The following is a 72,089-nucleotide window of genomic DNA, read 5'->3' on the forward strand; positions in this document are numbered from 1 at the left end:
CGGAGGATGTAGGTTCTCCTCCAAGATCCATGACATCAGTAGCCCCAGGTAGCTGGCTAGGCTTCCAGCACAAGGTAGGTTCGCCGCTACTGCATCCTTAACGGTTATCATGCCATAGCGGTCACTGTTGTGGTTCATAAGCCACCATAGCTAGGGAGGACTGTTGAATGCATTAACCCCTCCCACCCCTCACCTTGGAATCATGATGACCTTCTGGTGCCACGAACGCTAGTCCTCAGAAAAGAAACTTTCAGATCAGATATAGCTGGAATAGTACAGGTCCTGTGTGTGAAGGGCATGATGTCTTTGGCAATAGGAATTTATATTATCTTATTTATCTATCTATCTATCTATCTATCTATCTATCTATCTATCTATCTATCTATTTATTTATTTATAGACAGACTTTCTCTGTGTAACAGAGCCCTGGCTGTTTTGAACTCGGTTTGTAGACCAGGCTGGCCTTGAACTCGCCACGGCTAATAGGAACTTTTCTTAAACCTCTGGGAGACAACTAAGGGCAACAGTAAGTGCTTACAATGTTTGGGGAATCTCTTCAACTCCCCTGCCAACAATTCATGAGAGACTTCCAATGCCTGCTTTGGGGGAGGCAGGTAGGTAGTTTGTGTCTCTTAGAGGGAACATTGCCATCTCTTGTGGGAAATTTTCACTCCAGCTGTATATGTATAGGAAGGATATCTGAAAAAACACATTTGTCCGTCTTCAAAATAAAAATGTGTAAGTGACAGAATGTTTCGCTTTTGCACGTTACTATTTACCCCTTTGGCAAACATTTGGATCAGTGAGATGGCTCAGCAGGTAAAGGCAACTGCCTCCAAGTCTGATGACCTGGGTTCGAGTCCCAGTACCAACATGGTGGCAGGAGAGAACCTACTCCCATAAGTCGTTCTTTGACACCCCCTGACACACACACATGCACACCCTGGCACATGCTCACACACAGACAAATAAATAAGTAAACACAAATGCAATTCATGTTTGGCTACATGGAAGACAGCAGGATTCGTGCGTGTGTCTTGGCTTTCAGCCCGTGATGATACCACACATCATGTAACCCTCTGGAAAATCTAGCGTGCACACAGGAAAGAACGGGAGTAAAAGATGTAAATAGCATTTTACTATGTTATGAAAATAGTTCTGACACAGATATTCAGTAAGCGGTAGTGATTATGCAGCTTCCTGTGGATTTATGAGAGACACCGGGGTCAGGCGGCAGCCACATCTCATTCTGATGTTCTGGGCAGCAATTCCAGCCCGTAACACAAGAGAATGGCCAACTGAGAGGGCAGCTTCATGCTTACAGACGGCATCCGCCCTAAGAGCACGAAAGACTCTGCTTGGCATTCAAGTCATCAACAAAGGGAATCAGACACTGCACAGTTGGAGTGAGGCTGATATGAAGCTGTATGCAAAGGTGGTACCAAACCCCAGCATCCAAAATCAGCTCAGAGAACAGTTGTTTAATCAAACACTTTATTTCAAATTAACATAAAATCTGCCTTTCAGTGGCTCCCCAACTGTTTTCATTTCTTTCCTGTTTCAGATGATGGGAAGTGTCTGCTCCGATTCTATCTCCTACCCAGCAGGTATCCATATCCAGGCCTGATGAATCCTGTGTTGGCAAACTGTTGCGTCTTGCTGGGACCTGAGCTATCCTGATCCTGATCCTGCCCAGAACAGCTGTGGGTATCAGGACATATACCTGCCTCCCTCTGCCCACAGAGACCCACAGAGCCAGCCTTTCAGCCACAGTGTCTGGGTCTTTGTCAAGATCTGTCATAGGTCTCTGTTTTCTGAGTCATGGGAGTCCCCCTCCTTCTGTGGTGTTCATCCCCAACTGTCCCCTCTTATAAAGCCTCTTCTCTTTTCAACGTTCATTTCTCCTCTAGTTTCTCTCTATACACCCAGCTTCAATCCAGAGGCAGAGAGGAAGGAATGCTGCCCATCTCACTCCTTTCCATTTGATCCAGGGCCCCAGCCCAAAGAAAGGTGCCGCCCACCCTTAAGACAGAGCATCCCTCCTCGATCCAATCTGTAGACTCCCTCTCAAAAGTTATCCCCGGAGGTGTATTTCATGGTGACGCTAAGCCTCACCAAGTAGACCATCAAGATTAGCCATTGCACCCCATCCACTTCTCCACTTAAGCCCTCATCCTCATCCTTCCTTTCTCCTCTCCACAATATGCCATATCCTGGGGCCCTGCTGAGCTAGCTTACTGAACCGTAATGAAAAAGTCATTAGCGTTATATGAACTTTTCTCAGATGAGAAGAGTAAGATACAGAGGAATGCCTACTTGTCCTGGGACCCCCTAGCCAGGGGGTGTGACCCCACAGCTGTCTGCTTCACACCCCATTGACAACATCTCTTTTACATAGATTCTTCACTTGACATTGTACTGTCCACAGTCTTGATCTTGTTGCGGGGTATTCACCAGAGCAGACTGCTCAGACATGAGTTTAAGGCAACAGAAAATCTTTATTAGCCAACCTGTTACTACACTGGGTGTTCAGGATCCCAGTGTAGCCCCGAATCTTTCTCAGGGTGAACTTTTTTGTTTTGTTTTTTGAGACAGGGTTTCTCTGTGTAGCCTTGGCTGTCCTAGACTTGCTTTGTAGGCCAGGCTGGTCTCAAACTCCTGCCTCTGCCTTCCTGAGTGCTGATAGTACAGGCATGTATGTTTTTTTTTTTACTATATTGTTATATTTTCTCATTTATTTATTTATTTATTTATTTAACAGCCTGATCCCAGCCTCCTTCTTTTCCTCCCAGTCCAACGCTCACACTCTCCTCCCTGCTCCCCCTCTCCTCAGAGAAGGTGAGCTCCCCAAGGGGTACCAGCCCACCCTGGCACCTTAAGTCACAGCAGGGCTAAGCTCCTCCCCTCCCATTGAGGTGAGACAAGAGAGCCCAGCTAAGGGAAAGGGATTCAAAGGCAGGCAACAGAGTCAGAGACAGCCTCTACTTCATTGTTAGCAGACCCACATGATGACCAAGCTGCACATCTGTTACATATGTACAGGGGCCTAGGTCCAACTCATGCATGCTCTTTGGTTGGTGGTTCAGTCTCTGTAAGCCCCCATGGGCCCAGGTTAGTTTACTCTGTAGGTCTTCTTGTGATGTCCTGGATCCCTCAGACTCCCTCAATCCTTTCTTCCACTCTTCCACAAAACTCTCTCAGGGTGGACTTTTAAGAAAACAAAACAAAACAAACATGTTCTGGGTTGGCATAGTTCAGTTAACAAGAACAGTTAGCCAGAAGCAGAACTACAGAAGCCAACAGGCAAGGTACCTCTACATTTAGAGACTTTCCCAGAGTTCGATGGATTAGGTCTTTGTTTTCATTCTGTTAGGTGGTGCTGTCTTCAAGCTGAGTTTTATGGCCTGAACGGCACTTCCATCATGGAGTCAGTTGTGTTAAGGTCTCAGGGCCAATGAAGTCTGGGGTCCTGTTACAGGTCTCACCTTGAAGAGCTTAAGATAGCCTGAATATAACTCCATTTTGAAATAAAGATCTTGACTGGGAACTGAATTCAGGTACCAGGAAATATCACAGAATGTACACCTGGCAGAAAACAAAGTTAACTCTCCTAGCAACAGCCTCCAGGAAATATAACAGAATAAATGCTTCATAGAAAATAGAGACAAACTCCCTGGCAATAATCAATGGGAATCGGTTGAGAATCAGGTGGGAAAATTCTCCCCAATGTTTCAGATATGGTTTAGAAAAATAGCCATTGTGATTATATGCCTTAGCCATTGTGATTATGTGCCTCAGAAAAGGTCACCCCGCCCTGCTAAACTTCACCCAATTCTGTAACGCCAAGGCTTGTGCCCCCCTGCTTGCTGCCATGGAAACCCCCGGCTCACAGACTTTCCCTTTAAAAATCCTGTTCACTCAGAGCTCGGGGTCCCACTTCTCTACTGCTGCGCCAGTGAGACTTGGGTCCCGAGTTTGATCGCTCTCGTAATAAAGCTCTCTTGCAATTGCATCGAGTCGTCTCCTGGTGGTCTCTGAGGGTCCCGTGAACCTGGCATAACAACCTCACTCCCCACAGTGTGTCTGAAATGTGCCTTCTGGCTGCCTGAGAACCCATCATACACCAGGAGCTACATCACGGTACTAGGGGAGAGATCAACGAGCCAGCCTTATCTCACACAGCTCTCAATCCCTTCCTGTCCACACTGACAATGACCTTGTTCAGGCTTCCTGGCTTCATCTGCTGTCTTCTGTCTTTACCCCAGAAATGCTTTTATCTTGAGCAGACATGGGCTAAACAAAGTTTCCTTTGTGTGTTGTCTTATGCCAACCCCCTCCCAGCCTCTTCTCCTGGGAGCTCATGTCCCCGTCATTCTTCATTGTGTGCTGAGCCATGAGAGTGTTAGCTGGCCATGAGCCTCTGTGCTCTCCCATCCTTGTCACGAAAAAGCCACATGGAAGGAGCTGCCTTTGTGGCATCTCCCACATGGCAGTCCTGCAAAAAGCTAAGAACACAGGAGAGGACCGCTAGCTACACACCTGGCTGAGGCCTCTCCAGAAATTAACTCTCATGGTGCTTACATCTTGAACATCTAGCCACCAAAACTGGAAGGAAATTACCATCTTTTGTCAAATCTCAGCAGTCCCTGGTGGTGGTGATGGTTGGGGTTTGTGTGTGTGCTAATCCAAGAAGACCAATCCATGCTCTAGTGAGGACCCTCCGTGTCTAGGCCTCTAGCAAGCTTGAATATGGCCTGTGTCCCTGTTAGACTGGAAGGAGGGTTCTCTCTGACTTCTGGAATGGTCAGTTTTGCTTGCAGAAGGATTGAGTGGTTTTGCCTGATTCTTTGTACTAAACATGGGAGAGACAACACCAGCATTTTGGCTAAAGTTCTAAATAAAAAATTCAACTCAATAAATAATTACTGACATCATGTACATATGAGATGGGGGAGGAGGACCAAAAGGTAAATGTATTCATATCCCTTATTAGAAGGAAACATTTTCATAATATTGTCAATCATGTTACCTAATTGATGAAAATGTTTTATAATAACAATGTTTTATAATTTTTATAATTGTTAAAATATTCTAAATATCATGTCTTATATAATTAGGATTTTGTAGTAGTAGTTGTAAATTTGGGGAGTTTGTTTTGCCCTGGGTTTGTGAGACAGGGTTTCTCTGTGCAGCCCTGGCTCTCCTGGATGCACTCTACAGACCAGGCTGGTTTTCAACTCAACAATCCTCCTGTCTCTGCCTCCTGAGTGTTCAGATTAAAGGCATGTACCACCAATGCCTGGCAAGGGAGTTTATTTTTCAGCCAGGCTGGCTTTAAACTATCTCTGTAGCTGAGGATAACCTGTATTTACCTGCTGGGATGACAGGCACGCAGTACTGCTGCCAGCATACAGCGCTGGTAACCTCTCTCAGGGCTTCTCGAACGTCGGGTAAGCTGTCTACGAACTGAACTACATCTCCAGTTCACTTCTCACTAAACTTTTATAAGACAATAAGGAATTTGTGAATGTAGTAGGACACTTAGAAATGGTAGCTTAAGACAAAAATATTAAATACCGAGGCATTCTCTTTAGAGATTTATTATGTATGGTGGTTTGATAAAGAATGGCCCCACGGGCCATTCGTATATTTAAAGGTTTGGTTCCAAAATGGTGAACTGTTTAGGAAGGATTAGGATGTGGCCTTGTTGGAGGAGGTGTCACTGGAGGGTGGGCTTTAAAATTTCAAAAGCCCACGCCAGGACCAGTCTCTCACTCTGTCTCCATCTTTCAGATCAGATGTGAGCTCTCAACTACCACTCCAGAGCCAATCCTGCCTGGTCCTGTCATGCTCCCCGTTACAATGATCATGGCCTCACCTCACCCTCCAGAACTGCAAACAAGGACCAATTAAATCTTTCCTTTCATAATTTGCCTTGGGATGAGACTGGGAGATGTTGGCCCCCAGGAGCAATAGAAAAGGTATAGACCCACCCTCAGCCTACTTGTTGCCCTAAGAGGAACAGCCCTTGGGTTAAAAGGGGGTCCATGGTAGGGTTGGAGTCTGGTACAAAACAATGAGTGGGGGAGAGAGGTTAGAAAGGGAAGATCCATAGGCAATGGGAGTATGCGCACAAGGCAGACTGCCATGGGCTATTCTGCTGCACAGCTGGAGAGAGGACTAGGACTGGCTACTGGCGAGCAGAGCGCTTCTGGGAATTTTTATTGTAAGCTTATAAATGTTTTCTTTTGACCTACAGCTGGCCCCATAGACACACCCACACACACATACACATAGAGACAGGTAGACAGACAAACACACACACACACACACACACACACACACACACACACACACTGACCAGAGCTGAGAAAAAATTTCATTTTCATCTTGTTCTATTCGTTTGCCATGTCACATCCTTGTAACAATTTTTTTTTTTACCCCATTTTCTTCTACTATAATAAGCAAGATTTGGAGAGTCCGCTGTGGACCGAGGGTTTTCCTGGTTGCTCTTACACATGTTGGCACTAGTGACAATCTCTGTGACACTATAAGACAGGCTTTAGCCTCTCCGAGGAGGCCAAGACAGGTTGCTTACCTTACCTGAGCACTTCAGAGCTGAGGTGAGAGGCAGGTTTCTAAAGAATGAACTCCTGGTCTCCTAGCACATCCACCCGCTTCCTGGAAACTTTTACCTGGCATATTTTCTAGAATCCATACTTTAGGCCTCACTAAGTTCTGTGTATTTTTTCTTCTTATATGCTTCATGGGGAAAGTGAGAACAAACCAACAACACAAATCATAAAAACCAACAACACAAATCATAACTGGAGATCTTCATCTTAAGATGACAGGTTCCAAGGTCCTGAAACGACAAGGATTAGAAGTGAGTTCCACTGAGCTTGCATTCCTGCAGGTTTTAGCACACAGCTTCGTGTCTAACCTCCCTTCCCTGAGACCGTGTGACTGTTCCACAGAAGACACCAAAGAGAGACACTTCAAAGGACCCCAAGGAATTGGGGTTTCCCTAGGCGTCTCTTGCCAGGAAGGAAAAGGCTGGGGTTCTGGTACCAGCCAGAAGGGGGAGTCCATCTCTAAGAAAGAGCTTTCATACAGGACAGACCAGGAGCCAGGAGCCCAGGCAAAGATGCATCATCAGTAAGCAGGCCCGCTGACAGGATCTGCTTAGTCAGGCACACCCATGTCCTTTCTCTAAACCCAAACCTCCTGTGGGCTAGACTGGAGAGGGGTCCGTGGGCCTCCTGATTTGTCCCTCTTCCCAGTGTGGGCACACTGAACTGATTTTCTCCTCAACTTTTCACTATGGCATGTGTCATTCACTGAACTAAGGAGAACAGGTGGTGGGGCTGCCAGAGCCCAAAACTGCAGCATCAATCATGGCTTTCCTTTAGTATTTCTGGAAGGTACGTAAACGTATTGAGGCAAGGAGCTGTTTATAGCCCTCTTCATTTAAGGACAAGCTAAGAAAATCCAGAAGAGTTTTGAGTCATCGAGGCCTTGACTTCCATGACGTCGCTCCTTTACACAACTGAAGTTGAAGTCATTGGTTCCAGGAGCCCCAGGGGTCAACTGCAGCTGTTCCAGCAGGCCTGCTTCTCCCTCACCCCTGGGTGAATTCAGACCTCTGAGCTCTCTTCCAACCTGGACCACTTTACGGTCAGCATAATCACTGTGGCCTCTTAAGTGAGAAACACTAGCATGTGCTATTTTTGGAACACCAAAAACAGCAAAATTGAAAGAACAGGCAGATGAGGGAAGGACTCTAAGCACAAAAATGACTGTTTACTTTGGGTGAAAATTCACTAATGATTTCATTTACGTGGCGAGTTCCCCAAAGCCATTTAAAATGTAATGTGAATAATAAAATCCTAATGTTTTCTCTTACAAAATAACAGGTAGTATGTACTAGTCTGCACTCTTTAGAATTTTACCAATATGTGCCAATATGTGCTTTGTCTTCACAACCACTCTTCAAGATGGGGCATGTACTCTTATTCCCTGATAGAAATCAGAAAGACAGGTTTGGGAAGAGACCAGAGAAGTAGTTACTCTTTAGAAATGCTCTTTCTTAGGAAAGACAGCCCTGAAACCATGGCCCCTACAGTGAGGAAGCATAAGAAGGGACAGTATGTCACAGCAGAGGGAGCATGACTGAACCACAAGATAAGCAAGCAGAAAGGACATCATGAGGACACTAGGAGAGACAGCTTATGACAATGAGGAGGAGAGATAGCCGTCATGGATAGCATGGTGGGGGAACCAGGCTATTAGAAAAATCTCTTGAAAAAGTTTTCTGACTGTTACATCTTGAGGCTGGGCTCTGTGTATTAACAGAGAGGGGGGGTTGCCAGTTCTTTACTTCAAGGAACAAACTGTAGAGGGGGGCTGCGCCCTGATTTCTCCAAGCTGCAGGTCTGATCTCTTATAATGTCTAACGCCTTCCATGATGTAACATCCTTCAGTGACAGAAAACTAGGGCAAAAAGGAAAATAGTCCTTGCTGAGGTCACATAGCTGCAAAGTGACAAAAGTCCGAGTTGGGCTGTCAACTCCCTTGACTTCGCTTCAAAGGGCACTTTTCTTATAAGAGCCTGGCTTGTGCAGATTTATACCCTCCCTTAAAACACCCAGAGATTTTTTATTTCTTTTTTTGTCGGCGTGTTTGTTTGTCTCAGACAGACTTGTGCTCTGCAGCCGAGGGTGGCCTGGAACTGTGAATGTTCCTGCCTCAGCCTCCTGAATGCTGGGTCACATGCTTACATACCATGTACAGCTCCTAGGGCTCTGCTATTAGTAACCACTTCAGAGTAGATTTAAATTTGAAACAGATGCCTGCGTAGAAAGCAATTTGACTCCTAGAGTTAAGGCTGGACATCTGTTTCTTTTTTATCTTTTTAAATTTGATTTATTTTAAATGATATGTATGTATGCAGCAGGTGTACACAGGTGCCCACTGAGGCCAGAAGTGATAACTGGTCCCCTCTGGAGCTGTAGTCATAGGCAGTTGTGAGCTGACTGGCCTGGGAACTTAGCTAAGAACAGTTCGTGTTCTTAACCACCTAGCTATGTCTGGAGCCCCAAGATCCATAGCTTTCTATCCAAGTCCTTAATGGAGTTTCCTGAATTCACCATGATTCATTCTCCTGAGAAACACGATGAACCAGACAAGTCTATAGCCCTGTCCGTGTCTATGTCTAATTCCATATACACAAAGAAATGTGTAACGTGGAATTGGGTCGTGTGATTTTTGGAAGCCGAGAAGTCTCATGAGCTCTGTCTGCAAAGAAAAGACCCAGGGAAGGCAGTGGTACTGTGGCGGTGGGGCGATGCGCAGAGGGTGGCATCAAGGTTCACTCTTAGCTATTTGGCAGAAAAAGACCACTCCACCAGGGCTGCTTGTAACAAAACAGAGCATGCTCAAGAAAGACTCAATGATCTCCAAACCAGAGATAGGTAGGTGTTGTGTAAATGGCCAGTAAAGGGTTGTGACCTCTGGGGCCTGTTCTGGCTCTCTAGCCCACTTGCATTCTCCCATAGTGTCATTCTTAATCATCTCTCTCTATTTCTATTGTTAACCCTGCATCGCTGGTCCAATTCTTTGTTCCAGGTTGCAAGAACCTGGAAATCTCACTGACTGCCATGGTTTTAATAGTACAGTTTTAATGCAGGTCTAAAGGCCTGAGAGCGAGGGTCCTTAAAGGAGAATCCCAGTCTAGGGACTCTGCCCAAGTAACTAAAGAGAGAATTCTCCCTTCTTCTTCCTTCATGGTCTCGTCAGGCCTTCAGAGAATTGCATGCGGCCCATCCTCTTAGAGAGAGACGTCAACTTGACTGAGATCTATAGTGCCAATGCTCATCTCTCCCAGAAATACCATCACAGAGCCACGCAGAAATAACATTTAACCAGATAAAATCAGTTATCACACTTTTAAAAACTCTAAGAAGCAGGCCAGCTATGCTCAATAAGAATTTCCAGGTGCGGGTTTTATTGTTCTCAGCACATACAAGAAGGCACAAAGAAGACCGAAATGACCCAACATGCTCTGAGGACTGTAAAGAGAAGTCACAGTTTATGAAACTGAACAGTCCTGTGGTCAAAGACGCCAGCCCATCCCTCACAGGTAAATCTGTGTAATTAACCCATTTCTTCTCTCTAGCAGAGAAAAGACAAATGAGCTATATGAAATAGAAGATAATCAAGAATAAATTCTGGGGACTGAGGAAATGGCTCAGCAGTCAAGAGTAATGGCTGCTCTACCAGAGGGCCCTTGTTCAGTTTCTAGCACTCACATGGCAGCTCACAACCATCTGTCACTCCAGTTACAGATCAGACACTTTCCCGACAACTGTGGGCACAAGATACACAGATGTGCAGACAAAACATACGTGCACATAAAATTTAGAAAATGATTTTTATTAAGTTATTCATTTGTTTACATCTCGATTGCAGCTTCCACTCCCTCCTCTCCTCCCAGTCTCTCCCTCTCACCTGCCCCCATCTGCCTATCTTCCATTTCTCCTCAGAAAAGAGGAACTCTCGTGTGGATCTCTAAGAAAATATTTTTTTTTTAAAAATAGCAAATCCTGTTTAACTTCAGAATTTTATCTTAAATTGATATTAAAATTCCAGTCTGCATGTTCATTGCAGGGTAACATTCTTCACACAGAGCTCTAGTCACTGGAGTGCTCGCCTCAGTCTGCTACCTGGGTCCTCTGCAAAACTAGCAAGTGCTCTTAACCACTGAGCCATCCTTCTGACCCCTTTAATTGTCAGTTTTAATAGGCAACTACACTATTAAAATAAATGTTCGACAGGAAAAATGCATTTTTGAATTTCCAAAAAAACAAAAAGTAAATACAATAATCACTCCATATTCTTGGAGAATTAGCTCCAGGACTCCACCAATATCCAAACCTGCAGATTCTTAGGCCCCTCAAGTAGAGCAGGGTCATGTCAGTTGATGGAATGTAGGTTAAATTAAGGAAGAGGAGGTAAGTACCAGGGAAAAGAAAGTAGAGAGGGCAGGCTAAGGGCAGAAAGGTTCATACATGAAGGGCTCTGGGGGTGGGAAAATGAGGGGGTGGAAGAAGGCTTAACAAAAATGAAAGGTGATTGAAAAAGCCTTATGGAAACCTATGATCTTGCAAGCCAAGTAAAAGATATAATTAGAGGGACTAGCGGAACACAGGTGGCAAGAAAGAACAGCTCAGGGGAATACTGTGGATTGAAGGTTTAAGTGGGGATGGGAGCAGGGAGATAGGACAGAGCAAATAGTAGGGTGTGGGTTAGTAAAAAAAATAAGGATGTATAAAGAGGCTTTACAGGAATCTATTAGTTCATAAGATAATTAAGAAACATAATATAAAACAAGGAAGTTTGATCTTTGGTGCATGTACTGTGGACAATATTGCTTTTAGAAATATGGGTTATTTAATAAAATCTTGGTGTGAGAAACAATATACCTCCCTACAAGATTTTGTGAAGTAGGCCCAGAAGTACCCAAAATAATACAGGCTATTGCACTGCTCTTGGTTGTTCACCGTTTCTAATGGTAAGATCTCCTCACTGGTGAAGACTACACCTGCTTTGATTGTCAGACATTGAGAACTAAATCTCAAACTGACTGGAAAACTCTCTTCCTGTTGATTAGCTTTCATAGAGTTAGAAGGTGCTAGGCAACTTACTAGGGAATAGTACTTCGATGGTTTTATTCAGAACTGGGTTCTACAAACTACAATACTAACCTACCAGGCAAGTTGTACCCACTGGCATAATGTTGGCATGGCAGTTAGAGGGGTAGCCAAACACTTTTTACTTGAAATCAGGAACTACTTCACAGGAGGCATTTCATATGTGAAACTATAAACCTGATCAGAATCTTATAACTAGGATATGATAAATCCTTAAGAGAATCTACTGGTATTGTTGTGCTAGGTGGTCATGTTATTAAACTACCTTCTTAATATTTATATTATCTCCATAGGTTTGTGTTGCTCTCAAGCTTGGTCATAGAAACTACTTTTTGCAGTGTGTAGTAGTTAATATGAAGACTTCTATCTAGTCAAAGTTCTGAGAATCAGTGAGTGTGAGTGTTCATCCGTAGACAGAACTTCTGTATCAACTTCCCTCATTCAAGGCTCAGGAAACGTTGCAGAATAGTGGGTGGAAAGGATGTAAGAGCCCAGGAATGGAGGAGCTCTAAAATGTCTTCTGGGCACGACACAGATAATGCTCACAGCAGCTCTTAACGTCTATGGCTGCCTGCCTACACAGACCTGCAGGAGACCAAGCCAGCCAAAGTTGCCAAATGGATAGAGTGGGGGGAAGGGATTGTTCCCAACACCCTACCCTAGATGAGAAGCTGTTAGCCCTTGCTGGCCTCTGAGGAAAGAAGTCATTTCTCTCACTTAGGGGATGCGGCTATTTGTAGCTTCTCCATTAATTTCAGTCAGGACGCTATTGATAATAACAATAATAAAAAAAAGAGGAACGAAATCAGGAGGGACATAGGTTGGTAGGTCTCAAGGGGAGTTGGAAGGAGGTAGTGTGGGGGGATCAAAATACATATACACATCTATCAAATTTTCAAAGTATAAATTCAAAATATTATTTTTAAAATACAGCAAAAATGAGTATGAAGTACATTACAATTACTGAGAACATGAACTCTGGAAATTTAGATTTCAATAGTGGTTCAATCGTAGGCAAATACAAGAAAATGAGTTATTTTGTCTTAGCCTTTCTATGATTCCCCAGTTTCCTCATCTGTAAAATATGTTTAACAATTTAAAAATTTTTATTCTTGCATACATTACATTCCAACTGCAGTTTCCCCTTCTTCCCCTCTTCCCAGTCTTTCCTCCCACCCCACTTCTCCCCTAGATCAACTCTTCTTCGGTTTTCTTTGAAGAAGAGGAGGAGGAGAAGAAAGAAGAGGAGGAGGAGGGGAAGGAGGAGGCCTCCCAGGGATAGTGACTGAATATGGTCTAATAAGACTGAGCACAAACCCTCCTATCACAGCTGGACATGGCAACCCAATAGAAAGAAGTGGGTCCCAAGTGCAGGCAAAAGAGTCAGAAATACCCCCCACTCCCATTGCTGGGACTCCCACAAGAACGCCAAGCTACACAATCATAAGGTATGCAAAGGACCTAACTCAGACCCATCCAGGATCCGTGTTTGTCACTTCAGTTTCTGTGAGCCCCTGTGACCCCTGCTTGTGGCTTATGTGAACTTCGTTTTAGCGGTGACCTCAACCCCTTTGTCTCCTTCAATCCTTTCTCCCCCTGGCTCCACCTGGCATTTGTCTGTGGGTCTCCACATGTGCTCCCATCAGTTGCTGAATGATTCACCTCTGATGACAGTGGGGCTAGGCACTGATCTATGAGCACAGCAGAATACCATTAGGGATCATTTCATTGACTTTTTGTCCAGTGGTCTTTGGTTCTGTTCTGGGTCTCTGGGCTGTCCTGTCTCTGGTTCCTGGCCACCCAATCAGTGACAGGCCTCAAGCTGGACCAGTCATGGGCTGGCCACTCCCACAAGTTCTGCTCCACCATTGCCTCAGCACATCTTGCGGTCAGGAAACATTTTGTGGCCGGGTTGATGACCGAGTCCACTTCTAGGGCCTCTGTATCCCCCATTACTACAAGACTTTGCTAGGGTAATTAACTCTCATAGATTCCAGGGCATTTCCACTACCCTAGGTCTCTATATCATCCCCTAAATTCTCTCTCTCTCTCTCTCTCTCTCTCTCTCTCTCTCTCTCTGGCTTATAGTCTCAGAGGTGTAGTCCATTATTGTCATGGCAGCATGCAGGCCAACATGGTGCTGTAGAAGGAGCTGAGAGTTCTTCATTTTGATCCACAGGCACAGAAGTGACTGTGAGCCAAACTGGGTGTAGCTTAAGCATGTGCTACCTCAAAGCCCACCCCCACAATGACATACAACCTCCAAAAGGCCACACATCCTAATAGAACTACTCCCTAAGGGCCAAGCCCTCAAACACATGAGTCTATTGGGGCCAATTCTATTCAAACCACCTCACACAAAAGGTGACCCATGAGAGTTAACAGATACTGCTGACATGGATTTTGCGTTGGTAAAAACCAGTTTGGAAAATAGTTGAGCAGCACTCAGAAACGTTATCATGAGCACATTCCTATGTTCAGGAACTGGAGACTATTTTTATTAAATGTGTGGGACTGAGACACGTATGGGAATATGTTCCTTAATACTGGCAGAGACCTAAGACTCAGAGCTTGGGATGTAGCTCAGTTGGTAGAGTGCTTGGTCAGCAGGCATAAAACGGGCATAGTAGTACATGCCTGTAGCCTAGCACTTGGGAGGTAAAACCAGAAGATCACGAGTTTAACGTTAACCTTGGCTACACAGTGAATCCAAGGCTAGCCAAGGCTGAATGAGAACTTCTCAAAACAAAAGAAAATAAAAATATAACAAAACCTTAAGTCCTCATTAACAAGAGCATGAATAGTTAAATTGTATTAGTCATCCAAGAGGCAACGCTGTGATTCAGTTTCAAACAAATGAATAACTAAATCAGAGTGAAAAAAACATTACTATATCCCTCCATTTTCCAAAACAAAGTATCCCACCATCTAAACAACACAGTATTTCATGTGGGCATACAATTTATGTGGTAAAATTCTAAATAAAACCAAGAATAATATGAAATCGAGATTAATGATCTCTATGGCCATGGTCATCTGTGAATGACCATGGCAACACTAATAAAACCTTAGTCCTCATACTAAACAGTAAGAACAGAGGCCACTACTTGATTCTCCTTTATCATATGTCTTTATTTGTGTGAAATACATTATTAATAAAGAATGGGCGGAAGCTTATAGCTAAAATGCTCCATAGCATTATAATTGAGTTTAAGGACATTAATTTACTGTAGATCCAAGCCCTCATTGTGCCAGTGGATGGGAAATTCAGTCTGATCATTGGTGCCCTAGTGTGAAAGCTATATACCTCCTAACTTGTGCAACTGAGGTATTCTATGAGCCAGCTCTTCAGGGAGGCCTCTGTAGGCTTATGTTTTAGAGTTCTTAAACGCTTCTATCTCCCTTCCAATCCACAGGCCAGAGGTAGGGGAAAAGGAAGGTTATAGGAAAAGGGGGTTGTAGACCTTTTTAGATTCGGATGAGTCCACTTTTCTTTGTCTAAGAGTGGACAAAGAAGTCTCATCCAAAGGCCATCACCAAGCAGCAGCACAAATCAACATAACTCAGCAGAAACAGCAAGATTCCACTAAATCCTAAGGAGTCAGAGAAAGCCGCAAGACTCAGTTGGATTGCCCCGCGAAGTTCTCTGTAGCATTTCTCTTTGTGAAGTGAAGTATCGAAAACTAAGACCAGTGTTGCAGTGATGTCAATCCTAAAAGGGTTGTCCTACTGTCCATGGGCTTCTATATATCTCCTCTCCCCAAAGTTCACCCATTTTTTCAGCTGGCCAAAGTCACTCCCCTAGCACGAGACAGCTCCCCTCAAAAACATCATGTTGTCTCTAACACAACAGCTTCCAGCAAAACATCACATGACACAACCGAGTCTTCAAAGGAACCAGAAACTTCCGCTTCAGGCCTCTCTGGTCATCGGTGGTCATCTGCTTCCCCACGCAGCAGATTGTCTTTATAGCCAGCTCTGTGTCTACCCGTACTTGGAATGCAAAGGTACAGGGAGTTAGAGCTGGCAGTCTGTAGGCTGAGCTTTTTAGCTCCCCAGAGACATCATTCAGCTAATCCTCCAGAGACTTCTCCAACAAGACTAGCAGCTTGTGTCCAGGCTGTTTCTTTTCAGCTCTCTGTAGATGCTTACACTAGTGCTACTTTGCTAGCAGAATGTTAAGATTGGTATCAGCATTATAACAAGTTCTTTCTCGATGTACTGTCCTTGGTGACTTTCTTTAGCCTCTATCTAAGATGGAATGTTAGAATGAAGATTTCTCATCCCCATATTTCTTGGGCTCCCATTCTCCTCTGGCTCTCCTCTTCCAAATATTTTTCTAGGTAGAAAAGTAAACTCTGGATAGAAAGTGATCATGCTTACCCTTCTCCTAACTCTGTGGGTTTTTGTTTGTTTGTTTGTTTGTTTGGTTGGTTGGTTGGTTGGTTGGTTGGTTTGGTTTGGTTTGGTTGTTTGTTTTTTGCTAGTTCAATATCATCTTTGCTTGAGAACAAACCGTGATCAAATCTAAAGCAGAGTTGTTATTACTCAACACAGATATAAAAGACAATGTCATCTAGTCCTGGCCCCGACTGAAAAAAGCGTTAGTACAACAAAAATCCTTTCTCCTGCTTGAAGAGTTTGCATGTTTCTTTGAAGAGACACCTGATATCTCAAACGAAAAGATCTCTATCTAAAACCTCAGGGCACTTGGCCTTCACTTTGGCAAATAGAATGCTATTTTTGTCTTTTGCCTTAGAGACATTTTACCCTAAGTAAGAGGCTTTTTCCTGCTAGCCTGTTTCTCTTATTCTTGCTTCTTTAAAAATACAACATTGATTTAAAGGTTTCTATTTAATTTCACCTTAATCTTCACTTTATTCCAGTAGTACACATTCACAAATTGTTCAGTTTGACATTTTTAAAAAATAAATGTACCCTCCCCCCCAAAAAAAAAATTAACATTCCACCCTCAGCTCCTCTCCAGACGCAGTCTCCTCCAGATCTTCTGGCTCCTTCTCCGGTTATTCACTCCCTCTCACTAAACAACATGCTATACAGCTGTTTACTGCTCCCCAACTTTGGTTAGCATGAATTCACTCTGATGAAAGATGAAAACCCAGGCTCCTTGGACCTCTCCCCCTGCCCCAGCTCTTTCCACTCATCTACTCATTTCCAATGATGTTATCCTAGTGTCTCTACGTTTGTGTCATCTCCTGTGTAAATATTCAGCTATGTAGTGTGTTCAAGTTATTATTTGTGCTCTTAGCTAACACTTTTCTTCTAGAGCATCATAATGACTTGGCATCCCAGCTCTCCCTGCCCGTTTGTGCTCCTTGAGTGGTTTCTTGTTCTTGGCATTATCAGCCCTGCAGTCTCCTGGCATTCCTGCCCCTATCTGTATGAGCTGCTTTCTAATCCTCTTCGGAGTTGTTTTCCCTTCACCGGGATTCCTATTTTCTCGGTCGTCTGTCTCCTCCTCTTGCTTTGGAGCAGCACCCCAGTGCCTTCTCATACAAATTTAACAGTAACAAAATGTTGAGACCTTTCCTTGGGAATATTGCTCCCTCTTATTTGTTGGTGACTTGAATGTCAGGGGTTTTCCATTGAAAATTGTGTGGTGATTAACTTACTCATCATCAAGAGTGGGACTGGACTGGGATGGCTAGATCCTCTCTGGGAGTCAAGGGAATGTGTTAGATTGTAGGCTTCACTCTCAGGTTTCCCAAGCATCTGTCAGCCTTTTCTCTAGAATAGGGAAGTATCTCTGTAGGCAAATGTCTTAGGATCTTCTTCTGACATCTGTCTATCATTCCAGTAGCTAAATAATAAAAGGTCACAGAGTCTTTGTTTTATATAAACACTACTGTAGCAAACTCCAACTTCAGAGCACAACCTCTCTTCCACCAAATGTGCCAGGGGTCAAAATGACAAGGAGATGATCTTGGTTTTGTTTTGTTTTGTTTTATTTTTTGGGGGGAGGAGGTTATTGTTGTTGTTAAGAATTTTTACATGAATGAATGTTTTGTTTGCATTCATGTCTGTGTAATGTGCACGCCCACAGAGGCCACAAAAAGAATATCAAATTCTGTGGAACTGTGATTAAGATGGCCTTGAGCCTCCGTGTCAGTGTTAGAAACCAAACCCCAAAGCATCTATCTCTCCAGCCCCCAAACCTTGTAAGCATGAGAAAGGAATATGTGCCTGACAAGAGAGGAAGTTTCCATGCAGACTTTAGACAAGTGTTTCTGGAGATTCACAAGGGGGAGGGGGAGAGCATCTGGTCAACATGTCTGCAAGGAGGCTTTTAAACTCTCGCTAGCTATGTAGACTTGGACACACTTCTTAATTTCTCCATCTGTGGAATCTCTGTGCATTCTTAGGAGAATTCTGTGGCTGTACTATGGAGCACCTGTTCAGGCTGCTCAGCACAGGGAGTGGCACTTGACTCTTGGGGTCAACACAATGGTCATGTGAATAATTGTTAGCACCTGTAGCCAGTCTCTGTGGCTATAAGTGGTCTCTTTCTAATATCAAGGATTTTTTTATACCACTTCTCATTTTCTGCTGGACCCTTTCCCAAAAGCTCAATTCAAATGGTAGTGCCACCTCTGTTATTTTAATTGTCATCCCAGTGGTATTTTTTAGGTGTTTTTTCCTAAATATTCTCCCAGAATCTTGCATACTGAAATGTGGCACTGGGGAAAATTGTTAAGCACTACAATGACTTCAGTGACATCAATCCAAACCCAAGTCTCAAAGTTAGGTTGAGATGCACGTCCGTGACTCTTCCTCTCCCCTATTCCAGAAGCAATTCCTGTAGTCCCTTGGGAACTGATTTCAACATACCCCACTCCTCAGTCTTCCTCACTCCTGGGAAGAAAGACACAAAAGGTACATTCTTCCACTTGGTTGCTAGTGCCCCTTTCTTGGGGCAAAAATGAAGTTCTTTTTTTACCTCAACTAATCATTCACTCTCTTTTGCCTTACTCCTTCTCCACCTTTCTCTCTGATCAACCTTATCTGGACCTTTACTTGCTTTGTTATAGGGCAGTCTTCCTCTTCAAATCAATGTCTGCACCTGAGTTCTCAGCCCGCACTCAGTAGGTTTGTTTGTGTTTCCAGGGCTTTAATAGGGAAAGGATTTGGAGAAGCTGGGATGCTTGAATTCAAGTTAGGAATTTAGAATGTCAGACCTAGCATAGGATCTGATGAGAATAATGAACCTACAAGGTCTATATCTGGCATTTTCTCTTTGTAATTTTTTTTTTGTAAGTTAATGTGTCTTTTTCTCATAGAAGTGACAAACCCTTCTCTGTGCTAGTAAAACCACCACAGAGGGAAAAAAACTGTTAGAGAAAATGCATTACACTTGCATGCTTTTGAAGCTCAGCGTCTAAGTCTTGAAGGAAGTTTGTACAGCCCATGCCTGTTATATCAAAAGCAATCTAACTAAAAGACTTCTGTTTAATATACAGAATGTAAACCATCTCTGGTCAGGTCACATATTTTTAAAATTAATCCTAATACCTGGGAGGCAGAAGAGGATAGGTTTCTGTGATTTCAAAGCCAGCCTGGTCTCCATAGTTAGTTTCATGGCTGACTGTGCTTGACAATTTTTCCCGATGTCATAGTACAGCATGAAGATTCCAGTAGAATATTTAGGAAAAACATTTTTTCTAAATTTCTTATTTAGTCCCAACCACTAAAAATAAATTTAATGAAATTTCTGAAATAGGCTTTATTAGCATAAGTTGTGGTCAATTAAATGTTGGGGACCAACATTTATTGGTTACATTGCAAACACAAAGTAATTTGGAGACCATGAGTGGATGAAGGTGGACACGAAGATTCAAGAGCACACCTGTGTAACAGCCCCCACACACCCTTACTTCTCTTCTTTAGCTATACACGAAATGGAAGGCTGCACTTTGCCTTTGCTTTCTGTAGATGATCTTTGCTGAATATATCCCTTAACCGATCTTTAAAATTTTCCCCAGCAAAATAATAGAGAAAGGGATTAAAACAGCTATTAGCTGCAGCCAAAGCCAGTGTGATGACCATGGCCTTATGTAACTCATCTCCACATGAATATTCATTCCATGTGACCAAGTGGAGGGTCCTCAGTGCGTGGTAAGGCAGGAAACAGAGGAGGAAGATGATCATGGCAATGATGATGGTGATCAGTGCCTTCTTATGAGAAGCTCGCAGACCTGATTCTGGAATCTCCACCTTTAACAAGACCCGGATGATCAGCAGGTAGCAGATGGTAAGTGTGAAAAATGGAAGCAGAAAGCCTGCCACTAACGCAATGTGGTTCATGATCAGGAGCTTATTAAACTTTTGGGGATTCAGCTCCAAGCATGATATAATGTTGTTCTTCTTCTCGTAGCCATTCTTCAGAAGCATCACTGAGGAAGCCATGATAAAGATCCATATGATCCCACAGAGGATCCAGGCACTCCTGACGCTGGTGACATGTAGCAGCTGGAAGGGGTGAACAGTGGCCAGGAAACGCACAACACTCAGCACAGTTAGGAAATAAATGCTAGTGTACATGTTGACATATAAGGAATAAGACATTATTCTGCAGGCCAGGTCCCCAAATATCCAGTTGGAGCCTCTGAAATAATAGTCAGCCCTGAATGGCAGGGTACTTATGAACAGGAAATCCGAAATGGCCAGGTTGAGCATGAAAACATTCACAGATGTGGACTTCTTATAAGTCTGTAGAAAGACATATATGGAAAAGCCATTTCCCAAGGCTCCCCAGACAAATATTATCAGGTATATAATGGGGTAAAACTCCTTCTTGAAGTTTTCTATTGTGCAGTTTCTGTGACTATTATTGCTGAAGGCCCCAGTTGCTTCCATTTCGAAATGGAGTTGGACAGAGGCTAGGACATGAGTTTTCTCTCTAGATTGGATTAAAAAAAAAACATACAAAATTACTTTGTGCAAGTCCACTTTTCTTCCTAATTCCTAAACAAACATTTACCATATTCAGTCTCACATGAAGGGAAGCAAGTTTCTCTCACACCTTCTTCTGGCCTCCACAAGCATCAGGTAATGCACACAGTAGATGTACATGCTTACAGGCAAAACATCCATAGCATAAAATAAAAATGTATAAGTATTTTTTAAAGGATAGCTAAATAAAGTTCCCCAAGCAGGAAGTGATAAATAAAAGAAGTAACCTTAGAATATAAAAATAAATAAATAAATAAATAAATAAATAAATAAATAAATAAATAAATAAATGGAAAGAAAAAAAAGAAAAAGAAAGCATGGACAACAGGTTCCTGTTGGTTATGGTATTATGCATTTAAATGCTAAATTACCAGCTTCCAAGATCTGATTGCAGCTCATACTAGCACATTCTCACATACACCAAGTGATGTTGTGTAAACTTTGCTCACCAATATTCTCTGACAGCCTGTAATGGGGCAGAGGAGAAACAGGCAAGGCTTAGTTTCTGGGCTTGGGATCAGATGGGGACCACAAGATGGAGGGAGAATCAGAAAAAGAAGCCAGAGAGAAGGAAGTCACCATTGGGTAATATAACTCATGAGCATGTGGCCATGAGGGCTGGCCTGATGGAACAGAAGCAGCCAGGCAGGAACAATTACAGCTAGTAACTTGGGGTGTATAGCTGGGAAATAGCAAAATAGCTTAGAGGGTTGCTATCTGCCCAGTTACTGCGCCTTAAAGCTTTTATAATTCTAAAAGGGCTCTATCTTGATTATTTGGGAACTATCTGGGGTAGAGAAACCCTCTAGAATATAACATCCTTTCCACAACAGATTCCCTTTTCATTTTCAAGACTAAGTTGTATTTGATGCTTGAAACCAAAACTATCATACTGTCTGATGTAGTTTTTAAATGGATGTAGAGGAATTATGACTAGTTATTCATGAAAGGAAATAAAGATATATGAAGAGGGTTAAGATTTTATACCACATTTGAACTGACAAAATTAAGCTAAGAGATTGTGATAAGAATATTTATATAATGTAATAGCATAAACTAAAAATTATACAAAGATATATACTAAAAAAATTAGAGATGGTGCTCGCTTCGGCAGCACATATACTAAAATTGGAATGAGAAGATTAGCATGGCCCCTCAAGGATGACATGCAAATTCATGAAGCATTCTATATTTTTAGCCTATATGCAACAAAATTTGAAAATGTAAATGAAATGGGCAATTTTCTTGATAGATTCCATTTACCAAAGCTGAATCAAGATCAGGTAAATAAATTAAATAGTCCTAAATACCCCAAGTAAATAGAAGGTGTCGTCAAAAGTCTACCATCTGAATAAAAAGCCCAGGGCCAGACGGTTTCAGCACAGAATTCTACCAGACCTCCAAAGAAAAACTAACACCAACACCCTTCAAACTATTCCACAAAATAGAAACAGAAAAAACATTAACAAACTCATTCTATGAGGCCACAGTCACATTGATATCTAAACTGCACAAAGAAAGAGAACTTCAGACCAATCTCGCTTATGAACATTGATGCAAAAATACTCAATAAAATACTCACAAACTAAATCCAAGAACACATTAAAGATATCATCCACCACAACCAAGTAGGCTTCATCCCAGGCATACAGGGATGGTTCAACATATGAAAATCCATCAATGTGATCCACCATATAAACAAACTGAAAGAAAAAAATACCACATAGTCATCTCCTTAGATCCCGAAAAAGCATTTGACAAAATTCAAGACCTGTTCAAGTTTTGGAGAGATCAGGGTTACAAGGCACATACGTAAACATAGTAAAAGCAATACACAGCAAGCCTATAGCCAACATCAAACTAAAAGGAGAGAAACATAAATCAATCCCACTGAAATCAGGGGCAAGGCAAGGTTGCCCACTCTTTCCATATTTCTTCCACATAGTACTTGAAGTCCTAGCTAGAGCAATAAGACAACTAAAGAAGATCAAGGGGATACAAATTGGAAAGGAAGAAGTCAAAGTATCACTATTTATAGATGATATGATAGTATACATGAGTGACCCCAAAAATTCTACCAGAAAACTCCTTCACCTGATAAAACACCTTCAGCAAAGTGGCTGGATACAAAATTAACTCAAAAAAATCTGAAGCCCTCCTGTATACAAAATACAAAAGGGCCGAGAAAGAAATTAGAGAAACAACACCCTTCACAATAGCCACAAAGGACATAAAGTACCTTGTATAACTCTAACCAAGCAAGTGAAAGACCTATATAAAAAAAAACTTCAAGTCTCTGAAGAAAGAAATTGAAGAAGATATCAGAAGATGGAAAGATATCCCATGCTCATGAATTGGTAGGATTAACATAGTGAAAATGGCAATCCTACCAAAAGCAATCTACAGATTCAATGCAATTCCCATCAAAATACCAATACCCTTGTTTACAGACATTGAAAGAACAATTTTCAATTTCATATGGGAAAAAAAGCCCCAGAATAGTTAAAAAAACAATCCTGTACAAAAAAAATATTTTCTGGAGGCATCTCCATCCCAGATTCCAAGTGGATCAAAGACCTCAACATAAAACCAGATACATTAAATCTGTTAGAAGAAAAAGAGGGGAATTGCCTTGAACTCATTGGCATAGGAGACAACTTCCTGAACAGAACACCAACACCACAGATTCTAAGATAACAATTAATAAATGGGACCTCATGAAACTAAAAAGCTTCTGTAAAGCAAAGGACACTGTCATCAGAACAAAACGATAGCCTACAGATTGGGAAAGGATCTTCACCAACCCTACATTTGACAGAGGGCTAATATCCAAATATATGAAGAACTGAACAAGTTAAAAATAAACAAACCAAGTAATCCAATTTAAAAATGGGGTGCAGAGCTAAACAGAGAATTCTCAAACAGAGGAATATAAAATGGCAGATAAACACTTAAAGAAATGCTCATTGTCCTTAGTCATTTGGAAAATGCAAATGAAAACAACCCAAGATTTCATCTTATACCCATCAGAATGGCTAAGATAAAAAACTCAAGGGATGATACATGCTGGAGAGGATATGGAGAATGGGGAAACCCTCCTCCATTGCTGGTGGGAAGGTAACCTTTTACAACCACTTTTGGAAATCAATCTGGTACTTTCTCAGAAAATTAGGAATACTGCTATACCCCTCCTAGGCATATACCTAAAAGATGCCCCACCATTCAATAAGGACATTTGCTCAACCATGTTCGAAGCACCCCTATTCATAATAGCCAAAATCTGGAAACAACCTGGATGTTCCTTAACAGAGGAATAGATACAGAAAGTGTGGTACATTTACACCATGGAATACTACTCAGCAAGTAAAAACAAGGAAATCATGAAATTTGTAGGCAAATAGTGGGAACTAGAAAGATCATCCTGAGGGAGATATCCCAGAAGCAGAAAGATGCACAGGGTATATACTCACTTATAAGTGGATATTAGCCATATAATATAAGATAAACATACTAAAATCTATAGCCCTAAAGAAGCTAGGCAACAAGGAGGACCCTAGGGAAGATGCTTAATCCTCACTCCTAAGGGCAAACAAGATAGACATTGAAAGTAGGAGAAGACAAGGAACAGCACAGGAATCTTCCACAGAGGACCTCTGAAAGACTCTACCCACCAGGGTATCTAAGAAGATACTGAGACTCATAGCCAAACTTTGGGCAAAGTACCAGAATCCTTATGGAAGAAGAAGAAGATAGAAAGACCTGGAGGTGACAGGAACTCCACAAGGAGAACAGCAGAACCAAAATACCTGGGCACAGGGGTCCTACAGAGACTGATACTCCAACCAAGGACTGTGCATGGAGAGGACCTAGACCCCTGTTAAAAGGAAGCCCATTGGTTGTTCAATTTCCAAGTGGTTTCCCTAGTGAGAGGTATAAGGGTTGTCTCTCACATGAACTCAGTGGCTGGCTCTTTGATCACCTCCTCCTGGGGGGGAGTGTAGCCTTACCAGGCCATAGAGGAAGATGATCCAACCAGCCTTGTTGAGACCTGATAAGCTAGTGTCAGATAGAAGGAGAGGAGGTCCTCCCTATTCAGGAGAGTAGGGAAAAAGCATAGAGGGAGAAGAGGGAGGATGGGTGGGACTGGGAGGAGACAAAGGAAGGGGCTGCAGTGGGGATACAAACAATAAATTATAATAAATAAATATATAAATAAAATTCAATAAAAAATTAGAGATGAATTAAATTCTTAAAGAGTTCAAGTAACCAATGTGAAGGAAGGGAAAAGAAAAGCAACATAATCAGAAAAAAAAGGATTTATAATTCCAATATATTGATAAGTACACTAAATATCAGTGGTCTAAATACACAAATAAAAAGATGGATTAGAAAATTAATAAGTACCCAGATATATTGGTCCTTGTGACGCTCCTGTCCTCTCCATGTCTTACTAACTCCCCCTTCTTTCATATGATTCCCTGCACTCTGCCCAAGGTTTGGTTATGAGTCTCAGTATCTCCTTTAATACCCTGGTGGGTAGAGTCTTTCAGAGGTCCTCTGTGGAAGGCTCTTGTCCTGTTTCTTGTTTTCTCCTACTTCCAATGTCCATCCCACTTGTCTTTCTAAGTGAGGGGTCTTTTCTGAGACTGATTCTCCAACCAAGGACCATGCATGGATATATCCTAGAACCCCTGCTCAGATGTAGCCCATGGCAGTCTAGCATCCAAGGGGGGTTCCCTAGTAAGGGGAACAGGGACTGTCTCTGACATGAACTCAGTGGCAGGCTCTTTGACTCCCCCTACCCTCTGAGGGAGAAGCAGCCTTGCTAGGTCACAGAGGAGGACATTGCAGCCAGTCCTGATGAGACCTGATAAACTAGGGTCAGATGGAAGGGGAGGAGGACCTCCCCTATCAGTGGACTTAGTGAGGGGCAGGGAGGAGATGAGGAAGGGAGGGTAGGATTGGGAGGGAATGAGGGTAGGGGCTACAGCTGGGATATAAGGTGAATAAACTGTAATTAATATAAAAAATTAAAATTAAAAAAAAGAAAAGTAAAAAGAAAGTACCTATTTATATACTTTCCACAAGAAACTCACCTCCCTTGGGGTTCATCTTGTGAAGCTATGTCTCAGTATATTCGATTGTTGATTGCTAAACCTGCAGAGAGCTAAATATTTGCCAGATCTTGGCATTGTTATTTCTAGGGCCCATCGCTGATCTTATATTTTGTAAATACTCATTCTTCCTCACTTTCCTATTGGTTGTAATAAACATTTGACAGCCAACATCTGGGGCAGGAAGTGGAGGGTGGAACTTTCAAAAGAAAATGTGATGCTGGGAAGAAAAAGAGAGAGAGAGAGATTCACCAGCAGAGGCAGAGATGAATGGATGGACCACAGCAGTACAGAGAGGCAGAGCCAGCCATGTGGCAGGACTATTATTCAGATCAAGCTAGAAAGCTGCCTAGAGACTGCCCAGCCAAAGGCCTAAGCTTTAAGCTATATTAAAAGACTCCCTGTCATTAATTTACCACTGGCGGTTCCGGGAAAGTCCTGCTATACATCTCAGTTAGCATCATTGGCAGGTAGAAAGAAAAAAGATACAAAAACAAGTTACTCAAATCAAAACAAATTAAAAATGGCTCAAGATTTAAGATCAAAGAAAATTACCAGGAAACAGAAGATAAAAGAAATAGTCTCTACTGATAAAATAACATCTCCACTATGAAGACATGTAATTTCCAAGTGGGGTGCACCATGCAACAGAGCTGTACATATGTGAAGCAAAACTGACAAAACTGGGGAGACAAATCCAGTTACATTAAGGGAGTCTTAAGACTCCCCCCAACCAATGATAGAGAGCAAGTAGGCAAACACTTAGAAAGGACACCAAGAAACTAAAAGCATCTAAACCAACAGATTGAGCTGGCATTTATAGAACAGTTCCTTGAACAAGAACAGAATATACACTCTTCTCAAGTACCCACAGAACTCATACATCATCCGCACAACTGCCCTTACCTACTTTCATGTCTTGTCTTTTGTTTTGTGACCCACTGATTTTAACCGGGATGTTTGTGTGACCACTGGTTTGAAACGGTCCATTTAAACCTGGTGAGTACACAACGGGAAACAGCACCTACCTCGCCTCTAGAATCCATCTCTAGCCAATAGTTCAGCAGAGAGAAGGAGGGCCTTGAGTCCAGCTGGTGACAAACCCAGTCTCCTGTAGGCCCTGTGCACCCAACCACACAGCTGCTCTGAGTTGGTCTTTCCAGCAGCTTCCTCGTGCCCAGAAGACGGTAATTTGTAGTCCTTCCTCCTTTTCTTCCCACTCTCAGATGGCCCCACCCCCTGAGCTCATCCCCTCTCCCTCTTTCTCCCCCTGAGCTTCAAGCAGGATGCTGCAGTATCCTATTTGGGGCTGAACACTCAGCTATCATTTATTCCCAGCACCTTGAATGGCCATCAATCTCTGTTTTCACTGCAAAGAGAAGCTGAGTGAGGATGAGATTACCATCTCTGCCCAGCTCAGGTGGCTGGCGGGAGAGTGGGAGTACGCCAAACATTTTTAAAACACCAATTATTTGGATATATGTGTACCTCTAGATATATAAAGGCATATTAAGAAAAGATCTGTTATAGATTGTTATACAAATATTGCACAAAACAAGTAAAATTAGAATTTGGGTTTTTATTAAAATAATTCTTATTTTATGCCAGTGAGTAATTTTTGTCAATAAAATATTGTTAATTTTGTCTTCTTACATATCCTTTTAAGTCATTTTCAGAAAGTTCCCTTGCTTTCCCTAAAATCAAAGTCCCTAGTAACTGTTGTTAATTGTGATTTTATAATATTGCCAATAACTATTTCTTGACTCTAGATAAGTAGGACTTACATCTTGTCTCTACTAGTCTTGATTCTTCCTTTCCCAAATTCAGGCCCCAAAACCAGAATCAAAAGGCCATTAGATGTCTTTTGGAGCTCAAAATCTTTTCGGGCTGCTACAAGTGGTTTCTAACAGGCCGTCTCCTTCATCCTAGGACAAGAAAGACAACATGGATAACCAGATTTCTCTATAGCCTTTAAATTTTAATTAATTTAAAGCTAATGTGAGCACACTTGTCTAATGAACTTAGTCAAAAAAAGCTAATAAATGAAAATGAAAGTTGACTTTTTTTTCATAATCAACTATATTTAAGTAAAATGTGCTAATAAAATATATTCCAAGGGTTATCCTTTTTGGTTTTTAAAAGGGTGCATATTGGATGGAGAGAGTTCACACAGCCCTACCCCCTAGCTAAGAGTTATTGGTAGTTGGTGATTAGAGAAGGGATGCTCAGTCTTCTTCCTACATTACCCAAGCTCCGGTGAATCGCCTTACACTCATGCACGTGCAGACACTGTTAAATAGACTGGGTAGGCAGTAAAAAAAAAAAAAAAAAGGGGGGGGGAAGGGGGTTCTGGGAGATACTAAAAAAGGAATGCGGCATATGGTCAAAATACACTGTATGTGTCCCTAAAACCCTCAAAGAATAGATAATTAAAATAAAATACTAAAAGAGCTAATAGAAGCATATTTATATTTAAACACCAAACATAGGTATTGTAATCGGCTATGTGCCAAAAGATTTTTTTTCTTGTAAGGGTCTAGGCTCACAGCATCACTTTTCTTTTCACCCAGGCAACGTCTGAACAAGCCTGCAAAGGTGATGACTGAACTACAGATGAAACATCAGTTTTGTATTTGGGTCTTTCCTTAAGTCTAGTGGCCCCTGTGCGCCTGGCTAAGAGTCATATCTGCTGCAGCAGGACTTTCAGAAGCCTTAAGCCCACTTAACTGAGTTAGCTCTGGGCCCTAACTAAGCTTAGTAATTTCCCTGCTACTTTTATTGGTCGAGAGAGGAGACGCTCAGTCACCCCTCCTGTGCAGCTTTCTCGACTTTCCCCCATGCATTACTGTGACACTGTAAATTCTGTGATCATACCCTTTCGTGTTTAAGAAAAAGATGCCAATTATCCGGTACCTCTATTAGGAAATTACTGTACCCTCTATGGACCTTCTAGAATCTCCTCTGATACTCCTAACTTAATTTTGTTTATTACTGGTCCATAAGTAAAAAGAAAAACTAGAACTTGTTAAAATTATATTTTCACTGACTTGAATTTGTTATTGAAATACAAATTTCTTCTAGAAATAAAATGTTTGGATGGCTGAATAAATTGTCCTCAGTTAGACCTGCCAGCTGAGAGAAGATTAAAAAGTATTGATGCTGATATAAGGTGTATGAATCTGGATGACTCCACGAATTCAAAATAAGATCTTTTTAGGTTAAAAATGAGCTATCCATCTAATCACAGGCTTGGAAGGCAAAAATGGGATACTTCCAAGTTTAAGCCAACTAGGGTTACATAGTAAGACACTAGAAAGGGGCATTGCAGGTGAAAAGAGGCTCTTCAGACACTCTAAAAACCACTATAAAACGGTAAATGAATTGAAGAACCATGAGGTAACTTGCTATTACAGAAGGAGCTATAATAAAAATCGCATTTGGCAAAACTGATTCACAGTATTCCCATAACCAGCAGTGGTAAATTAGCAACACTTCCCTCATACAGCAATAAGAGCAGACCACGAACAATCGAAGTCCTGAGATCCTCTGAGCATCTATCTCCTAAAGGTCTATGAAGTTACTCTGCCCTTTGTTTCTATCTGTATTACAATCATAATGATCCTTATCTTTGCTGGAGAGCTGTGTCTGTAACAATTGTGGAAGCAGAGGTAGCTTACTTTTATCTTTCCAATTCAGGAAGTTCCAAATCTTCTCTCAGCCAGAGACACATTCCTCCCTGGTAGGACTGTCAAAGAACAATACAGTTTTTTCATCACCATCCACAAACATCAGCAAAGAAAGGTAGTAAGAAGCAAGGGGATTCTAAAACACTCTATCTGCTGCTGTCCCCTGCTGTGATGGTTTGAATGAAAATGACACCCCCATTAGACTCATAGGGAGTGACACTATTAGGAGGTGTGGCCTTGTTGGAGGAAGTGTGTCACCGAAGATGGGCTTTGAGGTTTCAGAAGCTCAAGCCAGGCCAGTGGCTCACCCTCTCTTCCTGTTGTCTTCGGATCCAGATGTAGAGGTCTCAGCTACCTCTCCAGAACAGTCTGCCTGCCCACTGCCATTATGACAATGGACTAAACCTCTGAAACTGTAGGCCAGCCCCAATGAAAGGTTTATAAGAGTTGCTGCGGTGATGGAGTCTCTTCACAGCAATAGAACACTGACTAAACCGCCTGCCCTGCCACCGGTTTTCTCCTGGAGAACTCACCAGTCACTTCCCTGTGAGTTCCTAAGATGTGGCTTACTTGGTGGTTGCTTCCACTCCCGGATTCTATTCTTTTATGTCTCAGTGGGAGGGCTATATGAGGGCAGCCTCTGTGTGATTTGAATGTTAGGTATTTGGTCTTTTGGAAATTATGACATCAGAGGAAAACTCATGAATCTCTATGAAAAAGACCTTAGGAGGTCTGTGAGAAACCAACACAGCCAAAATCCTTCAGTGTTTTAAGTTTGCATTATGTTACCCAACTAAAATGGCACTCGTAGCCAGATTCTTGGAGTGTGTTACGTGAAGAATCCTCATGCTGAATGTCTGGGGAAATTCCCCAGTTGCTGAGTTTCAGAAGAGAACAGCATCTCCTATGACCTGTAGGACAGGCTGCTGATTGTAGAGACAGGCAGCTTCACACAAGATAGAACCAAACACAAGTCCTGATCTTCCTCAGTCCCTCTACATCCGGCTTGTCCACTGCTGCATTGTTTTCATTGTTATCTATTATCCAATTCAAAATCCTTTCTCCCACTCTGTCATTTTAAGCCAATCATGGTCTTTTGCTTCTCAAGGGGAAGAAACCAATTTTTCTTTGTATTTTTTTTTCACATAGTTCATAGATACTATTCTGAATGCTATAGGTTGCTCACAAAGTTTAATTACTTTTAGAGGAAAAAGCATTCTAAAAATAAATTTTCTTCCCATAGCCCACTGATGCTTAAATTTATGCTGCATAATTAATTACAGACATCAGTCTGTTAATTTTTTTATTTATTGTATGTGCAGTCACGAATGAAAACATGTACAAATGCCTACACACATACACACACACACACACACAAATGTCATACTGTATCTGTATAAGTCAAAGGGCATCCTGAGGAAGTTTGTTCTGTCATTTTACCACATGGGTCCCAGTGATCAAACTTGGGGCCTCAGACTTGACAGGAAGCACCTTTATCTACTGAGCTGAATTACCAGCTGCAGACGTCATCTTATTTTTAATTAATTTATTTACTTATTCTACGCTCAAATATTATATCCTGACTGTTCACCCCTCCCTTCTCTCTTCCAAGTCACTCCCCCCATCTCTCCATTTCCCCAGATCCACTCCTTCTCTGTTTCCTTTCAGAAAAGAGCAGGCCTCCCAGGGATATCAACCAAACGTGACACAACAAGTTACAGCAAGTCTAGGAATACACCTCATATCAAGGCTAGACTAGGCAACCCAGGAGGAAGAGTCACAAAAGCAGGCAAAAGAGGCACTGTTAGGAGTCCCACAAGAACATCAAGCTATACAACCATAACACATATGCAGAGGACCCAGGTCAGACTTATATAGGCTCCCTGATTGTCACTTCAGTCTCTTTGAGTCCCTATGAGCTCTGGTTAGTTGATTCTGTAGACCTTGTTCTTTTCCTTGACCCCTCTGGGTCCTATAATCCTTCCTGTCCCTCTTCCATGGGTTCCTCCAAGCTCCACCTAATGCTTGGCTATGGCAGACAGCATCTTATAAACATCATACAGTGGCTTCTCATTAACACACTTCTACTGAGATCTTTATGCCGTAGCAGAAAATCCTAACTCTTTCGAAATGGGAATAAAAAATTTAGCCTCTATTGGGTTAAAAAAAAAAAAAACTAGTTATTCCATTTCAACAATTACCCCACAAAGCTTATTCCTGTCATAAGCAATGATTGTTAAATTTCCCTAATAACACAGTCTGCCATGCTGGGACAGTCCTTATGATACACATGAACTGTCCTGTGAGACAGAGAAAATTACCACTCATTCCGTGAATCATGTTCTCTCCTCTACTCCCCAAAGGATTCACAGAAACCCCGCCCCCAAACCAGCAAGCACAGGGTACACAAGCAAAGCCATTGAGGAAGACCCAGACCCCTTCCATTATATATGCTAGGAGCAGCAGTTAGCCTTGCCAGGGTGATAGAATTAGGGGTGATCTTCCAAAATTTCTGTCTAACCCCAGAAAAAAAAGTTATATTGGTTTTGTTCTGATTTTAAATTTTAGTTCATTAAGCAGAAATGCAATGGGTAATCACATTGCCCTTGTTTTCTCTTCTTAGAAAAAAGTGAGAACTTCTGGCTGCATCTACTTAAGAACCACAGAGCAGCCCCTGAGTGTGGAAAGGCCCCCATATGGTTAGGAAGAACACACAGGCATGCACACACACACACACACACACACACACACACAGAGAGAGAGAGAGAGAGAGAGAGAAAGAGAGAGATGGAGACAGACACACACACAGGGAGAGAGACACACACAGACACACATGCGTGCGCGCACACACACAGAGAAACAGACAGACAGACACACAGAGACACAGATAGACAGACAAATGCAGACAAATACAGAGAGAGACAGAGATATACACGGAGAGAGAGTCAGACACACAGACATACTCACACTACTTGAGCAATGTATACTCATTGCCTGGGTATTAGTTTCTAGAATCTATTATAGAACTGATGCCCACATTTATTTCTGCAAACTCTGTGATCTTTTGTTCCCACAGGAAAACCCTCTGTTTATCTGATTAAACAAAAACAAAAACAAAATAAGCTGCATAGGAACAATGTTAAAGTCCAAAGAGACACGGGCTTTGTTTTAAGGCTGCAGTAGCTGATACAGCATCTCCTTGCTACTTCCGCAGCCTCCTCTGTGGGCAGATACATTCAGAAGCTGGTTAGCTCACAGGAGGTTTGGAATGCTTCTCCACCGGCTCCTCACTTGCTCCTTGCCTGTCATGCTTGCGCGTCTTCTTTTCATTCTATTTCCAACTGACCTCATGGCAGCGCCAAATCTGTAATAATTCCTTTCTAACACTTTCTTCCTGAGACACTCATTTTCCAGCTGTTTAAATATAAGATGTGAGTATCCCTCCAACAATTAGAAGGGACACAAAATAGAAATAAAAAGATTTGTTTACTTACAAGTCCTGGAATGTACAGGAAGCCACAAACACACCCAAGTCAGAAGGCACAGGTAGGGAGAGAGAGGAACTCACAGGAGAATGATCTGATTGCTCCAGGGCTTCCCATAGGGAGCAAAGCAAAGCAGACCCAAGATCCAGAAGTAGCAGTGTGTCTCTTCACAGTGCATGTAGAGAACAGGGGCCCGTGAGAACAGCCAAGTAGGGTATATTAGCTGCCCTACAGGAAGCCGTCATCAGGAGGTGGGAGGCTGCAGCAGCCGTCTGGATTGCAGCCATCTGGGTCAACCACACTGAAGACTGAGGTGGTAGAACCAGAAACTTCTCACCATGACCGAGTCCTGACTCTGATATGAAAAATCTTAAATATTTCTTTTTCCTAGTTTAATTATGTATTGGGGGTGTAGATGTGTGCACATGAGTGCCCAAATAAGCCAGAGGCATCAGATCGCCTGGAGCTGGAGTTATTAGCGATTATAAGCCAATATGGGTACTGTGAGCCTAACGCTGACCTCTACAAAAACAGCACATACTCTTAACCATTGAGTCATCTCTCTAGCCCTTGCAATTGAGTTTAAAATAAATTCTTCGGCACCATAGAATTAATAAGAATTCACCACATCAATAGTGTGCACTCTCCCTTATTGCAAATCCACTAACCCTACTTTACTCAATTACAAGGCATTTTCATAATTCCTTCTGACTAGATGGCATTGCCCCTGAGAGTCCATGGAATAACCCAACGAATAAGAAACATATAGGAAAGCACGATTTCAAGCTGCCCAGAGATAGAGAAACTAACTTCAGCTGCAACAAGAATGTTTTCCAATTTTCCTTCAGACATTCATGTAGAAATGTGACTCATAAAAATAGTTTGGTTTTATTATTTTTAGAAGCACACACTTGTTTGAGATAAATTATCTTTATGAAACTCACCACTATGGGCAATGAATGAACACCATTAAAAAATTTAAGTCCTGAGAAAACTATGGTCTGAATATAATATAAAAAACTATGGTCTGAATATAATATAAAAAAAAGTTTTGTTTGTTTGTTTGTTTGTTTCTGCACTTCCCAAAGTACTTTGGACAGAACATGAATCCCATGAGATGCTTTGTCAAAGGAAAGACTCCCATAGCCAAGTCAGCCTGAGAAATACAACGCTCTCTACTCGCCCTCCCTTTCGGGAATTTACCATGTTCCACAGGGCCCTGTAAAAGCAGAAGCCTGGCTTAGGCATGGTTTCTCTCCTTTTGTTTTGTTTTGTTTTGTTTTGTTTTGTTTTGTTTTTCCTACAAAATAATTTTTAAAACATTAACACATCAACTATCCCACAGAACTGCTTGTGTTATTGTGCAACTTCATAGAGTGTGACTTTGGAGGAAGCAGAAAGGAATACCGCTTGGTAGAGAGATCAACCACTAAGAAAAGTCGGGAGCTGTGTCTAAGCATTTGGCCTCTCCGAGCACTCACCAGCAGGTAAATCAGCATTTCAAAGCCTTGAGATTGTGCTCACATCCTAGGGTTATCTTAGCAAAGTACCATAAGCTTGGTGTCTCAAAACACCAGAACTTTATTCTTATTCTCTTATAGACCTGGTACTCGAGTTGTCAACGGGGGCTGTTCTTTCTTCAAATACTGGAAAGAGGAATTCTTTTTTGCTGTCTAGCTTCTGGGAGATACCCGGAATCTTTGGCAATTCGAGGTTAGCAGACATGCCATCCCAATCTGTGTGATCAGAGGGAGTTGTTTGTTGCTGATTTTCTGTGTCTTCACAGCATCTTTCTATATGTGTCTGTGCCTCTGGCTCTTCTCTCCGTTGAGAGGCTTTGGCCATATTGAGCTTAGGGCCCACTTTACCTAGTATGACTTTGTCCTAGCTTACATTTGTCAATGGTTCTATCTCCATATACGGTTGCATTTATAGATAAATGGAGTTCAATATTTATGAGTGTTATTTTGCAGGACATAATTCACCCCACAACAGGGATCTATACTATCTGTCTCATGAAATGATTGTAAAGAATATACAAGAGACAGAAAGAATCTGCTGCAAATGGCTCTTGACCCTAGGTTAAATGCTCCCTAACTTCCACCCTCATAAATTAATGTAAAAATGAGTTAACTTCAATCCCTGTCATCCTTGGTTACATGGATGAATTGCTCCATTGGCTTGAGGTGTTGGGAGTAGATTCTCCTCGGTGTTTGTTACAAAGGGATACTCCATAAAAACAGTGGTTATTCTCAGATTATTCTAACAAATTTACAGGGGAAATTTCTCGAAAACAATCTCTCCCCTTTTCCCTGAGTATATTCCTTCTAACCTTCTTATGCTGATATTGGAGTCAGGATTCTGTTAGATTAAACAGCAAAGCCAATTCATAAGAGATGAGAGAAGCGTCTAAAAAGGTAAAAACATATCTAAATGCAACCAAATCCTTAAACTCCTTTATAACAATGACTTCATTCCATCTAATGTACAATGGACCTCATGAATATGGTGAGGAACTGCCTGGAAAGTTAAGTCACAGCCCTGGCCTCCTTCCTCATAGAAGTGTGGTTAGCTGGGCTTCAAGGACATTATTAATTACAATTACTTTAGGGAAGTACTTTCCATAGGCATAGCATGGAAGCCAGCAAATATGACCACATGCAAGAGATTATCAAAAAATACATATCCACCAAGGAACAGAGACGAGCAGATACATCATGACACTAGCCACAAGGACTCCTTGAGCACTTAAGGGAAAAATGCACAGCCCACTAGAGAGGTCAGTGTGCAAAGCAAACTTATCACTAGACCGAAGCAGAAACAGATGACTCTGGAGCTAGGAAAGGGTCTTGTCAGGGCAGGTAGAACATGACTGCAAATGAGTAGGCATGCAGACAAAGCCTTAGACACAAGAGACTCCAGTCCATGCTGAATGTGGGGGATCATGTCCACCGATGAATTGAGAAACAAATCTCAAGAACAAAAAAGAAGGTTGCTTTTAGAGCCATAGAGGGCACAGAGCCCTTGTGTTTGCAGATAAGCACTAGGGGAACCAGGAATATTAAAAACAGAGAGTTGTCTCCTGTGGGGATGTTTATAGTTAATAGCCCAGTGATCTGTGCTATCTGTAGGGCCTGGCCACACCTGAATACCTCAAACTATTATGTTTATCCCAGAGCCTTCTTCCCTAGACCTTTCTCTTGAGCACTGTTTCATAGCCAATCGAACCATCTTGAGGGGGAAAGGCACATACGCTTTATAGCTTAGTGATCTCTACGTTATCTGTATGGCTGAGACCACAGCAGAACCTCCCTTAGGCCCTTAGGCTATAGAACCCTTTTTTATGGTAGAGGCCACATGTAATTTGCAAAGGAGTTCTGATGTAGTCACACCTTAAGCATTATAGTGCTCATGGAATTGAGGTCATTGCTACCAGGAAACCTTTTTCCAAAATGGTACTGTACTCAAAATGCTTACTAAAAAGTCACCTGTTCAAACTCCAGAAGTTTGAACCAGCACCAGCTACTACATCATATTGAACATGATTTCCTTCTTGCCTCATGCAGATTATTACTCTGGCAGCCACGGTGTTTGCGGGTCCCCCACATAGAACCAGGATATAAGCTCAAATCAACACCGAGGATACCACTGAGTGCCACAGCTACTTTGATTCCGCTGCCTGAATTGGGGTGGGTGTAGAACACCACATTGGAACAGCCTTTCACTACACTGTTAGTGAAAATAAAGAGGGGGAAATGGATAGGGGAGATCTGCCTGATAGATGTGACTGTAGATGATGATGATGACGACAATGGTGATGATGATGATGAGCCAATACAACAAAGTGACAGGAAGCTGAGAAATATATGAAGAAGTAAAAGGAAGAGAAATTGGAAAATCAATTGGCAACATAATTTCTATTGTCTCACCTGAGGTAGTGGAGGGAGAGCAGGCCCAATATACTCTCCTGACAGAGGAACTCAGAACTAAGAAAGAATAAAGCTGGCTCCCACAGCCTTACTGGTAGGTAATTAAACAACAAGGAGAAATCAGACACAATCAGGCAGAGGGGATGCCATACATGAGTCAGGAAAGCAAGCAGACAGGGTGGGTGGCCAGTTAAATGTTGGTGGGATGGGTAGCTTACAGAGGTGGTAACAGTGTTTGCCTAGTTCTAGCAAAGCTGCAACTGTTCAAACATTCATAGAGGTTATTTTATTTATACTTAGTATTGTGAACTGAAATGTCCAGAAAGAAAATAGCCACAGCCCTGTTAAAGATTCTACACAGCTAACGGGCTGATTGTAAAGAATTGGAGTATCATTGATTGCCTCGGGCAGTTTTTACTCTCCCCATCAACCTCATGGTTCACCTCTGACCTAAAATCCTTTTGAGGACTAGGTAAAACTTTCTGGACTGTATTAATTTAGCAGGCCGCTACTTCCCACCAACCCAGACTCTAAGAATGTCATCAGATAGCATCTGAGGCCAACAGCAGAGATTCTCCCACTCTGTTGTATCCACCTATGGATTTGGACAATTCCTTGAATTATGACTTCTCGTCTATATCTACCAAACTTCTCGAAACCATTTCCCTGTTGGAAAATGCTGTTTGGGGCAACATGAACCCATGTTCTTGGATCATGGTCATCCAAATATACCTCAAAAAAATATATTACTTCTCTAAGATGAGATCTGTGGGTTTTGCAAGCAATTTGAGAAATTTTTATTTTGTGAAGATTTTATTTCATTGTGCCTGGAATATGGAAAAGTCTGGAACTTTGGAGTGGTGGAAGCAGAGCTTAATGGGCCATTCAGGTGGGAGCTTAGAAGACAGTGCTTGGAGACATATAGACAAGGGAAACCAAGCTTGTGAGTTTCAGAGGGAAAGAAGGACTCTCTCAGGACCTGAACACGAGCCATGTGATACAGAGGCTAAGAAGTGTTGAGTTAAAGGTGATGGGCTGCGTTATTATTTATTTTACAGAGAAAATTTCAAGACAGTAGAGCATTTTTTTTTCAGGTTAGTGCCAAAGAAGTAGCTATAACTAACAGAGAAATCAACGTGATCAGAGAAGCTTCCTGCATTGCATTGGGGCAACAAGGGTGTTTGCTTAGGGTCAGCGCATGTGCGTGTGTTTCTGTCTGTCTGTCTGCTCCTGTGTGTGTGTGCAGGTGAATGTGCATGTGTGTGTGCACTCGCTCTGTGCATGTGTGCACACACCTATATAACACAAACATTTTTAGGGTGATTTTTTTGACTGATCAAACTCTTGAAAAAAAAAAAAAAAAAGTCAAGGTCTATTCTTGGACAATCCAAAATAAGATACAGCTTTAAAACTTATTTGGCACTAAGGAGGAAAATTGTTATTTTAAAACCCTCTTAGTCTTCTCAAAGGCTTACAAAAAAAAGTTTACAGATAATGCCAATAAACATTAGATGGTTTCTTTCTTTCTTTCTTTCTTTCTTTTACAATGTATTTGGGAAAATTATTTATCTCTGCCCCTGCAGCTCTAAAGAGGGGCAAAATAATTTTGGAAAGTATTAATTAAATAGTGCTCAGGGTCCCTCCTAAGGCAAGCAGGCCACTCAGAAGTAAAGAAATAATTTTTAAAGGGTAGAGACAGAAAAACCTGGTTTTCATTCTGTTTCTACTTGGGTTATAGACCTCATTTTTTAAAATCCTATTTCAGAAAAGGCAATTTCTAGGTACCTCTTTTATTACTCACATTTTAAACACATGATTACTTTGAATTTGTATAAAAAACACATTAAGTGTCACAACATTTAGACTATATAACTATATAATATCAAAGATATAATGTGATGTTTTCAGTTTCCTGGGTTTTTATTTGGGGTGTGGTTATCTTGTCAAGGCAGAAAAAAAAAGTGTTTCCTGAAATTTTTCAGCGAAAATAAGACAGGAGACCTCAAGCAAGAAAAGTGATATAGAAGGTACAGAGAGAAAGAATATTTTCAGTTACAGACAGTTCAAGAAAAAGGCAACACTTTCAGATGAGAAAGGATTTTGTGTGAAAAAATAAAATTTTGTCCTAAGATAAAGGATTGTTCCAAAATGGAAAATAAAAGATGACAAAAGAAGACAGCTAACGTATGTCATCAAAAGCTTGTGAGCACTAACATATAAAGAAACAACGGCACATGTGTAACTAAGTTCACTATGACAGGTTTGTAAAATTTTCTGTGGTCACAGTCTGATGTTCTGTGGTCGAACGGTGGCATTCTCTGTTTACAATGAGAAAGATGTTTTCCCAAAATTATATTTTTATTAATTATTTGGAAATTTCATACACTACACACCGATCACACTCCCTTCCCATTCCTCCCAGGTCCACCCTCCCATCCTTTTACCCTTCCCCCTACCTAAAACAAAAAACAAAACAAAAACCTAAGTCAATTAAAAACTGAGTGGACAATATTATAAAGCGATCCCATAGGAGTCCCACTTCCCTTTCCTATTATAAAACAAGAAGTAAGATCTGGTTGCACCTACAAAACCTAGGAATGCTGATTTCTGACTAGTCTGAGCTTCGTTTCCTAATGTCATTACTAATAATATTTAACACATGGAAATATAATTTTAATTAAAAGAAACATAATGTAGCACTATGCCATTATCTAATGTCTCCTATAATGTTACTTCTTATTTACTTCCCAAGGCTAATATCTGATACAATTTCAAATTAATAGAAAGATCAAATTATTGCCTATAAGTGAGCACATGCATTTAATGCCAGAACTCAGAAAGCCAAGGCAAGAAGAGCTCCCTGAGCTCAAGGACAGTCTGGTCTACATGATGAGGTCCAGGACTACAGAGAGACATCCTGCTCATATCCTCTCCAGCACGTGTTGTCACTTGAGTTTTTTATCTTAGCCATTCTGATGGGCGTAGGGTGAAATCTCAGGGTCATTTTGATTGAAATCTGGCTTTTAATTCAATCCCATCATTAGGTTTTAACTGCTCCTCCGGTAAAAAGATAAAGCATAATATCTTATTCTCTGAGCCAGTTTTTCTATAAAGATTACTAAGAGAAAAACCAATATTTAAGAAATCTTTCTGAAAGGAGCATTTCCTTGACTAGTGGGGCTGGTCCTCCGGCCTCAGGAAGGCACGGGCAGGCCCACCTTGCGCTGTCACCACCTGCTGTGCCGGGGCTGCTGCAGAGAGGAGAGCACTGGCGAGGGGTGCTGCACAGGGCCTGCAAGCGCCATGGCCATTCCCATTGTGACTAAGGTTGTGTACAGCAGCCTGGTGCTCTGGTAGGCCCTGTCCCGGGACATGCTGCATCTGAGCAACAGCAAGATCTCTGAGATGAAGAATGGTTCATTTTCTGAGCAACAGCAAGATCTCTGAGATGAAGAATGGTTCATTTTCTGAAGTCTCCTCGAAAGACTTCCCACGGTCCCTGCTGCCTCCAGAAGCCATGCTAATATCTATAATTCATGCTTCTCCTGAAAGCTTTGTTGATGTCCGTGGTTTGTGCCACCACTGGAGACCATATAGATGACTGTGATCTATGCTGCTGCCAACTGCAACAGGCAAGGAAGCTTCTTCTGCAGTGATATTGACGACTGCGGACTTATAATTGAGTATGAGAGACATTGAAGACTTCTGTGATTCCCCCCCCCAGCCCTATCCCTAATAAACAGTCTAGACAGGAAGCTATTGAAGAGAGTCCTTAAAGATTGTGCTAAAGATGCTCTTCACAGTTGACAGCTTCTGTCAGGGGTCGGGTGGGGAAGGACTCAGTGTTCTTTAAAGGGCTGGCCACTGGGAGTTTGACCTTGCTCTAACGAGTCCAACATAAATTGGGCTTCGGTTTTGTTTTGGTTTTGTTTTAGGTAGGGGGAAGGGCAAAAGGATGGGAGGGTGGACCTGGGAGGAATGGGAAGCGAGTGTGATCAGTGTGTAGTGTATGAAACTTCCAAATAATTAATAAAAATGTAATTTTGGGAAAACATATTTCTCATTGTAAATAGAGAATGCCACATCTACAAGTAAGAGTTATATTAAAGACCAGTTTAATATAACTGGTTTTCTAAACACTTTTCTATAAGGTTATAGCTTATAGCTATAAAAACCAAACTCTGCCAAACCCCCTAAAAATAAAAGATAATAATTTTAAATACTCCAAGCATCAGTAAAATGTTTTATAGAATGTAAATAACTATAGGCACAGGGAAAGCCTAAAGTCAATCTAATTAAAGAGTGTGATTTAGGATTGATTTAAATGCCAGTTTCCTTATCTGCTGCCTGTATTTCTTTAGACCACATGGTATTCTTGATTATTTAAGCTTTAGTTGCAATACTCCTAATGTATTTATATGCCACACCTCGATGTTATGTCAAATACAAAGGATGAGAGAAAGATCATACCCAAATCATAGCAGATGGTAATTTTTCAATAATCCAGGAATTTTATTCCTTAATGGTCTTACTAATTATGTCTTTTTCCAAAAGACTGATTTACTATCTACTTGGCTTCATCTTTATCAGATTTCAAAAAGTGCCAAGGAACGTGACGCAATCTTTGGCCTTCACGTCCCTATGACTTGACATTTGGCCAACAGGAGGAACTGTGAAGTGAAAGCTTCACCCCCTGTCTTGATTACCTTTCCTGTTGCTCTCACAGAACACCCTAGCAACCGTGATTGCAGGGTGAAGGGGTTTACTTTGGCTGGTAATTCAAGGGTGCATCCCGAAGGCAGGAGCTTGAAGCAGCTGGTGACACGGCATCTTCAGTCCAGAAGCAGAGAGCGATGAGCCCTGCTCCTCGGCTCATTTCTTCATTCAGTCCAGGGTCCAGCCCGTGAAATGGGGCTGCCCACATTTAGAGTGAGGCTTTCTACCTCAGTTACACTAACCAAGAAAAGCCCTCACAGGCTTCCCAGAAAGTAACTTTACATAACTCCTCATTGACAGGCACAGAGGTTTCCTTTCCCAGTTGATTCTAGGACCTGGCAAATTAAAATTCAATATACCATACCCATGCTTTAGACTCTATAAGGCTGATTAAGTTGATGTTTTCACAAGTATATTTTAAGTGTCTTGTTTTGTTCTCTCACTACAAAAGCTTCACCAAACACATTGGAATATGGTATTTGAGGATAACCTGAATGTATGTTTCCCTGGTTATCATCTCTAATATTTGGCTCTCGAATAAACTGCCTCAGATTCTCTTTGAAGTGAGAGCCATGATTCTGAGTCAACGCCAGGGAAAGTCATACAACAAAGGACCTTGAAAGCCTGGATGTGTCAGCGTTCTCATTGCCTCTCACTTTCAACCAAGCAGGCTTCCCTGTTCAGGGGCTCTGACAAATTGCATTTCCTCTACAAGCCACCTCTACCCCCCATCCCAGAGATTCATCATGTTACAGGGGGTAGCCGGCGGCCTGTACCATGCTCACCACAGGTCTGGACCTCTGCCAGGCTTTGCCAAACTCGGTGTGGCATAAACTCAATCCCTAGCAGCCATCGGTAGTCTTACTTGAGAGCAATTTTGGATGCTCTGGTTTGGTCATTTTATAGACAAGATCAAAATGCAGAGGCATAGAAGAGCTAACAGAAGGAAATGTGGAGTGCCGTGATAATGCGTCAGAGGAGAGGCAGCCAGCCTGGGTGTGAGGGCATGATAATGGAGTTTCCCTGATGTCCCAGCACATTGGCTAGAAAAAAAGGGTCAAGGATCCCAGACAGAAGAACAGTACAAAGTTCTAAAGCCAAAAACACAAGGTAAGTTTGGGGAAGTGTAAAGCCATACACTACCATCCAGGAGAAGCGTACAAAAACAAGGCAGACAGCGAATTGTGCACGAAGAGTTTGTATCCGTCACAGGACGTCTGGGTTTTATGCTCTGGGCAATGTAGAGCCCTGCAATAGGTGGGGGCCGATGCACATTTCAGAGAGAGGCTCCTGGCAGCAGAAGGAGAAAAGTGTAGGGAACGAGTGGAAAGCCGAATCGGGAGGGAGCCGCAGTTGAGAATGTGACCAGAGTAAGCGAAGCAGACCCTCTTTCATCCTGCAATGCTGTGAAGGATTTTCCGCTGACAGCAGCTGAGCCATGGAGGGCGGACCATACCCTCTTTCTGAAGACACCTGGACAGATAATCTCAGGGCCCGAACTGACCAACAGGAAGGTGGCTTATACGACCTGAGCTCAATAGATGGAGGAGACTTCATCTTGCTCAAAATATTTTAGTGTTTGAGGCTTGGGAATAATTTCTGGAATTTTCCATTTCATATTTTTTTTTGAACCACAGTGGACCACAAATAATTTAAAACCATAGATAAGGAGAGACTTCCATACATTTCCCCTGAAGTTCAACGGGACTAGTTTGACTCCCTTTCCTTCTACGTTCTGCCTGTATAGTCTTCGCCCTCTGAGTTTAGGTTTCTACTTGAAAAATGAAGCTAATTCAGTTAGTCCCTCAGGACAGTTTAGGTTTAAAGTGAAATAGTGCATTAGTTCTACATTCCAGGTAGCTAATGCTAGTTTCTCCCGTTCTGTGACCTGCTGCAGACAGACACACACACACACTCCTGAAGCCTGAGGTTAGTTCCCCACATGCTTTGGTAGACAGTTACATCACAATGACCTTAGGAAAAACAGCCCCCTACAGACTGCATTTCAATTCTGCCAGGCCCCTGTTTGAGACATCTTGTTTAACTCCATCAGTAACCGATGCATGTTGCCAGGGCACGTCCTTAAAGCAAGTGTGTTACCCACGGCAGTAGGAGTCGATGGTCCTGGAGAACAGTGTAGGTCTCTCCTTCTCCTCCCTTACATCGAATTAGCTGTGGTTCCATTCCCCTGCGGGAAGAGGCTTCGGGTTTGGTAACACCCTTCAGTTGACAACTCCTCTCACAATTTTGCTTTTCATTCTCTCCTCAAGATAAGTGGCTCTTAGCTCCCACAGCTACTGCGCACAGAGGGACATCTTGTTTTACAGTTCTTGCAAACTATATCACTTGCTTTTTTCTTTCTGTGATACCAAGCAACTTAAGGACTCGGCGGTCTATTTGGGGCCACAGTTTAAAGCCCATCATAGGAAGGAAGGCATGACGATATGAGCACAGGTGACTGGTCACACTCAGTCCAGTCAGGAAGCAGAGAGCAGACAAGAAGTGAAGCGCATATAAAACCTCAAGCTCTGCCCCCCTATGACTGAATCTCTCTAGCAAGACTCCAGCTATGGAAGCTTCTATGATTCTCCCAAGCAACACCACTAGCAGGGACCAAATGCAAATGCCTGAGCCCATGAAGGACATTTTATATTGTAACTGGAATATTCAAGCCAAGGCTGCATCTTACTGGCTTAGGCACCTTAAACAAGTGGCTTTTCTTCTCTGGGCCTTGGTTTCTATGTCTGCAAACGCCATAGTGAATGCTGCAGTTGGCAGGAGGGTGAGGATTCCGTGGCATTTGCTAATATTTTCAATTCCAAATGTATGACTTAGGAAAAGTATTCAGTGGCCTCTAAGTAAACAAGAGGTCTGAACCAGAGAGGGCTGCAAGCTGGACAAGAACACACTCATCCCACCATCCCCTGGAGGTCGGAGGCATCCTGACTACTCTCAAATTGCATGGCTACATATTAACGAAACCCCAAGCCCCTACCCAGAGAAAAAGTGACCACTGTCGCATATCATAAGTCACGTATGCTCCACTCCCATAACTATCAACTAAGCCTGCTTCCTCAATATACAAGACCTCCTCTTTCCTCTGAAGCCTTAAGAGTAGACACCTTGCTTTATCTGGCAGGACGGAAGCTATGGACATCAGACACCAACCATACTTCTTATTTCAGCATTGCTGAAGGATAATAGTCTAGCTAGCTCGTTTCCTAGTCTCCCCTCAAGTCTAATATCAAGGAGGCAAAATTTTCTCACACGTTGTACAAACATAAAAGCAAAGATGGACAGATCCCATCATGATTTAGATTGTGGAAGCTGTGCTATTTGTTGACCTCTGCAGTAAGAGAGACAGAGAGGAGAGCACGCACTCCGGATTGAATTCTGTCCTTCTATTTACTAACTCTATGGCCTGGGACGGGTAGTTTTATCTCTTGCCTCATTTTCTTATCAATGAAATGGGAGTGGTGATAATAACCCATACTTCATGGATTGGCTGGAAGGGTGCATATGAATGACACTTAGGCCAGAGCCTGGATCATAGAAAAACATAGAAAGGCTTACTGTGTCTGCTGTAGTCATTGCAACAGCTCCCAAAATGAATCCCCTGTTATTCAGAAAGAATGCTGCCCATCCTCCAGAGCAGAAAATTCCACAAACATATTTGTCTCTCCAAACTCCAGACAGACGGCAGAGTACTAAACTAATATGCCTTTCAAAGCAGGGAAGAGGCATTGGGACTCTTCCTGAGGTCTAAGTTGCCAAGGTGGAGCTGAGCTGCAGAAGACACCAAAGTCACTGTGGAGCTCAAAGTTTCATACACCCTTCAGAGTTTCTTTTTCAAAAGATCGAAGCAAACTAAGCTATTGGAGATGAAAACAGAAATGCAGACAAAAATAACTGTGATCATGACAGTTTTTAAATTGAGGAACCTGGCTAGCATCAGGACTTCCGGAGTCAGCTTAGGGTCCATTTCCACAGACTCAGCACCCTGGAAGCTTTGGATGACTTGACTCTTCCGTATGTCACTCCCAGAGTGCCTCAAAGACACCCAAAGCAGAAGCCACTTCATAGGCCACCAGACTAGTGACTCTTGGCTCACCAATGGCCATTTCTGTGCACTCAACACCTGGGCCCATTGGGGAAAGATTTGCTAGCAGCTCGGTTGGAAGCTGGAACTCATTAAATACACATGCGTGGCCCTGGAAGCCCTGCGAGGAGGCAGTCTTCCATGTCACTTTCTCTGCTTCAGAGACTGTCAACAGCTTTGGAGGGCCTTCTCAGATGATGTCCAGCGTCTTTCCCACAGGGAGACCGAAGGTCCCCCTCAGTGGCCTGTACACAGTTTGTGTCTCAATTTTGTTTTGTCTTCTTCTTCTGCAGGCTGCCATCAGTTCAGATCTCGTATTTGGAAGTCATCAGGATCATCACCTCCTCTCCTCTTGGATGCCAACCCAAGGGTACTCTGACTCACCCAGGTACTTAACATAAAGAAATCTGTGATGTTATTCATGAGATAGCATGGGTTCCTGGTGTGGCTTGAAGCATCTAAGGAGAAGTTTCTAAACCCATGCTGTTTCCCACCAGGGAACTCTCTGAGGGAATAGAGCATCCTTGAGGGGCAGGTGGTGGAGTCTCTAACATGTAATTGCTCCAGCAGGCCAAGTCCCTGTGTGGCTTCAGATGCACAGAGAAATTTCTTTCTTATAATTACCTCATCCCAGCAGTTGCTCTGTAAGTAAAATTTCCATCTACCTTTCTTGAGAAAGGATTCCTCAGGAATCCACTGGGATTGGTAAGAGGGATTTTCTGAAGATTGCAGGAGATGCTGGACTATCTGATTTTCATTCTGATCAAACTCCAGAAAAATGATCTAAGAAGATTCAAAAAATCCCCCAAAATAATGTCCAAATTTCACTATCTTGGTTTTATATTTTAGTTCTAATGACCAGGAATGTCAAATCATATGGCCTTAAGTTTCCTACTTCAAACCGTTTCTAAGAGTCACAGTAGTTGCGTGCTTAATGTCAGTGATCTCTTCCACCTACTGACCTATATTCACATTAAGTGTTTTCCTGCCTCTGCCTGCTTTCTCTAACCCATGAAAACATGTAAGTGCCACGAGGTCCTCCCTTGCCTAAGCCAGATGGCCTTCTTGAAACTACAACCGCTCAGGTTGCATGCCGGACCTGAATCGTACACTGCAGTGTGTCAACCTTCCTTTAAAAGGAGAATTTACATCACAGAATATGTACATGATACCCTCTGTAGCATACAATGCAGATACGGGCCAAAAAGACACCCCAAGGAGATGTATATTGCCAGAGCCACCTTTTGGGGCAAAGGTTTGTGAATGGGGCCTTTGAGATGCTCAGCAGGTAAAGGCACTTGCAGCCAAGCCTAAGGACCTGACATAGATTCCTAAGATGCATATTGTGGAAGAGAACCAACTATATTCCTCTAGCTTCCACACACATGCTGTGGCATATACACCCACACACATACACACACATGAAATAAATGTAATAAAGTTATAAACTTAAAAATATCTGCACGGGTGGAAAAATGCAATTAGGATACATCTGCCCAAAATGTGATATCCCATAATTATCCATCCTGTGTTGGCACTTTAACAATAGCTACTCTTACAGAAAGGGAGTGGACTCGGAAGGAAATAGAGACGGGAAGGGACTGGGAGGAGCAGAAGAAAGGGAAATCATAATCTGGATATATTGTGTGAGAAAAGAACCCATTTTCAATAACAGAAAAAAAAAAACAATAGCTGTTCTTTTCATTTCTTTTCCAGAAAACACACACACACACACACACACACACACACACATACACACACACACTGATAGTACATTTCTGAAGCCTCAACTTTCTTGTTTTCTGACCCACTCCATCAGCGGCGCATTAAGGGAGTGCCATTAGTGCCCAGCCTAAGGAAGGCTGCTGAATTATTCTGCATTGAGTCTCACTTACTGAATGGTCTGACTCCCGAGGCGAAAGGCAGAAGATCAGCAAATTTCATGTGAGAGAATGCTATGGTGCACAGGTTGACTGCTTAACTGGCATGGGGAGGGGGTCAGTACAGAGGAGGAGGAAGAGCAGGGAAAAAGAGAAAAGGGGAAGGCGAGAGAGGGGAAAGGAGAGGAAGACCAGAAAAGGAGGAGAAAGGACAGAAGGAAAAGGGAGAAAACTCTCTTGTGGGCATGTACTCTGAGTGGTTTACCCAATCTCAAATTCTTGTCTGAACATCATTTCTTTCACACAGACAGAGGAGAGTTCTCTAAACCTCCAAGTCTTGGCTGCCTGGACTGCAGAGACTTCTCATCTTTGCAGTTATCCCAAAGGGTCGCAGCAGCCTGTTTTGTATCCAGTCACCAGAGGGCCTGCTCTAGTCCCTCTGTAGGCCTACCCCAAAAGGAGACACACAAACATACCCAGATAGATGACCTGTGAGCCATTGCTTGCTCATTTTATATCTCCCAATAAAGATCTAGGGAGAAGGGGTAGAGTCCAAGTTTCTTTTTGCAATGAGATGCTGTTAGTGTGTTTTTTCCTTATTAAAAAAAATTTTTTTTTTCATGATTCAGGTCAAAGATCTGTGAATAAGAATGCAAAGTCAGGAGGGCTGGACTCTGGCTCAGTGGCAGAGCACTAGCCAAGTATGTGTGAGGTCATGCATTCAATTCCCAACACTGTCCAAGGGGAAACAAGAACCTAAGGTGATGGACACTGGGGTAGGGCCCAATGCATTGTAGACACTGATGCTGTTGCTCCCAGGCTAACAAATTATCTTCTGATTCTGTGTAGACAAGATCCCAGACAGAGATCTTGGCCTGTTGGAATTAGCAACATGAGCCATTTCCAACCAGCAGCAGAGTTCCTGTAAAGCCAAAATATGGAGTACGGTGAAGAGACCATTCTCTGTAACAGGGTGCAGAAGAGGTGGCCTCTACCAGCTCATTGGAGACTTATGTGGAAAAGTCTTTTTTTTTTCATGGTTGTATAACAATAGAACAATTAATTCTAGATTAAACTCTTACATTTTCTCAGTTTAATTAATATTTATTTAAGTTTCCAATATGGACATTCTCCCCTCTGTCTCCCTCTTCTCTCCCTTCCCTTCTTGACCCTCTTCTGGTTCCCAACCTGTTTGTTTATCTATCTGTTTTGAGACAGTGTTTCAACTTGCCCAGGCCAAAGACCACCTAGAACTTCTGATCCTCCTTCTGAGCGTGGCCTGAAGGGGCACTGCTCCACCACAACCCAGTTTATGCGACACTAAGGGTCAAACTCCCAGCTCCCTGCATTCTAAGAAAGCATTATACAAACCAAACCACACCCCAGCCCACTATACCCACTTTGTCCCCCCTGAGGACCTTAAGCTTCATACTAAAGATAGAAAAGGTTCTGCTCTCTGGATTGTCTCTTCCTACAGACCTTTGAGTTTGGGGGTTCATTCTCTGCTAACACTCCTCATGGACCCCTCAGGTCAAACAAACCAGCCCATACTACCATCATGTGATCAATCCAATGGGAGTTTTCCTTTAGATATCATCAAATACTACATTTTCTCCATGGGTCAATGAATTGAAGTTAGTAAGTAAAGGTTAACAGTGATGAGTACAAGCTGTGACTGCAGTCCACACCCAGCCCATTTTCCTCAGTGGAGTCCCATGTACTGAGTGTAATGCAAAGACTCCATCTTCAGACTCTTTATGTAGTGCCGTGGACGAGAACACATAAATCACTCAGTAGTCCATGTGCTGAGAAATGCATGCACGGTACAGCGGGTTTCAGCAGGCTCTCCAGCAAAGACGAGCAATCACAGCAAAATGCTTAGCTTCCTCTGTGTTATCCAGCTTGCTGCTGCTACTGCTGCTGCTGCATTAGCCAAAGTTCTGAGCTGCATGATCCCTTATGAGTCTCTTCTCCTATAAACTTAGTTTGAGGGACCAGCATGTCTTTGATACCTGCTGTTCAGGACAAACAAGAAAAGCAGGATGCATCCCTGAGTCTGTAGTTCACAGGAGGTGCTAAGTATTAACAGTTTTCGAGGGGGATTCTGACACTAAAGAAAGAGTCCCATCATCCTTTGTCCACAAACCGGCTTAGTGGAGAGAGCTCCCCTTAGGCCTAAGGTAGGTAGAGTTAGAACGGACTCAAGTTCAAGTCTCGGCTCTGCTTCTCAGTCATATTATTTCATCTCTCTGAACTTCAAAACCCTCATCTGCTGAGAGGAATGAGAATAAATAAAGAAAATGGAGTGGCCTGATCAGCTTAGTTCCTAACACACAAAGTGGTTAGTCTACAAGCCACAACCACAACACATGTGATGGTCTTGGACAAAACTCAGAACTCAATGCCAGTTGGCTGGAAAAAAGAGTTGGGTCCATTTTATCTGGAGAATTAACCAGACGGGCACAACCAATTCTATTCAGTTCTATTTGATTTACATTTTGTTCTTGTTATGTGGGTTATATTAATTTAAGGTGGAAAAAATAATAAGCTGACTCATGAGTAAATGACAAATTTTACCAACAAGAAAAGTCTGTACATACACTTCTTTTTCTCTTTCTCCAAATACAGTTAACTGTTTTGAACAAAAGAGGGTGTGTATTACACTGCTGTTTTGTAGCCTGCTTTTTCTTGTCACTGAGGCATGGCCATCTCTTTTTTTTCCCCCCAACTGATATAATATCAATGACATCATTTAACTAGCTAATAGCATATAGGTATAACAAAACTTATTTAATCAACTTCATAAAAGAGTTATTATTTGGGTTGTAAGAACATAGCCATGTAGTCTGGGCTCACCAATATGGTTCTACCTTCAGAAATATCCTATGATCCAGGGCTTCATTTTGCCATCTCTCAAGTGAGAAATATACACTCTATAAAGGTTGTTGTGCAGATCAAATGAACAGATATATGAAAACATGTTTCCACATAGTAACGTAATACATAAATGCTTATGCTCATCAAAGATGTTAAACAGACACTCTTCTCCATGGAATGAAAACAAGAGGAAATTTGTTTGACATACTGTTGATCAAACTAAGTTCAAGTCTATTCCTCTGGGAAGCTTAGAACTGAGCCAAGACTGATTCAACCTATGTTATTTGCCTTTTGTCTGTCTATTCTTTCTGAGGGGAGAAACCAGGAACAATTTTGATATAAATTCGGTAATTTTTTTTCTTAGAGGGACATGGATCCAATGAAAATAATTTCTCTTGGAAAGTGGGGTAAGCTATTAGATCCTGTCTTAGCCTGTGGTATATATATATACCTGTGGTATATTTGTGACTGGCCAGACTCTAAATGTCCATCTCTTGAATGACCTTGAAAGGTTAGAAAAGAAAGAAAATATGACAGCTTTGGCAGGTATACTCACACACTGAACTTAATGTTTACATATTTAGAACCTTCTAGAGTTTCAACTTCTCTAGCTTCTACCTTCCCAATCCACGGAAACAAGTGTGTTTCCTTAAAGCGTTGATTAACTGAAGTTTTCAAGCAGGTCTCAGGTCAGGAGTTGAAGTGGTTGAGATGGACGACAGAAATGTCTAAAATTCTTATATGCCCCACAAATCAACTCTCTGACTTCAATTATTTACATAGTTAAGGAGAGACTCGCCTTTAATTGTATCTTCTCATTTCTTCGTTCATATTATTCTCAGGTATGTGTTACAGACTAAGAAGTATTTCAAAAACTTATTTTTTTTTTAAACTGGCCACTCATTAACATCACCTGGGAGAGAACAGCAAACAAAACACATTAAATACTGGATGATACCAGAACATCGGTTTTTGGTTATTTGAGGGGTTGTTTTCCTCTCTCCTGAGGGGTAAGTGATCCTGAGTACGGTGCATCGCAGGCTGAAAAACGCTGATAGGTGCTCCAAAACAAACCAATTCTGCGCACACAGCCCTGCACACACTTTCCTTCTCATTGCACCTCTGAGCCACAGCGCTGAACTACAACCTTCTCAAAGAGAATCTTCTCTCTTCCGAAAGCAAGACTTCTGAGTAGGAAAAGGTCTTATGGAATTAAGTGACCCCATTTACGCAAAATAGGAAAGACTCTATCTGGCCCCCAAACAGGGCAAATTTTAGTGCCTTATACGGCAATTTATAATTATGATTCTGCAGAAATCATGACAGCATGGATAAAGCACAAATTTTAAAGGAAGGAACGAATATAAACTTGTCCTTATTTTATCGAAACAACTATGAAAGTAAGCTAAAATAATACGCAAAGACAACTACAAAGAAAAAAGAAGGAAAAACCAACAACTGCCAGCCAGTCAAGTAAGTCTATCTTGTGATGATGTTTTCTTCCTTCCACATTACTTTGTATTTCTTTTTTTTTTTTTTTCAGTTCCCAAAACGTAGTAGAACAAACGCTGAGAGCTGAACAAGTTAAGCTTACTTTCCACACGCTATTCCCTTAAGAACAGTCAAAGCACAATTCTGAGCAACAAATTAACAAAAGTGAAAAACCTACCTGTGGGTTCTGCCTTTCAGCTGCTCTGGCTCTGGCAGTTTGGCTCTGCCCTGACTCCTCCTGGCTGTCTCCCACATGTAAACACAGCTTGCTCATATGAAACAAAAGTGAAACGGCCGACTCTGTTTTATGAACAGCGTGAGCCAATAGCAAGGAAAGAAGGAACTTGGGTCAGCAGGTCCCCAGATTTGTGGCACCATTATGAGAATAGGTTCTGGCTTCTCTCTTCAAAAGGCAGAGAATTTCCAGTTAGTCTCTCTCTTGTCAAGTCACCCAAGTCACCGTGGAATTGCCCTCCCTCTACGATCTGGGTTTGTTGTTGTCGGGAATTTTATTTTCTTTTCCTTTCTTTCTTCTTTTTCTTTCTTTCTTTCTTTCTTTCTTTCTTTCTTTCTTTCTTTCTTTCTTTCTTTCTTTCTCTGTTTTTATCAGCATCTTTCGAAAGATGTGATGGGTAGGGAGCTATGGGGAGGGGTTTAAGTAGCTTTCATTTCTCTGAAAGGTTCTGTCTGTTTCCATGCCAAGCCCTTCAGCGCAGCACTTCACGCCGAGCTCTGCAGACTGCTCTAGAGCATTCTCATCACCCTCTGTCTGACCTTCTCACGCTCTCAGGCAAAGGCCTTACTCGCTCTGCTGCAAAGTCTCTGTAAAGGTCACCCATGGCCTTCCTTTCCCTCTTGCGTGAATAGTTAACCTTGGAAACATATTGACATGTTCTCAACCTACCTGGCTCTTTTTCCAACTTTGAGATTGACTCTCCCTTGCCTCCTGTGACTGCTTGGATGAGAAATGTCCCCATAGGCTTGGGTATTTGAATACAGGGTCTCCAGTCAGTGGTGCTATTTGGGGAGGTAGTGCAGCCTCTCAGGAGGAAGCATGGCACCAGAGGTGAGCTCTGAGAGTTTATTCCCTCACTCTAGTTCAAATTTGCTCTCTCTACTTCTTGTTCTGGCTACCTGCTACTATACTCTCTCTCTTTTTCCTCTCTCTCTCTCTCTCTCTCTCTCTGTCTTTCATCATAAAACACCAACAAATTCCTTTTTCCTTAAATTGTCTTTGGTCATGAAATTTTACTCTAGCAAACAGAGTTGGACCTAAGATACCTCCTTTTCAGATTCCTTGTTTCCTATTAAATTTTTAGGTGTGAGCTTTTCCTAAAGCTTTATATTCTGACCTCTTCATTTCTTCTTGCCTATGTATAACTTATCCTCAGACAAATCCATTTTTACACCCATACAGTATCTAAAATGACCTCTGAATACCCAATAAAAACAGAGCAATCAAACTAGAAGTCTCAAACTTCATAATCTCAAACCAATACAATACTATAGCAATCATAACAGCATAATCAATATAATTACAGACACATAGGCCAATGAAATAAAATAGAGTGTCCCAAATTAACCCTCCCATACATAGTTAAACTATTTTAAGCAAGCTGTCATGACCATCCAATAGGGGAGGACAGTGTTTTAAATAAAGTCTATTGGGGAAAACATAACATAATCCATAATCAAACAATGAAGTTAGTTGCTTACTCAGCACCACTACCCATATGCAAAATATAACTCAAGTTGGACAAAAGGCATAAATATAAGGACTAAAGCTATAAAAACCTTCGAAAAATCAAAGAAACATTTATGGTTTGGAATTTGGCAATGATTTCTTGCTTATGACACTGAAGTCACAGTCAGTGTTATCTCAGTGAAAACTTTATGGATTAGAAGTTACTAATAATCTGGGGGTGGGAATGTAGCTCACGGTGCACTGCTTGTTCAAGCATGGGAAAAGCATGGGTTCCACTCCCACGAAACAAATACAGAGACACTAACATCATTTAAAAAGACACTGTGCATAAAGAAATATTTACAACCTTAATATGGAAGGATTATGCAGTATGTATAGAAAACCCCTCCTGTTTTTTCACACTTACATGTAAAATGTGGAAACACTTGAAAAGCTAATTCTCAAAAAATATTCATATAAATATAGAAATAAAGCCTATAAAAAAGATACCACTCCCTCCAGATTATGGTCCAGCTAATTCAACAATGACTGTCAACAACCCAAAGTTCAAGAATGAAGTAGTTATCATCCCATGTACTGAGACAAGTCTCAGCTTGTCTTCAGTATATGCCATATCCTGAAGAAGTAGGCTCTAATGCCAATTTTGAAGAAATGAACTTAGTAGCAAAAACAAGAGCAAGCAAGCAAAGGGAGAGCAAGCTTCCTTCTTTGATGTCCTCTGTAGAAGCTTCCAGAAGGAGGTGTGGTCCAGGCTAAAAGTGGATCTTCCTTTACTCCTGATCTTTTGAGAGTATCTGGAGAATCCAGGTATGCTGATGAAGGCCTTAATTCCAGAACTTGGGAGGCAGAAGCAGGAGTAGCTCTGTGAGTTCAAGGCCAACCTGGTCTGTATAGTGAGTTCTAGGACAGCTAGGACTATGTAGAGAGGCCCTGTCAAAACAATAAATAAAAAATAAATAAAAAGTTCTGGAGTAAAGATATATCTTCCCACCTTAAAGATCTGGGACTTCATACTTCAAATGATTTAATTAAGAAAATATGTCTTACAGCTGTGTCCAGGCATTTTGGATCTTAGTTACTTAAAACTGGACATTGTTTCCAGTATAATTACTGGCCCAACTTGAAACCCACCCAGTGACAACCAAGACTTGACACTATTAATGATACTCTGCTATGCTTGCAGACAGGAGACTAGCATAACTGTCCTCTGAGAGGCTCCACACAGCAGCATATCAAAACAGATGCAGAGATTAGACCCACATTAGGCAGAGCTCAAGGAGTCTTGTGGAAGAGTTTGGGGAAGGATATAGGGACCCGGATGAGACAAGAACTCCATAAGAAGACCAACAAAGTCAACTAACCAAGAATAATAGGGGCTCACAGAGACTGAACCACCAACCAAAGATTTAACATGTGTTTCAGGACCAAGGTCTCCTACACATATGAGCTGATAGGCAGCTTGGTCTTCATGAGGGTCCTCTAATAAACAGTGTGGGGACTGTCTCTGACATGTACTCTCTTGCCTACTTTTGATCGCTTTCCCCTAGCTGGGCTGCCTTGTTGGGCTTTAGTGGAAGAGGATGTGCTTAGTCCTGATGTGACTTGATGTGCCAGGGCTGGTTGGTGGGGAAAGGGGCTCCCCTTTGTTGAGAAGGGGGATGGGGAAAGGAAGAACAGAGTGGGAGGGTGAGGCCAGGAGAAAAGAGGGAGGGGGGATGCAATGGGGATGTAAAGTGACTAAATTTAAAAAAAAAAAAAAAAGAAAAGAAAAAGGGGGAAAAAACCTTCCAGTACTGAGAATGGGTTACAGCTAATTGAGTTGTTTGTCAAAAGGGTCCAATGGGACCCCTAAAGCTCCAGGTTGTTATCAGGGTGGGTTGTTCTCCACAAATTGATGGCAAGGCCCTATTGCTGAAGACAACACCTACACAACTCATTGAACATGGTAAAGTTGAGATGGTGCCTACACAGAGACTTCACCCCTGCAAGCTAGCATCTTTGGTACAGGAAGTAGTCTGTGCTACCAAAATAGAAAGATAAACACCAACACAACTACAAACTCTTTGATCTACAATGGTGTCCTGCCTGCAAGATAAGCTAGTGCAATGGTGACAAAAAAAAACTTATGGGTGTAACTAACCAATATGTGATTTGACTTAAGGCCCGCTTCCTGAGATGGAACCTACACACTGCTTGGATGAACAAGAACCTGAGACTAGAAAGCCCAGGGATCTAGGGTAAAAACCAAATATTTCTGTTCTGCTAAAAGAGTACCACAAGAGAATGACTCCTAATGACATTCTGTTATACTCTTAGATCAGTGCCTTAGTCACCCATCATCAGAGATGTTTCCTCCTGTAGCAGATAAGAACAAATACAAAGGACCCACACTCAGACAATAGGCAGAGAGTGAGAGACCTTGGAACATTCAGCCCTAAATGGGTTGTCTCCATCAGTTCCTCCCCCCTCCCCAGGGCTCAGGAAATTATGCAGAAGAAAAGTCAGGAAGGGTGTAAGAGCCAGAAGGGATGGATGACAACAAGGAAACAAGACACTCTAAATCAACAAGATAGACACACATATGAACTCAACAGAGACTGAAGCAACAAGCACAGGGTTTGCACACGCCTGCCCCAGACAGAGTCCTAGAGCTGAAAGGAGAAGTGGACACATGCCCCCATCCCTAAAAACAACAACAATAAAAAGCAATCTACAATTGATAATCACTTGCAAGTGAAAAATTAGTTTCCTTCAAAAGAGTCGCACTAGAGAAAAAAACTACTCTTCAGGGTAGATTTGCATGCCCAGAAGTAGGTAGCCAACAGAAAACAAACTCAGTGGCATCATTGGAGGTCCCTTGTCTCATAATATTGTATCAGGGTTTATTTTATTTTATTTATGTCTTTATCTCCGTTTTAACCCTACAGGTCCTTTGACCATGTATTACAGTTTTCAGTTTAGTGGGGTTTTATGGTAGTAGTGATGGTGGGTTTTAGTTGTTTGTTTGTTTGAGACAGGGTTTCTCTGTGTAGCCTTGGCTGTCCTGGAAGTCACTCTATAGACAAGGCTGGCCTTGAACTCAAAGATCTGTCTGCTTCAGCCTCCTAAGTACTGGAATTAAAGGCGTGCACCACCACTGCCTGGCATCAATTTAGTGTTTTTATAGGATTCTTGAGTGAGCAAACTAGTGGTTCTCTGCATCTATATGTTTCTTGTTTCTTTTCTTGGGCTCTTTTTCTTCTGTTTGCTTGTTTTGTCCTATTCCAATGTGTTTGCTTTTCTTTTATCATTATATTATACTATACTATATTATATTATATTATATTATATTATATTATATTATATTATATTATATTATATTATATTATATTATACTATACTATACTATACTATACTATACTATATTATATTATATTATATTATATTATATTATATTATATTATTATTTATTAGAAACCTATTTGTTTTCTAATGAGATACAGAAAGAGGAAGAGAGATAGGGAAGACCTGGGAGGAGTAAAGGGAGGGGATCCAAAATCAGGATATATTATGTGAGAAAAAAAATCTATTTTTAATAAAAGGAAAAAAAGATGCCATCAGTACTTCATTACCACTGATTATTAGGGAACTGCAAATCAAAACTACAATAAGATATTACTTTGTACCCATTGACTATTACTTTTTAAAAAATCAAAATACCAAGTGTTGGCAAGCATGTGAAAAATTTAGAACTTTTTCTCACTGGCAGATCATAGACAGTTTACCTACTACCAAACTCAGGACAGTGATTTCTTAAACAAACAAAAAAAAAAAAAAGGAAAACCATATTACGTCTACTGACTCTTAGGCCTCTTGGACAGAAGAGGCTAGAGGAGGGCTCTATAGGACTCTGAAGGGCTTAGCTCCAGGTTAGACCCGAGCCTGAGGGTGGTTCTGTGACAAATGAGACTATTCATTTCTTTCTAAAAATGTTTAAAAAGAAAACACTATTTTAGGCCTGAGAGAGGATAAAAACAAAACATCAAAGAGTTTGGTTGGATATATATTAGCAAACCCTTACTTAGAAAATAAACCAAAAAGACTGTGTTTGTTTTGCTTCTTGTAGCCTCCTCACGGAAACTAGGCCAGGACATGATGCAAATGGGATATGCATTTCACTAACAACTGAACTTGGAATTCTGGATTTGGTCTTGCTTGGCCTATCTGTCTGCTATCAAATCTTCTGTCTCCTCAGTGGACTGAGCAGTGGCTCCCAGAGAGCCCTTTGATCATGGGACAAACAAACACAGCTCCCAGACACCATGTTGTGAAGCTAGACTCTGGTTAGGTGAAGCATAGGCATTTTTAGCTTAGAACGTTCCATCATGAAAGCCCATCCAAACAAGTAGCCTCTGCCCTTTTGGAACAACCCAGCACCCCTAAACACCACCCAGTAGGCAAGATTCTCACTAACGAGCATCTGTCCTTGTTTGCTTTCTGTCACTCTGATAAACACCACCGCCAAAAGCAACATGGGGAGAAAAGGGTTTATTTTTCTTAGACTTCCACATCACAGTCTATCTTTGAGGGAAATATGGCCAGGAGATTAAGGCAGAAAACTGGAGGCAGGAACTGAAGCAGAGCTCTCTGGCGGACTCAACTTACAGGCTTGTTCCCCATGGCTTGCTCAGCCTGCTCTATTAAACCACCCAGGTGTGGCACCACCCATAGTGGCTGGACTACCCACACCAACCATTAATCAAGAATGTGCCCCACAGGCTTTCCTACAGGCAATCTGATGAAGGCAAGCCCTCACCTAAAGTTCCCTCTTCCCAGATGATGCTAGTTTGTGTCAAGTTGGCAAAAACAAAACAACTCATCAACACAGAAGCCATTACGCTCTCTCCTGCTATGAACAATATGGCCAGATGTTATCCATTGTTTCCTTTTAAGAAACAGGGAAAGGCTGAAAGAGGGGCTTTTCATTTCATTTTGCCTTGTTTGGGTTTTGGTTGGCCTGGGAATTGAGCCCATGTGCTAGGCAGGCACCCTACCCGCTCCACCACTGACTCCAGAGGAGTTTTAGGTAACCCAAACAGCATTCCTTGGTAAGAGTAGGCCATGCCCAGGGCATTACTTAGAAAGCTGAAGTAGAGCATGTTTTGTAGAGGGCACATACTGAAGACAGTTTCTCATGAACTCTCCATTCATAATTCCAACAGCTCTACCTTGAACTCCCAGGAACATGTGAATCTGAGAAGTGAACTTTGCAGCAAATGAACTTTTGAGGGACGTACTCAAGCCACAGCAGCAGCATTCCAGAAAAGAACCACACAACTAGAACATAGTATGCAAAACGCATACTATGGAAAAATGTCCTAAACGTGCCACAATTCATTTCAAATCTGTGCTTGCTCGTCAGCCTCTTCTGGTTCCTTCCAGGTCCTGACTGTGAGGTCATGAACCCTGTTACTGAAACCATGGGTCTGCTCCTGAGATGCTAGGTCTGAAGTGTGAGCAACTGAGTCCTTCACTCCCCCCCCCCCGTGACCCTCAACCCAGGTAGAAGATAAGAATGAGCAGAGCTGGGCCGAACCTCTGAGAGACACAGAGACCCTTCCACAGACTTCTGCCTCCTGGGAACCTTCCATTCTCTGGAATTGGGGAGGGAAAACGGACACAGGGATAATTAAGACCACTTCCTGAAGTCAAGGGATTTCTAGGACAGGCATCCTTTCTTTACATGAAAACTAATCATAGTAGCACCCCACCCAAAAGACAACATGTGGGTACCCGTCCCTGTAGACATTTTGATGTGTTGTCACTTGTTCATTTATTGCTTCCTCTGTTTGACATGAATTTTCATGCAGCTTTTTCCCATCTACTCTGTAACATAAACATTTCCCATGTCATCATAAATATTTTAATGAATCACATATTTGAACAACAAGACATGCTGAGATTAGGAAAACAAACTGCTTTCGTTGTTAAATGCCAACCCCCCCCCCCATACATGAAGCTTACTCTGAATTTAGGGTAATGGAGTGTGTGGATGGCTTGGGGCTGCCTATTGGAATAGAGAGCAAGCAGCACTGTGGAATGTGACAGCTGAAGGAAGAGCTCAAGAAGAATAACGGCAAATGAGCTGTGCCCCAAACCTGAAAGTCACTCCTCATCACTATGACCAAGTTCTCAACATCAGCTTACAAGAGGAAGGCGGCTTTCTCAGTGCCTCATGGCGGAAAGGGCAGAGCAGGACAGCGCAGCTCAGTGTGGCAAGTCAGGACAGAGAGAAAAAAGGAATGCAGGCCATTTCTCTGCAGTTCTCCCCTGCCCCTCTACCATGTCCAAAATCACAGCCTATGATACATGCCACTCACAGTCAGTGTGGGTCCTTCCTCCTGTGAACCCATTCACACACTCAGAGATGGGCTTCGATCTAGGTGGTTCTAAATCCAGTCAAGCTGAAGGTGAAGACCAACAAGCCCGTATTCTCCATTCTCTACTTTCTTGGGGTTAGGACTTAGTTGGAAACCAGAATCTTAAGGATGAGTACAGGTGACAAAGAAAGAGGGCCCCTTTCTAATAACACACCCAATAGCCAGTCTTGTTCCCCAAGACAGCCTTCCAGGAATTTCCTCCCATCTATGGGCGGAAGACATGTGGACTACAATACCAACAGACTTCACTCCGGGTTTCACCCCACCAATGGTACACAGAAGGGATGATCACAATGAGAGCAGGGGTGACAGCAGGTGGGACTACAGGTAGGGCAACCAGAAAATCTGGGAACTTGGAAACATAGGGAGGCAAGGGAAAATGTAGGGAGATGGGCAATCGGGAAAGTGATGGATTGGAAACAAATTACCACCCTAAATGAAGACTTCCCACCCCAAAAGGACTTCATCTGGTACTTCCCCCACAAAGTGGAGAGTGTCCCAGAGCCTGGGTCTGTTTGCTCTCTGTTCTCTTCTTCACATGTCCCTCTTCCCTTCCTCATTCTCTCTCTTTCTCTCTCTAAGATTATGTAGGGGATACTACTAAAGCTCGGATTCTCATGTAGTACTGGGCATAGGTAGGAGGAGAGATGTAAAAGAAAAATAAGAAAAACCCAGAGCATTTCTATGTGTTGGCTCTGATGACAAATGTTTCTGGGGACATCTGTGTGTCCTCTGTAGCTCCAGATGGCCAGCCATGGTCCCGTGGTGACCAACCATCTCCTGGGGAAAAAGCTGTGTCATCTTTCAGTCTCACTGTAGCCCAAGCATGGTAATTAATGTCTTCTGCTTTGCTAATCTCTGACCCCCCACTTGGTTTCGCAGCTCTGCTCTGATCTGTGTGAGCCATTGCTGTTTAAGTTTGCTGATTGAATCCAAGATCTGTGGGAGCTGAGGACCAGGCTGCTCTGATGAGTTCCTTGTCATTCTTGCCACAGTCAAATCCTCCAGCAGCTACCAGGTACTTTCATGTGCCAGCCCATGCCCTCAGTGTTTTATGCATGCCTTGTTACATGAATTGTCAAGCCATGTGTGCTACATATTGTCCCATTTGGCAATATCTAAATGATGAAGAACCTATGTATGTAAAATAGTTTCTGTCACTAGAAAGCCTCAATGACATAAACCATAGATGCCAATGACATTAGGACTTCCATCTCACCGAATTAGGGAATTTCTCCTTACTGGAAAAGAAAACACAAAGCTATGACTCCTCTCAGCCTCTCTGAGCACTTATATAATGCTTGGCATGGATTTGACATTTTCCATTATGCCCTAGTCAAGTTAATTTCTGAAACAGGAACCGTGGATTCCCTCTTAAACTGGGTGTGTGCAGTACAGTGTCCTCCCACCCCCATCATTAAAGAAAACAATATCAGAAAATGTATCATGCATTTGAGGTTTAAATATATATTTTTTGTATCTGCCTTAATAGTTGGAGGCCTCACTGTTCCGTGGAGCTCAGGAAATTACATTATTGCTGCCAAGTCCCTAGGGAGGTTCAAGCACCAAGCCATTTAGGGGCCATGCAGAGAAACCGATTCACTGTGTTTTTCACAGATGAGCCATGGGACTCCATCTGGGGACCGAGCAGAGTGCTCTGTCGTCTGCTCCGGAAGGAGGGAGACAGGTGAGGTGGGTGAAGAGGGCTTTGCCTGGTAGGCCAGTCTGGAGCCTGTCCTGGTGGGGTACGGTAAGTGTTTCACAAGCAGGAAACAGAGCATCATGCTTGCAGCTAAGTCACTTTGGCATCTTGGTTTGCCATACTCTAGGGATGCTTCTCACTTCCTTCCTCTGGTACACACCAAAACCCCCTTCTCTTTTGAGCATGCTGACTCATTAGAAGCCTAGAAGAAGCGTGAAAGCCCAGAAAACTAGAAGGTGTTTTAAGAAGCCAGCTTAGTGTGGTTTTTATATAGTTTTTGAACTATATATCTCTCACTTCTGTATAAAGTGATGGGGAAAAAAAAGAGTTTTTCCTTAAGGGCTCGAACTAGACCATCTTGTGTGTCTTACATAGCCAGCATCTACACTGTGACTGTACATTATGACTGCACTGTGACTTAGTACATGCTCAGTAAAAGTTTGTGTGAATAAATAAGAATAAAATAATTTTTCAACCTCAAGAGATCCACAAAGGGTCCTCTCTTCCTTCATTCTCCCTTCTATACATTTGCTTAAGAGACCTAAAGTACTGGTGTACTGGTACCATGCTAGATGAGTGTAGACATTAACCCTGAAGGCCCTTAGATGGTCACTACCTGGTAGAGAGAGGGAGAAGGTGGTCCTTCCTTGTTATACCAGGTCCTGGAGGAAGGATGGTCATTCTCAGGGCTCAGACAACTTGCAGGTGCTTTGTGGGAAAAGTCCCTCTGTTCATTGGAATTTCATCTAAGTGGCCCTTCCTCCTTATCAGCCTGAGGCAGGCCTCACCAATTACAAGGAAACTAAGGCTGATTTTCCCACCCCTCTCCCGCCTTGGTCAAGGGCATAATTGGGACACTGTCTAGGCAACCCTGTTAGCTCTTCCTGAGGGAGAGTGCATTTGAAAGGGCATCTTAGGGGCAAATGGGCAGTAGCTGACTCTAGGGGAGAAGGAGGTTCCCCAGGGCAAGTCTTTCAGAATCAAGGGGAATCACATGGGAAAAGTTCCAACCCTGCATGACCATGTCCAGCATGACTTTCCCTCACCACAATTGATAGCCTCTGTGGGGTCCCCTCCACCACTACTCTAGAGTTCACATGTCGACACCTTCACCTTCAAGATGGTGTGGTTTTAGAAGATGACGTCATGGAAGATGATCAGCTCACAAGAGTCGAGTCCTCATGCACAGAATCGGAGCCTTATAAAAGCTGTCTCATGGACCTCCCATGCCCCTCCCCCGTGGGAGGCTTGTGGTCTACAAACCAGTAAGCAAATCTACAACCTACACCAAATAACCACCTCCAGAACTGGGAGGCTAAAGTTCCATTATTTTTAAGCTACCAGCCTTTTGTGGTATTTTATGGTAATAGCCGAGACAGAATATGACTTTCTGAGACCCTTCGATCCCTGTGAAACGGTGGTAATAATTATACTGTGTGATAATAATTACAGCACAATGAGGTTGCTCTGAAGGTTGAGCAGATTTGTTCACGAAGTGCTTACCACCCTGCCTCATAATATGGTAAGTTCTAAGTTTGGAGGCAGAAGACAAAGAGAAATTCAAAGTAAAGTTTCCCAATAAATCTATAATCCTTTTATAAAATGTATTGTTGTTCCCATTTTAGATGTAGAGACTTTGTTTAAAGTTATTTTGAGGGGAGGGTCATGGCAGAGGTCAAGCTTGGTAAGTAAGTCCTGAATACATGTGCCCTAACCTGTGTTTGCTCAACTCCAGTTAACCACAGCTTCTATGTTAGTGGCCTGAAGCTGCATTGGGTTTTTTTTTTCAGAGTTCAAAAAACTTTCAAACATTGAAATCACTTAGAAGTATGAGCAGAGAAACCTCAGGAGTCAAAACAGCAGAAGCAGAAAAAGCCACCTATGGCTTGAGCCATTCTGGCGAATGTGAAGGAGGACCTGCTTCATCAGCCTGGGGCTCCTGGAAGCTCCCCTGAGCACAGACTATGGGGGCAGTTCCTGCCAGGCCTGCACTGCACTGACCTGTGGACCCTGGCAGAGAAGGAGAGCAAGTGCCCCGTGTCCCCACATCCCTTTCCAGTTTAAGAACTCTCAGGCTAACTGATGTGTAACTAACACAATAGAGAGGCTCGCCGGGTCAGATGGAGATCCGAGGAGAGGCAGAAAGCATTATGACTGCACAAGCCTTGGGGAGAACGGCCCACTCCTCTCCAGGGAGGCCAGAAGGCCTTGCTGGCTTTCTGAGCAGTCTTGGGTGCACTGTGGAAAGTACAAGTTCCTCACAGAGGGTGTTGCCGGAGAATAAAGGGAGAAGCTCCACGGAGCTCAGGAAAAGCTGATGCAGGATGAAGAATCTGAGAAGTGGGGAGCTGACATCCAAGAAGAGAGAACCCAGCTAGAGGCAACCACAGCATTGTCAGACAGCGCTTGAACACTGAGGCACCCTGGACTCTGAGGGGGGAAGTGAGCTGCAAAGCTAAAGGGACAAAGGCATTCTGACTAGCCTGGTAGCCTCTGGACACTAGCCGGTCTCATCTCAGAGCTACGGTCTGAGTGTCAAGGTTCAGCGAAGAAGGGTAACAAGATGTGAGGCAGCTGTCATGGGAAAGAGTGAGACCTGAACACCGAAGAAGCCAAAAGCTGCTCCCCACCACCGCCTCAGAGTGCTAGAGAGTGTTTCAAGATCCTGATCTGAGGGGCGCCAGTGTTCTAAGATGTCTGACACTCCTGAGGTCATGTGACACTGGCTCCAAGTAACAAGCCAAGTACTGACGTTCCTCGGAACAGAGGAAAAGGAGAGACGCATGTAAACGGATAACGACTTATCCACACCAGCGTTAGAACTGCCATGAGGCTGTCCTGGGAAGCTAGTGACCTCATCAGAGAAAAACACTGGCAGGAAATAGGGGTAAGGAAAATGCTTGACTCCTGGGGTTTAATAATGGAAGATGCTTCGGCCCAAGGCTGCCACTGGCGTTAGATGAGACACAAATTATCAGCCTGACTGTGGCTGCAGGTCTCTAGAGCTGTGGAGCAAACTTGAATGCAATGCTTTGGAATTGTTTCCTGCCATTTATATTCCCTTGCCGTTGACCCTCTTTTTTTTATTATTCCTCTCTATCATGTTGGGGTTTCCCTAGACTGTGTCATTAGAATGATCTCATCTTACGTTTCAAACCACAGTAGCTCATCTATAAGTCCTCTCTCAATGCTCCTTTCCATATTTGAATCCTCCAAAATGTTCAGGGGCCATGGTGCTATGTTGGCCAGGCCCTTAAACCCTTCCTACTTCTGTGCAGGTCCTCTGGCCATGGGGAACATCTCACATACCCGATCTGGGTAGTCTGAGCTGCCTTTTCCTCGCTGTGTCTAATCTTTGCATTTGAAAAGCCTTCACTACAATGCACACATTTCCCTGTGCTGTATTCTTCCCAATACCTTGCTTTATAATCCATCATTTTTAATGCCCCCCTAATGACTGATTTCTAGTTAAGAGACATACATTAAGGTAGTACCCACATTCCTTTCAAACCTCCCCCCCCCATCTCCCTTTCTCTTTGGTACTCAATATGTGCAGTTTATGTGGCTGCTTGGTTCTGGACTCTGGTCCTCATGGTTAATCCTCAGCCACTCATCTTTCAATCCACTTCCCCTTACTTTAAGAAACAAAATTATTACATTGAAGAATCACAAATCTGTTTTTATTTTAACCAAATTATGAATCAATATTGCTATTTAGTTTTAAAAAAAATGCTTCTCTTCAAAATAGAAACATGTAACTTAAATGGCCTTTCGGAATCTGTTCTGGAGCCTGTGCTATTTTCTATCCTTACCCTCTTCTTGCCCCCTAGCATGTTAGGGTTCAGGTTTGACTCTGACAGAGATAAAGGCAAAAAGCCTGCATCCTCTTAAGAGATGTGTTTTACTAAATAAAAAAGAAACAGAGCCTAGTAGCAAGAAGCTTAAAGTCTACAGTTTAAGAAAACTGTCATGCTTCAGACACAGCCAAAGTTCCACAGAATTTTTCGTGTTGACAGCCTTGTGAACAGGTAGGATGCTTACTTTTTCTGACAGGTAGGGGACAGGGCCTAGTTGTTATTAAAAACACGTGTCAAATATTTGAGCCAGAGGTTTTTAGCACAGCAGAGACCCCTCCATAATGTGCATGAGCCTCAACCAAATTTGATTGAAGGTCTTGAAAACAATAGCTGAGATTTGTCAAAGCAGGAATTTTTAAGACTGTAGCCCCAAGATAAACTTTCCAGTCTAGTGTGTTGTGGGTTAGTCTGGTCTGATGTATTCAAACGCTAAATACTGGCCTCCAAGATCTGTTTTCAGTCCAGATGAGTATTCTCACATACTCCAAGTGATGTTGTGTAAACCTGGCTCCCAAATTTAAAGCTGATTGGTCAATAAAAAGGCTAGACAGCCAATGGCTGCACAAAAGAGAAGTAGTCAGAGCATAAGTTTCCAGGCTTGGTGTCAGATGGGGTCCACAATGCAGGAGGGAGAGGTAGGAGAGGAAGGAGTCACCGTGGGACAGAATAAATGCTGAACATGTGACCATTAGGGCTGGCATGAACAATTATGGCAAGTAACTTGGAGTGTGTAGCTGGGAAATAGCAAAATAGCTTAGAGGGTTGATATCTGTTCAGCTCTAGTACTTTAAGGCTTATTATAAATCTAAAAGGTATCTTTCTTTTATTCAGGAACTAAATGGCCTGAAGTCAGGTAGAAAGCCCAAATAGATATTTAGGAGCAAAAGGGGGTGTAGCAAATCCCCCCAAAAATTGTTATTGCTATACTAGTACCTATGGGATCTGAACTCAAGACAACAGCATTCGCTCTCACCAGAATGTTCAACTTGATAGTACGTCTTATATTTGTCTTATATTTGCCAGATTCCATATTGCATGAACAATTCCTTAAAGAAATCTATCTGAAAAGTTGGGGATGGAGACACTTAGGACAACTACCAAACCACCTAACTTAAGAAGCTTCTGGTGTGTGCCCTCCTCTACCTCAGTGCCATATGATACAGAGGCATGCCTTCCTAAGACTATAATTCCAAACACAACTCCCAAGGAATGTTCACTCTGAGCAAGAGGCAGCCAGTTTTCTTTACCGTGCGGCACTCCGAAGCTGCCTGGGGTTATAGTGTGTGCTTTCTACATTCTCTCCAGCCCCATCATTTGCTTTCCCTCATGGCTCTCAGCACCTAGCCTCACCCCTTGAGATGCAGTAATTGCCCAATAGTTACACTGACATGAATTGAATATGTTCACATTGCTGCATTAGGAAATGTTAAGCCCTACAAAAGGAGTATCCTGGGCCGGCCCCAGGAACAGCGATGATAGAGAGACTGCTCCCTCCCTTTCTACTTCTTCCTTTCTCTCCTCCAATTAAATTTCATTCCTGATTTGGTTCCCTCTGAAGCTGGCCTGGATTGACATTTACCAACAATTATAAGGGAGCCAGTGATGGAGAGCCTTGTGAGAAAAAAATGAGAACTCCAGGCTCTTGGCTCCTTGGTCTCTAGCTCCAGTGACGACTTTACCCACCTCAGTCATCTGTCCTCCTGTCCATCTTTACCGACATCCACACCACCTCTGGGGTCTCTCTGCTCATCAGCCAGTTGTTTTCAACCACTACCTCCTCACTTAGGTCCCAGTGTCCTTTGCTCCGGCTCTCTCCTGTACTCTGAGTCTCCTTTCACATCTCTTCTGCCATCAAATTTACCTGGAAAAACTCCAGCACTCCTAAAGCCATGTCTGCCTCCTTAGTGCTCATTCTCCAGTTCTTGAAACAAGATGAAAATCAAATGTTTCTCCCACTGGTTACTTTAAATTCATGATGTTTTCTAAGCCATAACTACATTTGCCTAAGAAATCTAATCCCTCTCTCTAGGGTGACTGTTGGGCCCTCTTCTCCTTCCTTAAGCCTCAGACAGCGTTGTTTCTTTGCTGAAATTTCAAGACCTCATGTAATAATTTACAGGAAAAAAAAGTACTTCTAAGTAGATGTGCACTGTCTTAAGACCATCACCAACCCCCACGGCTGTGTCTCAACAGGACACAGGAGTAAAGAACCTCACTACTTGCCAAAGACAACCTCTCTCCATCCAGCCATCTTTCCCAAATCAAGCTTCTGCCACCACAGCATAATGTCTCTCTTGCTGGGTCATCAATCAGTATATTCATGTCTCCTTTATTGGGTCATCAATCAATATATCCTTATACCTGCATATGACATTTAAGTACATTCCTTGTTCCCATGACCCTTTTCGCAAGTCTGTCCACTTCTCTGTCTCTTCAGAGACAAGAACTTGACTCTCTTCCTCTTGTCCCTCACTTTCATTCTCTTTACAACACTCCTCTCTTGTCAGCCAACCAAGTGATCTCAATAACAGCATCACCAATGGCTCATTCCCAGCCCTATAGCAGACCACTCGCAGGGGCCTGCCTTCCTTCTCTATCTTCACTCTCTGGGGACTCTACAGACCCTACAGAACCCAGCCTTCCTCCCTCACCCCACAGCTTTGCGTCAGCCCCCAATACTGGAGGCACTCTCCACCTGGGAAGCTTGTGGCCAGTCAGCCTGGGAATCAGGTGGACCATCTTTACTCTCCTTTCTCTCCTCCATTGCAAACTTCCTAATTTCATCCCCAGTCCTCTCTGGCTTCACTCCCAGAGGAATCTATAGATCCTTGTTGCAGACTCAGCTTTCCACTTTCCTGTGGACACTCATAGCTCTTGCTTTCTAGCCAGGGTTTCTTTCTGCCCTAATACCAAGAAGCACATTCTTCCTAGGATCCCTAGGAGTCACACCTGCAATGACACAGAAGCACTTTCTGCCAGGAAACCAACACCCACCACACTCTCTAAGATCCAGAAAAGACAATGGAAACCAAGGAACAAAAACCTACCCAACAAACACAAGACCAGATATAAACACCTAGAGTTATAATCATCCCAAGCCCAGATGCCTAGATGCCAACATAAAAACACAACCAATTACAGCCAAAACAGTATGTCTCCACTAGTGCCCAACAACCATTGTAGGACCTGAGTATTCCAACATAGCTGAAGAACAGGACAAAGACCTTAAAATAACCTTCATGACTATATCAGGGTTCCTTAAAGAGGAAATTAATAAATCCCTTAAAAAAATCAATGAAAACAATAACAGCAAAATGAAATGAAGAAAATGGTTTAGAACTTGCAAGTAGAAATAGAACCAATAAAAAAAATCCTAACTAAAAGAAGATTGGAAAGGAAAAAATTAGAAACTTGAACAGGAACCTCAGAAGCAACCCTCACTAAAAGAATACAAAAGATGGAAGGGAGAATACTTTGATCAAAAAAATGTTGAATCTAAAGATATCTGGGTACGAAATATCCAATAAATATGGGACTCTATGAAAAGACCAATTCTATGAATAAGAATAGAGAAAGGAAAAGAATAAGGTCAAAGGCACAGAAAATATTTTCAACAAAAATCATAGAAGAAAGTTTCCTAACCTAAAAAAGAAGATGTCTATCAAAGTATAAGAAGTATACAGAACACCAAATATACTGGACCAAAATAATGAATCCATTGAGTACATAATAATTAAAACTCTAAACATACAGAACAAAAAAAAAAAAAAAGAATATTAAAAACTGCAAGGGAAAAAAACAAGTAACATATAGGCAGACCCATTAGAATAACCTGACTTTCCAATGGAGATTATAAAAGCCAGAGGGGCCCAGACAGATGTTCTACAAACTCTGAAACCATAGATGTCAGCTCAGACTACTGTACCCAGCAAAACTGCAATCACAATAGATGGGAAAAGGAAATTATTCTGTGATTTTTTTTTATTTTTCTTTATTAATTACACTTTACTCACTTTGTATCCCCCTGTGGTTCCCTCTCTCCTCCCATCCCAATCCCTCCCTCCCTCCACCCTCTGCCTGCATGCCCCTCCCCAAGTCCACTGATAGGGAAGAACTTCTTTTCCTTCCTTCTGATCCTAGTCAATTAGGTCTCATCAGGAGTGGCTGCATTGTCTTCTTCTGTGGCCTGGTAAGGCTGCTTTCCCCTCAGGGGGAGGAAATTAAAGAGGAGGCCAATCAGTTCATGTCAGAGACAGTCCCTGTTCCTATTACAATGGAACCCACTTGGATACTGAACTGCCATGGGCTACATCTGTTCAGGGGTCTTAGGTTATCTCCATGCATAGTCCTTGGTTGGAATAGCAGTCTCAGGAAAGACCCCTGTGCTCAGTTTTTTTGGTTCTGTGCCCTCCTTATGGAGTTCCTCTCCTCTCCAGATCTTACTATTTCCCACTTCTTTCCTAAAATTCCCTGCACTCTGCCCAAAGGTTGCCCATAAGTCTCAGTATCTACATTGATAGTCTGCAAGGCAGAGATTTTCAGCGGTCCTCTATGTCAGGCTCCTGACTTGTTCCCTCTTTTCTCCTTCTTCTGATGTCCAGCCTCTTTGCCTTTCTGGATATGAACTGAGCATTTTAGCAAGAGTCCTCCCTCTTGATTAGTTTCTTTAGGTGTACAGATTTTAGTAGGTTTATTCTATATTATATGTCTATATGAGTGAGTATATACCGTGTGCATCTTTCTGCTTCTGGGATAGCTCACTCAGGATGATCTTTTCCAGATCCCACCATTTACCTGAAAATTTTATGATTTCCTTGTTTTTTATTGCTGAGTAATATTCCATTGTGTAGATATACCACAATCTGTGCATCCATTCCTCCACTGAGGGGCATCTGGGCTGATTCCAGCTTCTGGCTATTACAAATAAGGATCTCCATCCCTGATCTCAAGCTACACTATAGAGCAACAATACTAAAAAATGCATGGTACTGGCATAGAAACAGATTGATGGATCAATGGAATCGAATAGAATACCCTGACATAAATCGACACACACATGGACACCTGATTTTTTACAAAGATGCCAAATCCATTAAATGGAAAAAAAGACAGCATCTTCAACAAATGGTGTTGGTCTAACTGGAAGTCTGCATGTAGAAAAAATGCAAATATATCCATACTTATCACCCTGCACAAAACTAAAGTCCAAGTGGATCAAAGACCTCAACATAAAACCAGACACACTAAAGTACTTAGAAGAAAAAGTGGGGAATACCCTTGAACTCATTGGCACAGGAGACAACTTACTGAACAGAACACCAACAGCACAGGCTCTAAGAGCAACGATCAATAAATGGGACCTCATGAAACTGAAAAGCTTCTGTAAAGCAAAGAATACTGTCCCCAGAACAAAACGACAGCCTACAGATTGGGAAAAGATCTTCACCAACCTTTATATCTGACAGAGGGCTAATATCCAGTATATATAAAGAACTAAAGAAGTTAAACAGCAAAAAATCAAGTAATCCAATTAAAAAATGGGGTACAGAGCTAAACAGAGAATTCTCTGCAGAGGAATATCGAATGGCAGAAAAGCACTTAAAGAAATGCTCAACCTCATTAGCCATCAGGGAAATGCAAATCAAAACGACCCTAAGATTTCACCTTACACCCATCAGAATGGCTAAGATCAAAAACTCAAGGGACAACACATGCTGGAGAGGTTGTGGAGAAAGGGGAACCCTCCTCCACTGCTGGTGGGAATGTAAACTTGTACAACCACTCTGGAAATCAATCTGGCACTTTCTCAGACAACTAGGAATAGCGCTTCCTCAAGATCCAGCTATACCACTCCTAGGCATATATACAAAAGATTCTCAAGTACACAATAAGGACATTTGCTCAACCATGTTTGTAGCAGCCTTATTTGTAATCATTCTGTGATTTTAAAAAAAAATCAAATTTAGCAGTATCTGTCTACAAAGTCATCCCTACAGAAGGCACTAGAAGAAAACCTTTACCCTAAAGAGGTTAACCACACCCCCAAAAAACACAAAGAATAAGCAATCCCAGACCTGCAAATCAAAATATGTAAGGAAAGATGTTAGAGTTGTTTTTTATAAAACTATGCTTGTTTCTCAGTTTCTCTCTTAACCTGACTATCACACAAATGATAGAGACTCTATTGTATTTTTTAACAAGATTCCAGCACAAGAACTGAGCAGTTTTAACTCTAGTCTTAACCCTCTAAACTAATTTGGCTTCCTCCCAGCATACATTCCAGAGATATTTGCACTTTGTAATTTTCCTTGCTGAGGTCTTCTCCTGGTCCCTCCTGATGGACATTTCCTGTGGATCAGTCCCCTACTTCCTCCTCTAACTCCTTCTCCTCTGGCTGGCAGGAAGTTCAGCCCTATTCTCTCTACCGCTCAGCAATAGGCTGTAAATT

The 72,089-nt window shown here is 42.3% G+C and overlaps 1 protein-coding gene and 1 pseudogene across 1 annotated transcript; one reads left to right on the forward strand and one right to left on the reverse strand.

Annotated features, from left to right (window-relative positions):
- Positions 1-19,455: 19,455 nt before the first annotated feature.
- Positions 19,456-52,210, reverse strand: Cysltr2 (cysteinyl leukotriene receptor 2). Its single transcript, XM_055609892.1, has 4 exons — positions 52,137-52,210; positions 29,473-29,540; positions 27,580-27,720; positions 19,456-20,628 (listed from the first exon to the last, which is right to left on the reverse strand). Exon 4 carries the CDS (start codon positions 20,583-20,585, stop codon positions 19,617-19,619), a length of 969 nt encoding a protein of 322 aa, XP_055465867.1. The 5' UTR covers positions 20,586-20,628; positions 27,580-27,720; positions 29,473-29,540; positions 52,137-52,210; the 3' UTR covers positions 19,456-19,616.
- Positions 21,780-21,877, forward strand: LOC129679051 (U6 spliceosomal RNA; annotated as a pseudogene).
- Positions 52,211-72,089: the final 19,879 nt, after the last annotated feature.

Source organism: Psammomys obesus, unplaced genomic scaffold (assembly GCF_907164565.1).
Source record: "Psammomys obesus unplaced genomic scaffold, mPsaObe1.curated_primary_1811, whole genome shotgun sequence".
NCBI classification, from domain to species: domain Eukaryota; kingdom Metazoa; phylum Chordata; class Mammalia; order Rodentia; family Muridae; genus Psammomys; species Psammomys obesus.

Bases quoted from the DNA above. Each gene is read 5' to 3' on its own strand.
- Cysltr2 (XM_055609892.1), bottom strand. From the start codon at position 20,585: ATGGAAGCAACTGGGGCCTTCAGCAATAATAGTCACAGAAACTGCACA.